Source organism: Oryx dammah, unplaced genomic scaffold (assembly GCF_014754425.2).
Source record: "Oryx dammah isolate SB20612 unplaced genomic scaffold, SCBI_Odam_1.1 HiC_scaffold_25, whole genome shotgun sequence".
Classification (NCBI taxonomy): Eukaryota; Metazoa; Chordata; class Mammalia; order Artiodactyla; family Bovidae; genus Oryx; species Oryx dammah.
In genome coordinates this window covers 43,087,577-43,151,534 of record NW_024070209.1, presented here as the reverse complement: position 1 = coordinate 43,151,534, position 63,958 = coordinate 43,087,577, and the positions used below count along the sequence as shown (strand labels likewise).

The window sequence follows — 63,958 nt, the reverse complement described above, 5'->3', positions numbered from 1 at the left end:
GTAGGCTACGGCGATGGAGAGAAGCGAATGGATACAGCGTATGTATGGGACTTGCTGATGAAATTAGATGTGGGAAGTGAAGGGAAAAGAGGAATGATGAATAACTTCTAGAACTCAGCTTGTGCATTTGAGTGGGCAGTGGTGCCATTTACTGAGCAAGCAGGGAGTTGGTGGTGGGTTGGGGAGCTACATCACAAGTCATGCTTCTATCATGTCAAGTTGGTGACACTTACTGATATTCCAAATACAAACGTCAAGTAGGCAGTTGGATTAAACAAGACTAGAACCACAGAGAGGGAGCTGGGGTCACTTGTTTTCAGTGTGAAGGAGCTGCCAGTAAGGCAGAAGGCACTCTAGGAGAGAATGTTTTAGACAATCCACAGTGAAACTGTTTCAAATGCTACAGGCCTAGTATGTGAGTTACTTTAGCTCCCTGAAAGTTTTTCTCCACCTGGAAAATGGGGGTAATACCCGGTCTGGGGGTTGCCTGTAAGACTAAAGGCAAGAGGCACTCAGAGAGCCAGCAACATCTCAGCACATACATTTAGCAACTACACTTCTACCACCACCTCTAGTTCATAAGAACTTGTCTTGGCATAGGCAAGCAGAAAAAGCAAAACCAGCTACAATTTTCTGAAGGAAAGATAACCTTGGAAGAAGAGCTGCTCTAAAACAATGGCTGCAGCCTCACTCTTCTTCAGTACACCTCACTGAAAACAGCACAGGTCACTACCACCTATCAGGAAATAGATTTCCTACCTAACTCTTCCTATAAATCCTGTTTACACTGCTTAAGTAACACAAGACTTTCAGTATAACAAAATAACAAATGATGCCACAGCAACTACTTAAGCATTAGGCACCTCTCACCTTTCCTGCATTGAAGACACATCAGTCTTAACAACTCAGGTTAGAGGAAAAGGAGTATCCATCTCTCATTTAAAAAAATTTAAGGCCAATTCCCAAATATTAAAATAAAAATGTACCAATAATACTAGTTAATATTTCTATTAGCCAGAAAACATTGTATTATTGATCTCTAAAACATTCAATCCTCCAACTATCCTTTTGGAAATAATATCATTCCCATATCATTCTTCTCAATAGATCAGCCTTATCATTATTATTATTGGCTGTGAGTGAGGCATGCAGGATCTTATTCCCTGACCTTAGTTTTCAGGCCAGGGACTGAACCTGTCCCCCTTGCCTTGGAAACTGGAGTCTTAACCACTGGACTGCCAGGGAAGTTTATCTGTGCTCAGTCATGTCCAACCCTTTGCCACCCCTTGGCTCCTCTGTCCATGGAATTTTCCAGCCAAGAATACTGGAGTGGATTGCCATTTCCTTCTCCAGGGGATCTTCCTGACCCAAGGATTGAACCTGTATCTCCTGAACTGCAGGCAGATTCTTTACCACTGTGCCACAGAGGAAGCCCTCAGGGAAGTCTCTAGATCAGTTTTAAATGAAAGCATTAAGCCTATTAGTTAGCTGATTCCTAAAATGTCAACATTCACTCTTGCCATCTCCTATTTGACCACTTCCAATTTGCCTTGATTCATGGACCTAACATTCCAGGCCCCTATGCAATATTGCTCTTTACAGCATCAGACCTTGGTTCCATCACCAGTCACATCCACATCTGGGTGTTGTTTTCACTTTGGCTCCATCTCTTCATTCTTCCTGGAGTTATTTCTCCACTGATCACCAGTAGCATATTGGGCACCTACTGACCTGGGGAGTTCATCTTTCAGTGTCCTATCTTTTTGCCTTATCATACTGTTCATGAGGTTCTCAAGGCAAGAATACTGAAGTGGTTTGCCATTCCCTTCTCCAGTGGACCACATTTTGTCAGAACTCTACACATGACACGTCCATCTTGGATGGCCCTACACAGCATGGCTCATAGTTTCACTGAGTTAGACAAGGCTGTGGCCCATGTGATTAGATTGTTTAATTTTCCGTGATTGTGGTTTTCAGAATGTGGAGTACAGAATGAAGCAGGGCAAAGGGTAATTGAGTTTTGCCAAGAGAGTGTACTGGTTATAGCAAACACCCTCTTCCAACAACACAAAAGAAGACTCTACACATAGATATCACCAGATGGTCAACACCGAAATCAGATTGATTATATTTTTTGCAGCCAAAGATGAAGAAGCTCTATATGGTCAGCAAAAGCAAGACCGGGAACTGACTGCGGCTCAGATCATGAACTCCTTATTGCCAAATTCAGACTGAAATTGAAGAAAGTAGGGAAAACCACTAGACCATTCAGGTATGACCTAAATCAAATCCATAATGATTATACAGTGGAAGTGAGAAATAGATTTAAGGGACTAGATCTGACAGACAGAGTGCTTGATGAACTATGGATGGAGGTTTGTGACATCGTACAGGAGACAGGGATCAAGATCATCCCCATGGAAAAGAAATGCAAAAAAGCAAAATGGCTGTCTGAGGAGGCCTCACAAATAGCTGTGAAAAGAAGAAAAGCAAAAAGCAAAGGAGAAAAGGAAAGATACAAGCATCTGAATGCAGAGTTCCAAAGAATAGCAAGGAGAGATAAGAAAGCCTTCCTCAGTGATCAATACAAAGAGATCTCTTCAAGAAAATTAGATACCAAGAGAACAACATTTCATGCAAAGAAGGGCACAATAAAGGACAGAAATGGTATAGACCTAACAGAAGCAAAAGATATTAAGAAGAGGTGACAAGAATACACAGAATGGTACAAAAAGATCTTTACGACCCAGACAATCACGATTGTGTGGTCACTGACCTAGAGCCAGACATCCTGGAATGCGAAGTCCAGTGGGCCTTAGGAAGCATTATGAACAGAGCTAGTGGAGGTGATGGAATTATAGTTGCTTGAACTCAATATGCCAGCAAATTTGGAAAACTCAGCAGTGGCCACAGGACTGGAAAAGGTCAGTTTTCATTCCAATCCCAAAGAAAGGCAATGCCAAAGAATGTTCAACTACTGCACAATTGCACTCATCTCACACACTAGCAAAGTAATGCTCAAAATTCTCCAAGCCAGGCTTCAACAACACATGAACAGTGACTTCCAGACGTTCAAGCTGGTTTTAGAAAAGGCAGAGGAACCAGAGATCAAATTGCCAACATCTGCTGGATCATGGAAAAAGCAAGAGAGTTCCAGAAAAACATCTATTTCTGCTTTATTGACTATGCCAAAGCCTTTGACTGTGTGGATCACAAGAAACTGTGGAAAATTCTGAAAGAGATAGGAATACCAGACCACCTGACCTGCCTCCTGAGAAAACTGTATGGAGGTCAGGAAGCAACAGTTAGAACTGGTCATGGAACAACAGACTGGTTCCAAATAGGAAAAGGAGTATGTCAAGGCTGTATATTGTCACTGTGTTTATTTAACTTACATATAGAGTACATCACAAGAAACACTGGGCTGATGAAGCACAAGTTGGAATCAAGATTGCCGGGAGAAATATCAATAACCTCACATATGCAGAAGACACCACTCTTATGACAGAAAGTGAAGAAGAACTAAACAGCCTCTTGATGAAAGTGAAAAAGAGTGAAAAAGTTGGCTTAAAGCTCAACATTCAAAAATCTAAGATCATGGCATCTGGTCCCATTACTTCATGGCAAATAGATGGGGAAACAGTGGAAACAGTGGCTGACTTTATTTTTGGGGGCTCCAAAATCACTGTAGAAGGTGCCTGCAGCCATGAAATTAAGACGCCTACTCCTTGGAAGAAAAGTTATGACCAACCTAGACAGCATATTAAAAAGCAGAGACATTACTTTGCCAACAAAGGTCCATCTAGTCAAGGCTATGGTTTTTCCAGTAGTCATGTATGGATGTGAGAGTTGGACTGTGAAGAAAGCTGAGTGCCGAAGAATTGATGCTTTTGAACTGTGGTGTTGGAGAAGACTCTTGAGAGTCCCTTGGACTGAAAGGAGATCTAACCAGTCCATCCTAAAGGAAATCAGTCCTGAATATTCATTGGAAGGACTGATGTTGAAGCTGAAACTCCAATACTTTGGCCACCTGATGTGAAGAGCTGACTCACTGGAAAAGACCCTGATGCTGGAAAGATTAAAGGTGGGAGGAGAAGGAGATGACAGAGTATGAGATGGTTGGATGGCATCACCAACTGAATGGGCATGAGTTTGAGAGTTGGTGATGGACAGGGAGGCCTGGCGTGCTAAAGTGCATGGGGTTGCAAAGAGTCAGACACAACTGAGCGACTGAACTGAATGGCAGCCTCTTAGAATTGGACTGGCTAGGTAGCCCCCATGCCTTTTAACTTCGAGGTGTGAAAATAGAATAGTTGAGGATTGAGGAATTAGTTCAAGATATTGAAGATAAAAGGTTGTTTGTTTGTTTTTATACATTTGCCTTTGGCAGATTAGTGTGGTGCGCTTCCCAGGTGGCTCAGAGGTAAAGAATCTGCCTGCCAAGCCGATGTGGGTTTGATCCCTGGGTCAGTAAGATCTCCTGGAGAAGGAAATGGCAACACACTCCAGTATTCTTGCCTGGGAAATCCCTTGGATGAAGGAGCCCAGTGGGCTACAACACAACTGAGTGGGCACACACACACACACACAATTAGAATGACAGGGCTTCAGCTTCAGCTTCCAGAGCACTCAGCACAGCTCACAATACCTGGCTAAGAGTTCTGAAGAAGGACAATAACAAAATGATGCAACAGTTATCAATCACCTTTTCTGCAATATTTTATCCCTTAAATGTTTGCTGAATCTTTACCAGGTTAGTTTTGTTTTTTTTTTAAGTGAAGTCGCTCAGTCGTGTCCGACTCTTTGTGACCCCGTGGACTGTAGCCCACCAGGCTCCTCCATCCATGGGATTCTCCAGGCAAGAATACTGGAGTGGGTTGCCATTTCCTTTTCCAGGGGATCTTCCCGACCCAGGGATTGAACCCAGGTCTCCTGCATTGCAGGCAGACGCTTTAACCTCTGAGCCACCTGGGAAATGTACAAAATTCATTTCTTCCATGAAAACTTATGATCTGGAGCCCATCTGAACTTTCTGAGAAGATCGAATGATTCAGATCAAGAGACTCTGCAAACAACTTTTGTCATTAATGTTTATTTCAATTAAATAAATGTGAATTCAGAATTAATATAAGATAAAACCTCAAAGTATTTAGCAAAACAAATGCTATTATGAGTTTGATTAAAATATTTGTGTTACCTGTGTTATGAACTACAGACATTCACAAAATTTAAAGCATGTTCTGAAGAAAATAAAATTCTGATAAATTCTGTTTGTAAAAATCAATTCAGTGGTACAGTCCCCCTGGGGAAGAACCAATCTGCCTTGTTACCATCAATTAAAAATCAAATGAGATATTTTCCTCTTTCAGTTGTGACTGTCACAGCACTATATAACACATACAAACCTAAATCCTTTTGATCAGAGAATACAGTAAATAAGACTGGTATTTAACAGGTCTTACAGATCATGTAGTATAAAACATTTTCTTTTGCAAATAAAATTTATAAACTATTTCAAAAATATCAAACCAGTGAAAAATATGTCAACTGCAACAAAATTTCCAAACAGAAGTTCAAAAATCTTGGCAAAGCTATGCATGTAACATCAAATAAAATCTAGCTTTATTTACCAAATAAAATATTCATTAAAAATACATAACACTTCAACATTTCAATAGAAATTGCTGTTCTGTCACACACAATCAAGTCTGTTTTCTAAATAATTTGAAGCAAATTTCAATTATAAGGTAAATGAAGACTAAAAAACAATGCAAATTAAAGTGTTTTAGAGACCTACATATAAGTAATTTCCAAACACATAATTGTTATATGATTATGGTTTGGAACAAATTTTCCCTGAGCACTCTTTCTGCTTGGTTAGAAAAACTGATTTTTCCTGAATAATTCAATTTTTCATCCATCAAGTGTATCTGGGAATCTTTCCTTCCAGACTCTCTAAAGTAATAACTGATTATAACCATTTTAAGGGGCTATTTGAATGGCTATAGAATTATGGTTGAGTTTTAGTGCCCTGAGAACTGTACAGTGGGTGTCTTATACAACTGAAATGATTTACTATCCTAACTATCAACAGTTGCTTTAACAAATTCAGAATCCAAATTTGTTTTAACAAATTCAGCTGTTTTAACTAGCTTCACAGAAGAAAGAAGTAATAATCAGTAATTCCAGACCAATAAATACATATTAAAAACTGAAAAAAGAGTTGGATTAACATTGTGATTTCTCTGGAATAACACTGAAAAAAATTAAGCTTTCTGCCCAAAACAGGAAATACTTCGTGTTAAACTTTACTTAATTCAGTTTTGAGATCTGTCACTCCTTAAAAGTCATGCAAGCATAAAATTAGCATCACTGGAAATTTCGTCACATAAATGGCAGTTCTCAATGCTATCACAAGATTCACAGCCCAAAGACATACTATAATCAGTGCACATGTACAGTACGACTGCTAGATGTGTTCCCCTAATTTTTTAAGATCTTAAAAAACTCTTAGCTATTTGAGAGTTTAGGCCTCTTCTCTTTCAAATAAATAAAGCATAACAAATACCTGGGAGTCTTAACTATGTAAATTTCTAAATACTAATTTTTTACATAGCCTAGCATCACACTGATAGCTGGTGAATGATGTTGGATTCGTGATCTCTGAAGATTTCAGCTTCAGGACTAGGGACCAAGCTTGATCACTCAAGAGCTTTTGTGTAGGAGAGTTCTATTAAAGTATAAAAAGGGACAGAGAAACCTTCTGACATAGACATCAGAAAAGGGATGGAGAGTGTCCCCCCTCCCTAATCTTATCAAAGCCTTATATACTTTTATCAGACCCACTCCCAAAACATACATCTTAAATTAACAAGATTCGAACTAACAATAGAAAGGTCTTACCAGACCCACTCCCATAACAAACACCATAACAAGATTAGTCAGAAGGTTCTTGTTAAGAAGGATAAACATGTCCTAGAGCAAGACACATTGCTGTTACATAATCATTAAAGTGAAGTGGCTCAGTCATGTCCGACTCTTTGCAACCTCATGGACTGTAGCCTACCAGGCTCCTCTGTCCATGGGATTTTCCAAGTAATAGTACTGGAGTGGAGTGCCATTTTCTTCTCCAGGGGATCTTCCCAACCCAGGGATCAAACCCAGGTCTCCTGCATTGTAGACTGATGCTTTACCGTCTAAGCCATACATAATCGTTAGTACAGAGCTTAAGGAAAAACATACCCTTGAGTCATTAGCTCTGGGCTTAAAGAAAAAATGTTTTATGTGACTAATGTAGAAAAAAAATGTTTGTCCTTGTCTCCTTGAGAGCTCCAGACCCCTTTCTCCTTCTTGAGGGCCCCAGATCCCTTCCTCCTCTGTGAGGGCCCTGGACTCCTTCCTGCTTTGAGGGCCCCAGACTCCTGTCAACCTACTTAAGAATGAATTCTCTCAATACCAAAGGAAAATCAGATTTAAGAAGTTTCATATTTATAATTTCCTAAGACTTAACTTATATATTTCCCTTACCACTAGATTTATGTGGCTTGCAAGAATATTTAATAAATAACTTAAAACATTTAGAAGTAATCATTCCAAAGATCTTCAAGTAAGCAATTTCAAGCGTCCAGAGGTATGTCTTCTGTCTTCTTATATTTTAAGGTACTTTACACAGGCCGACCTTGACCAAGACGACTTTTAGACCTAGATTTTTTTAAACAGAAAAGAACGTAAGAGGTGCTTCTAAAACAATAAGAAGCTGCCACTGCTTTAGGTTAAGTCTGATAGACACTGTCAAAATTTAATGAAAATTCATATACCTCCATAATCCACTTTAAAAATTCTTGGAGTGAAATGTACTTTGGAATTCAGGTATTTTTAAATTTTTAATATTATGAATCTGGAGTAGTGCCCCATAACCAAACACACGAGTATATCTTTACTGACACAAATGAGCATTTATATTAAGTAGGATAAATAAAAACTACAAATAGCACCACAGTAGCTCAGATCAGGTTTGAGTTGCCACAATGTATGAAAAAAACTTTGGGCTTTCTGAGTTTTCTGGATTTGAACTGCAGATAAGGATCTGTAGTATTAATGATCAAATTTCAGTAACTGCTAATCTTTCAAAGAAAAGTTGTGCTGTAAAATGACACAGAACATAGAAGTTAGATATTCTTTTTCTTTGGCCCCATTGCACAGTATGAGGGATCTTAGTTCCTGGACCAGCCCCCTGTAGTGGAAGCATGGAGTCTTAACCACTGAACCTCCAGGGAAGTCCCACAAGTTAGACTTTATAAAGAGAGAACAAGAAATAAGAAAATTTCAATGATTTATATAAAGCAGTAATATGTTATCAATAAACAGCATAAAAATCCTGCTAGTTGGCAGTGGCACTACAGCTTACATTTGTCAGTTGTTGGCTCAGAACCGAGCTGACTCAATAAACAGAAAACTGATTTTAAAAAGCTATACTTTCATTAAATTTTGTCATCATGACCTTTTAAAGTCTTAACTCTTAAGTTAAAATCTGGTTCTGACTAATGTCTTGATGATCTAATCTCCAAACAAAATAAAACAAAACTCAAATTATGTGCTTCCAGTGTTCATATGATTTTTCCCTTAAGAAAAAAAAAATATATATCATCACTTCAAAGCTGGCATTCTGAATTCACTTCTGCTGATTTACCTTGTGTTTTTTTCTGAGCTGCTCTGCCGAGCACTGACTGGCACTGAGGCCTTGATTTGTGCTTCAAGCCTGGAATAAATACCTCCTGCAAACTGTAAAGGAGCAAAATTAAGTTACTATCTATATGGAACCAATAATTGAAACAGCATTACTTTTGAATTTAGAAGCAATTTTTTTTATTTTTTAAATTAAAAAGTTTGGCTCTTTGAGTTATAATTTATACGTACTATTTTACTTTAAAATTCACCCTATTTAGTGTACTGTTCTGAGTTGAATTTTGACAAATGCATACAGTTGTGTGAACACTTATAATGGAGACATAACCCAGTTCCATCACCCCAAGAAAATCTCCTAGTGCTCCCTTTTAAGGCCAATGATTTGATGACTTTACAGTACAAATTCTGGCAACCATCAACTTTTGGGTTTTTTTTCTTGGCTGGTCTGTGTAGTTTGCAGGATCTTAGTTCCCTGACCAAGGATAGAATTTGCGCCCTTGGCAGTGAAAGAACAGAGTCCTAACCACTGGACTGCCAGGGAATTCCCCTACTTATCTGTTTTATGTCCCTATACCTTTGCATTTTCCAGAACCTTATATATATACAGAATCATACAGCTTACAGCCTTCTGAATAAGGCTTCTTTCACTTACCATAATGTGTAGGAAATTCATCTATGTTGCAGCATATATCAGTAGCTCATTCTTTTTTATATATACCACAGTCTTATTCACTTATCAAGTAAAGGATATTTGGGTTGTTTCTAGTTTTTAACAATTCTAAATAAAGCTCCTGTAAAGATGTGTGAAATGATCTGTATGGTGAGTAAACATTAAACAGTATAAGAAACAAGCAAACTGTTGTCCAAAGTATCCATTCCCTTTTGCATCCTTACTAGTTATATATGACAGTTCCAGTTGCTCTCTATCGTTGTTAGCATATTTAAAAACAAATTTTTTTTTAGACATTTTAGTAGGTGTATAGTGGTATCTTGTTGAGGGATTAATTTATGTTTCCCTAATGACCTAGAGAGCATATTGAAAAGCAAAGACATTACTTTGCCAACAAAAGTCCGTTTAGTCAAGGCTATGGTTTTTCCAGTGGTCACGTACGGATCCGAGAGTTGGACTGTGAAGAAAGCTGAGCGCCGAAGAATTGATGCTTTTGAACTGTGATGTTGGAGAAGACTCTTGAGAGTCCCTTGGACTGCAAGGAGACCCAACCAGTCCATTCTGAAGGAGATCAGCCCTGGGATTTCTTTGGAAGGAATGATGCTAAAGCTGAAACTCCAATACTTTGGCCACCTCATGCGAAGACTTGACTTATTGGAAAAGACTCTGATGCTGGGAGGGATTGGGGGCAGGAGGAGAAGGGGACGACAGAGGATGAGATGGCTGGATGGCATCACTGACTTGATGGACGTGAGTCTGAGTGAACTCCGGGAGTTGGTGATGGACACGGAGGCCTGGTGTGCTGCGATTCATGGGGTCGCAAAGAGTCGGACACGACTGAGTGACTGAACTGAACTGAACTGAATGACTAAGAAGGCAAAGAGGCTATCTGAGGAGGCTTCACTAATAAAGAAGTGAAGTGAAAGGCAAAGGAAAAAAGGAAACATATACCCAACTGAATGCAGAGTTCCAGAGAAAAAGCAAGGAGAGATAAGAAGGCCTTCTACAATGAACAATGCAAAGAAAGAGGAAAACAACAGAATGGGAAAGACTAGAGATTTCTTTAAGAAAACTGGAGATGTCAAGGGAACATTTATATGCAAAGATGGGCACGATAAAGGAAAGAAACGGTATGGACCTAACAGAAACAGAAGGGATGAAAAAGAGGTGGCAAGAATACACAGAAGAACTATACAGGAGAGGTTTCAATGACTCAGATAACCACCATGGTGTTATCACTCACCTAGAGCCAGACATCCTGGAGTATGAAGTCAAGTGGGCCTTAAGAAGCATCACTACAAACAAAGCTAGTGGAGGTGATGGAATTCCAGTTGAGCTATTTCAAATTCTAAAAGATGATGCTGTTAAAGTGCTATACTCAATATGTCAGCAAATTTGGAAAACTCAGCAGTGGCCACACGACTGGAAAAGGTCAGTTTTCATTCCATTCCAAAAAAAGGGCAATGTCAAAGAATGTTCAAACTACTGCACAATTGTACTCATTTCACATGCTAGCATGGTAATGCTCAAAATCCTTCAAGCTAGGCTTCAACTGTATGTGAACTGAGAACTTCCAGATGTACAGCTGGGTTTATAAAAGGCAGAGGAAACAGAGATCAAATTGTCAACATTTGTTGGATCATGGAAAAAGCAAGGGAATTCCAGAAAATGTCTACTTCTGCTTCATTGACTACACTAAAGCCTTTGACTGTGTGGATCATGATAGCTGGAAAATTCTTAAGGAACTGGGAATACCGGACCACCTTACCTGTCTCCTGAGAAACTGTATGTGGGTCAAGAAGCAACAGCTAGAACCAGACATGGAACAACGGACTGGTTCAAAACTGGGAAAGGAATACATCAAGGCTAAATACTGTCAACCTGCTTACTTAACTTTTACACAGAATATATCATGTGAAATGCTGGGCTGGATGTATCACAAGCTGGAATCAAGACTGCTAGGAGAAATATCAACATCCTCAGATATGCAGATAATACCACTCTAATGGCAGGAAGTGAAGAGGAACTGAAGAGCCTCTTGATTGGGGGTAGTGAAACTCAACATCAAAAAACTAAGATCATGGCATCTGGTCCTATCATTTCATGGCAAATAGAAGCAGAAAAAATAGAAGCAATGACAGATTTTAACAGAAGCAAAAAAAGTAGAAGCAGTGACATATTTTACCTTCTTGGACTCTAAAATCACTGTGACACTCCAAAATTTCATGGTGAAATTTTGACTGCAGCCATGAAATTAAAAGACGCTTGCTCCTTGGAAGGAAAACTAAGCCAAATCTAGACAGCATATTCAAAAGCAGAGCTACCACTTTGCTGACAAAGGTTCGTATAGTCAAGGCTATGGTTTTCCCAGTAGTCATGTATGGATACTAGGGTTGGATCATAAAGAAGACTGAGCACCGAAGAACAGATGCTTTCGAATTGTGGTGCTGGAGAAAACTCTTTGACAGTCCCCTGGACGGCGAGGAGATCGAACCAGTCAATCCTAGAGGAAATCAACCCTGAATGTTCATTGAAAGGACTGATGCTGAAGCTCCAATACTGTAGCCGTGTGATGTGAAGAGCTGACTCACTGGCGAAGACTCTGATGCTGAAAAAGACTGACGGCAAGAGAAGTGGGCAGCAGAGGATAAGATAGTTAGCATCGCTGATCCAATGGACAAGAGTCTGAGCAAACTTCAGGAGACAGTGGAGGACAGAGGAGTCTTGGTATGCTACATTCCATGGGGTCACAAAGAGTAGGACAAGACTTAGTGACTGAACAACAATAATAATGACTAATGGCATTTCTGGTGGTGGCTCAGCAGTAAAGAATCTGCCTGCACTGCAGGAGCCAGAAATTCAATCCCTGGGTCAAGAAGATCCTCTGGAGAAGGAAGTCCTCTGCTCCAGTATTCTTGCCTGGGAAATCCCATGCACAGAGGTGCCTGGTGGACTACAGTCCAGGGGGTCACAAAAGAGTGGGACAAGACAGCAAAAAAAAAAAACAAAAGATGACTAAAGATGCTGCCATCTTTTCCTGTGCTACCTTCTCTCATGAAGTCTATGGTTAATTTTTTGCCTGCTTCTTTTTATTGGGCTGTTTATTTTCTCACAGTTTATGGTTTGTTTTTTCATTCTCTTAATAATGCCTTTCAAAACCAAGTTTTAAATTCTGATGAAATCCAATTTTTTTCTTTTATGGATCATGCTTTTGGTGTTGTAGCTAAGAAATATTTGTCTAACCCATGGTGATAAAGATTTTTTTTCCTGTTTCTTCTTGTAGGGAAGTAAATTTTTCAATAAAAGCATTAGGGGCAAAAGTTACTGTAAATATACAACACTGATACTAATAACGATACATAATGTTATAACTAACATGTAATTCAGTAAGAGTACAGGTATTTCTTGTTATCATTTTTATAGTAAGATAACATCTTATTTTAAAGATAACATCTAAGCACCGATACAGAGCTGATAAAATTAGCAACTCCAGGAGGCCACCTTCCAAAATGAAGTTAATCTGTTCTTGGATACTATACTTTTAGCGACAGTGTACTATACTATATGTGTTACACAGGTCTATGGACCATAAGAGGTGGTGAAAAACTTTTATGTGAATGAACTGGCTAACTGGTACAGAATACAAAAATATATTAAAAATTTACTCTTTTAAAATCATAAAGCATCTTTATACTTATGATGAAAATAAAGTAGGAAAGAGTACTAAGCAAGCACCATACATGAGTAGGTAATTCTTACTTCTTTGGCTTCCCTTGACCTGACTCGATCCAGATCTCCCAATCTCATCTTTATTAGGTGCCCAGTAATTTCAGACATCCGCCGCTGATCTGAAAGGTAAAAATTAATAAATCTTACTTTTTATGAGGATGTTTAGTAATTTTTATTTCTTAAAGAAGACTGCAATTATTAAAAGTCCATGAAAACACCACTGTATATTATTTGCAGACACATACACCTATTAATCTTTGAAGGACTTTAGGCTTCAAGTGGCAAAATGGCTCATATGTATATAACTGGGCTGCTTTTAAGATGACTGTAAATCAGCTGAAGACATATTCAGCTTTCTTGAAAGTGGAAGCGGTGGATGAAAGTCAGTCTGAGAGACCTCAGACTGACGGATGCATGAAACCACACATTATCTACTGGGGTTGTCTAGTAATGAAACTCTGGTTGGTGCCTGAGGAAATGTGCTAATTTGGGGCCTTATTCCAGTTGGAATCTTTAAAGCTATTCAGCATACTTCATAAAAGACTCCTATCATTGCTATTTATAGCCAATTTGTACATTACTCCAATAATACTACTTACCATCTTCTCTTTGTGCATCTTGGTTGAATCTCAAGGATCTTGTGGTATCCCACTTATTCTTCTGCATACTCACACTATTGAAAAAATTAAACAAAAATCAGCATTGATGTTTTTAGAGTGAACATCTGAGTGGATTAAGAAGTAATACTCACATGAAAGGAGACACATCTCTAGAAGTTGACTAAAAAAAAGTAGACAACATTAAGGCCCAATTAGAACATATTTACTGATTAGTGTTATAGGTAATAACAAAAAAGAGTTTACATTTATTGGGTACAAGATACTGTACCAAGAGCATTACAAGCATTGTTTCATTGAAGCTTTGCAACAACCATGTGAGATAGACGCTATTATTATCTCTATATTAAAACAGTTTCAGAGGAGTTAAGAAACTTATCCAAAGGGAAAGAGACCTAGAATTTGAACCTGTTTTATTTATTTGACCTGGAAGGCCCCCACCTCTAATGCAGTCTTTTAGAATTCACTCATTCTGTGCCTGTGGTCCTTAACATGGAGATGAATGTGTAATCCATCCAACATATACTGTGTGGAATGTGTCTCCGCCCGTTTTTCACACATTTTTAAAATCCACAGTTCTTCTTTTAGCCAACAGTAGTTATACTGTTCTCTTATTCCTACCTGGCTTTTTACTCCTTCCTTTGAAGGCATGAGGAAATTAGAATAATTTTAAAAGGTCATAAAATATAATCAATTCTAAAAACTGTTTTATTTTTTGAATAAGTAATATTGGTTCAAAATTCAAGAAGTATAAATAGGACACACAGTAAAAAAAGTTTCTGTCCTTCCCCCTAGATATTCAGTTCCCTTCCTTAGAGGCAACCAGTTTTATCAATTTCTGAAATAGTTTTCTACAGCTATTTTATGGATATATAAGAAAATTCATATACATTTATCTATTCTACATAAATGGTAGCATAATGTACCACTATACATACTGCTCTGCACTTTTCCTTTTTTCTTCTTCTCTTAAAGTATAGTTAATTTGCAATGGTGTGTTAGTTTCTGGTATAAAGTGATTCAGCTTATATATACATATTTTCACACACACACACTCTGGAGTGGATAGCCATTCCATTCTCTAGGGGATCTTCCCAACCCAGGGACCAAACCTGGGTCTCCCACATTGCAGGCAGATTCTTTACTGTCTGAGCTACCAGGGAAGCCCATGATATATATATTTATATATATTCTTTTTCACATTCTTTTCCATTATAGTTTATTATAAGACTTTGAATACAGTTCTCTGTGCTATAGGATCTTATTATCTATTTTATATATAGTAGTTTGTATATGCTAATCCAAAACTGCTAATTTATCTTTCTTATACTTCACTTTCCTTTCTTCATGTGTCAATGTACCTTAGAGATCTTTAATCTCAGTCTTTACAGAGATTCTTTACTTATCTTTACACTGCTAGCATTTCACTGTGGTACTCGTAGCTCTTCTTTTTGAGATTTTTCCTGGATGTACCTGCTTATTCTTAATACAAACTTTAGAATAGTAATAGATAATTTATAGTTACCTTCTCCAGTGCCTTTTCTTTCTTCTGACCACAGGGTGAAGACATCTGCTTTTTTGGTTGTTTAGCGAACTTCTTCGGCTTCTCCTTTTTTCCTGATAATAGAACATCAGTGTTATCAGCCCATACACTTGTTACATCCAAACAATACAATCACTGAAAAAACAAAACACTCTTTTTAAAAACTAAAAAATTACCTTTAGATAAAAAGTAAATATATGGAGAAACAAAACTAAAAGTGCTTTACAGAGGTTCATTTACTTTTCTTCTTTCTACTTGGTGAAAATCTTAGGGAAAAAAATGAGGGCAATGAATTCCAAGTCCCAGTGAAATTAAATGTAGAAAAATGTTGGGGAAATTACACACATTTATTTCCCTGAATCTAATGTGACAGAGGAGTCATCTCCTAATTCCAAATTTTTCAATATAAAAAATAACTGTAACCCCAAAAATCACAAATTGAGAAGGGGAGGAAAGAAGAGTTCACACACACAAAATCTTTAAAATGCCTTTGTTCACACAGGAGCTTGGGCTATGAGGGTAAAAATGGAGGTAGAACATAAATGATCCTAGGAAGAAGCAGATCTGGGATAAACTGTATTCAAAACGAGGGCATTCCTGTAATGAACATTCAGACCTTACTCTTGGCTGACAGTTTAGTGGAGAAAGGAGACAGGCAAAAAAAGAGGGAAGGGAAAGAAGTATTTCTCTAAAAACAAGGTTGGAAGGTTGATAATAATACATTAGATTGCTGTTTCCCAATTATCAATTATTTGCACACCATCTTTACAGTTTTTGCTCTATCTTAAAAAAGAAACTTCATCACTACCAAATGAAAAGCCTGTAAAAAGTGCTACATAGAAGACAATCTTGAAGATAACAGAATAAAGACAAAACAACATTTAGAATCTAGATAGATTTATTTTTCTGCTGGCCCTGGGCCGCTGACATGTGTCTCTCTGTTAATGTGGGAGATTAACAAGTGTTATATTGCTAAAAGCCATGATAGGGTGGGCTACATAACAGCAGCGTGAAAGGGTGGACAATTCCTCCCCGCCCCCAATAATGATAAAAACAGAACAAAAATTGTATAAACAATCATCTACAGACACTGGAGAATAATCAAAGGAAGAGAGAAAGTTCACTGTTTACATGTGAAAAAAGCTTTCTTATCTGAGGGCACTTTCTCCCTCCTCAGCTCAGGGAGAAAAATTATAACCTTGAGTTGCAGGGAGAAAATGATAGAGTTCAAAGCAACAGAGGTGCTAGGAATTCAAAGGGGAAAATCTGAAAACAAGAAAGAGATCTAAGCTCTAAACTGTGAACATAAACTATGCCCCAATTCTGAGGTGAATATTAAACTATGCAAGTACACAGGAGACCCTAGGAAGCTCATCTAAAAAGGAAAGCAGAAACCAGGGTGGGGTGTTGATCACTGGAAGACAGAACTGCTCTCTGTGAGAGGAGGCACATTTCCTGTGCCTTTGAATGACTTCCCCAAACTGTTTTTAGCTTGAGCTTCTGAGAGTCTTGCTGGCTTGAATTATCACAGGTCAGACCTGGGACTGGAAAAGCAAGTAGGAATCTAGGGGGAACCCCAAAGCAAGGAAACCACCAAGCAGGTGAGCCCTCAGTAAATTATTTCCTTGGCTGACCAGTAAACTCCCCTTACTGTCATCCTGCAGATGCCGCCACCCTCCGTGGTGACTGCTGAGGAGCTGGGGGAATGCAAGAAGCAAGGTGAACAAGGAACAGGATTGGCCCCAGATAGCTGAGGTGCACATGAAAGAAATGAATTCAGTGAGCCCAGAGGCTTGCATCTTCCCATACACAGAATGCTCAGTTCCTTCACTGATACCTGATCTTGATGTTCGGACTGCCTGCTCTATTTGTTGCAAACTTGTATATAGCCTAACGTTCCCCTGCCTCCATGGAGCAGTTTTCTCAGAGCTACTGAGATGCTGTGCCCTGGGCTCAGTGTCCTAAACATTCCCACCAGATAAAATAGCTCTCTACTTTCAGAATGTGAATATATTTTTTCAGTCAACAATTTTGGCGACCATGAAGCAACCCAGAGCAGATTTCTTTCCTCCGCCCGAACTTTATGAGAAACCAAGACATGGTACCAGAAGAGGCTCACCAAACTACACAGGTTGGTGTGCCTTTGAGGTGGGGACAGCCAAAAGCAGCAGCAGTTAACAGGCAAAAAAACCTGTGCAGACACACCAGCTGGGAGACGGATTTAGGAGTGTGGCTTAGGCAGGTTAACTGCTTATGAGAACAAAAATCCCAACAATTCTTAGGAGAATAAAAGGTTTCAGAGTTGCACAAAGATAATCTACAGAATTTAGTTCTCACCCAAAAGTCATGAGATAAAGAAAATGATAAGTATGATCCACTCAGAAGAAACAGTTGATAGAAACTGATTGAGAAGGCCAGCGTGTTGGACCTGGGAGACAATAATTTCAAAGCAACTGTTACAAACATGTTCAAAGTAAAAATGGTAGAGAGAATCTCAACACATAAACAGAAAATATAAAAGGAGAACCAGGGGGTAAATTCTAGAGCCGAAAGGAATAACTGAACTGAAAAAGTTAAAAAATGTAGCAGACAGGCTCAAAAGAAAATCTGAAATGGCAGAAAAATGAATCAGTGAATGTGAAGTCAAGGATTAGAACTTATCCAATCGGGGGGAGACATGACTGAAGAAAAGACCCAGAGCCTCAGAAACAATATCAAAAGGCCATAGGTCTATTGGAGACCCAGAAAACAAATGTGATAAAGGCGCACAAAAAATACTTGAAAGAAAGAATGATTGTAAGATAAAAATTTATAGATTCAAAAAGTTCAACAAGTCCCAAATAAAATAAACACAAAGAAAATAACATCTAGGCATACTGTAGTCAAGCTTCTAAAAGTCAAAAATAAAAAGATAAATCTCGAAAGCAGCAAGATTAAAAGTACACATTATATACATAATGGGAAATTTTTATCACAAGGACTGACTTCTCAGAAACAATGGAGGGCAGAAGACTGAAATGACGTATTTAAAGTGCTGAAAGAAGGCAATATATAGATATATAGTTATACAGTTATGGCTGATTAGTGCTGCTGTATGACATAAACCAATACAACAAGCAATTATCCTCCAAATTTAAAAAGAAGTGCTAAAAGAAAAAAGTTGTTAATCAAGAATTATAAATTGAGAAAACTGTTCTTCAAAAACAAAAGCAAAATAAAGACATTTTCAGGTGAATAAAAACAAGAGAATTCACTAGTACACTTGCAGTATACTTGTGCTACAGGAAGTAAGAAGTCCTTCATGCTGAGTTAGTTAAGAATCCATGGGGTCGCAAAGAGTCGGACACACTGAGAGACTTTCACTCACTCATGAATGAATGAATGAAAGAAAATAACATCAGATGGTAACAAAGATATAGACACAAATGATAAACACGTTGGTAAATATAAAGGACTAAAGGTATATATTTTTCTTTGTTCCCGTCTCTAAATGTTCTTATGTTAATATTTTACCTGGAGTAATTCATATTACCTTTAAGTAGACTGTGATAGATTAAAAAGGCATGTTGAAATCTTTAGAATAATCAAATGCAAAGAAATATAACTAAAAAGCTAATAATTTAAATAATATACTAAAATTATTTTCTTAGCACAAAAAAAGCAGGAAAGGCGAAACAGAGAAACAAAACATTTGAGCCAATTAGCAAATGAATAGCAAAATGGCAAACCTAACACAACCATATCAATAAACACATTAAATATAAATACAATAAATGGTCCAGTCAAAACACAGATTGTCAAACTGGACAAGAAAGCAATTTCCAACAATATGCTATCTACAAGATACATACTTCAAATTAAAAGATTGTTGAAAATAAAAGGATAGGAGAAAGATATGTCATTCAAATGGTAAACAAAACAAATCTAGAGTGATTATGTTAAAATTAAACAAAACAGATAAGCAGTTCTACTATAAATAAAGAGGGCTCCATCATGATAAAATAGTCAGTACACTATAAATGTATATATGCCTAGTTACAAAGCTCAAACACATACTATGCCATGCCATGCCTGCTGCTCAGTCATGTCTTGACTCTGAGACGCCATGGACTGTAGTCCATCAGGCTCCTCTCTCTATGGAATTTTCCAGTCAAGAATACTGGAGTCAGTTGCCATTTCCTACTCCAGGGGATCGTCCCAAACCAGGGATTGAACCCATGTCTCTTGAGTCTCCTGCACTGGCAGGCAGATTCTTTACCACTGTACCACACCTGGGAAACTGTATCATGATAAAAGAGTCAACACACTATAATTGTATATGTGCCCAGTTACAAAGCTCTAACCCACACATAACACAAAAGCTGACAGACTTGAAAGGAAAAATACATAAATTAACACGATAGCTTGAGATTTCAATACTAATCTCTTACTAATTGATAGAACAAGTAGTCAGAAAATCAAACCGACTTCACTCTACATTTACAGACTACTCCACCAAAAAGTGAAAGTGAAAGTCGCTCAGTCGTGTCCGACTCTGCGACCTCATGGACTGCAGAGTCCATGGAATTTTCCAGGCCAGAGTACTGTAGTGGGTAGCCTTTCCCTTCTCCAGGAGAGCTTCCCAACCTAGGGATCGAACCCAGGTCACCCATATTGGCAAGCAGAGTCTTTACCAGCTGAGCCACAGGTGAAGCCTGGAGAAGGAAATGGCACCCCACTCCAGTACTCTTGCCTGGAAAATCCCATGGACTGAGAAGCCTGGTAGGCTACAGTCCATGGGGTCACAAAGAGTCGGACACGACTGAGCGAGCGACTTTCCCTTCCCTTCCACCAAAAAGAGCAGAATTCACATTGTTTTCATGCACATCTGGAACATGTATCAATAAAACTTAGAAGATGAAAGCACAGAGAGTACATTTTTCAATTACAATGGAATTATATGAGAAATCTACAACTGAAAAGTATTCAGAAAATCTGAAAATATTTGGAAATTAAACACATTACTGAGCAATACATGGGTCAAAGACAAAATCATGAGGGAAATATAAATGAAAACAAGATATACCAAAATCTGTGAGAAATACTTAAAAAGCAGTGTTTAGAGTGAGTCTTATAGTTTTAAATGCTTATACTAGAAAAGAAAGTAAAAAATCAATGATTTAAGTTTCCACATTAAGAAGCTAGAAAAAAGAGGAAATTAAGTCCAAAGTAAGTTCAAGGAAGGAAACAGTAAATATAAGACTGAAAATCAATGAAATATAAAATAGACAAACTACAGAGAAAGTCTATGAAATCAAAAGCTGGTTCCTGGCAAAGATCAATAAAACTAATAAACCTATAGCTAAACTGATCAAGAAAAAAGGAATATAAAACACAAATTAATAATACCAGGAATGAAAGAAGAACACCACCAGAGATCCTTCAGATAGTAGAGGATAAGAAAATACTATGAGCAACCTCATGCTAATAAATCTGACAATGACAATTTGGATAAAATGGACATATTCCTCGAAAGAAGTTGTCAAAACAGATTTAAGAAGAAATAGAAAACTTGAACAGCACTGTATTAACAAAAGACACTGAATTCATAGTTAAAAACCTTCCTATAAAGGAGACTCCAGGCCCAAATGACTTCACTGCTAAATTTTATCATACATTTTAGGGCCAAAGAATACAAATACTACACAGATTCTTTCAGAAAAGGGTAGTGAAAATTTTCCAACTTATTTTATGAGGTCAGTATTAACCTGATAACAAAATTTGGAGATGACATCATAAAAAAACTACAGGCAAATATCCCTCATGAGCACTAATAAAAAATCTTTAACAAAATACATACAAGCAAGTGAAATATAGTAATATATAAAGAGAAAAATGTCTATTGATGAAAGCCTAGATGCTGTGAAGTTTCATGTTACCATGCAAATTTTTATGTCTAACAGAAATGCAAATTATTTCTAATAGGAAAGATAACCCCAAAGATTATGGATTTACTGCCCTGTAGAACATTAATCAGTTTTGTATCTAATTTGCAATCTTTTAACATTTTTTTTTCAAATGCCTATAAATACCTGAGTCGTCAAATGCCTAACCCTAACCCTAACTTTTCTCTGCTAGTTCTCTCATTTTAACTCTAATGAGTTAAAAATTTTTGATACAAGTTAATTTTACAGTTGTATAAAATAATGTTTTTTAATTGTTAAAAAAAATCATACTTTGATGACTATTACTTAATGCTTCATTTGAGTATCATTTCAAATCATCTCAGGTATACTGATGTAGTCACATATTTTGAGAAACCCATTAAGTTATACCTGAAATGAAAACTCGGAGGATTATTTCTTAGTATACCACACTTTTTAAAAATAACTTTATGAGTATTCTGTGTTAGTGTCAGGGTTAGAGAATCTTGATGAAGTCTCTATTATTTTTTCCACATTGTAACCTACCATGTAGACTTATAAAGCCCCTTTTTGATCCCTTGCGCTAAATCCTTCAGGATATAGCCTCCTCATAAAACTGAGATGAGTTTCAACTTAGAAATCCATACTTTGTTTCTTGGATACTTCTTCTTCATCTCCAACTTCATCTTCAGTGACCTCGGACCCAGTGGTATATTCTTCTTCCTCTGAAAATAATGACTGTTGTTTCTAAAATAAAAAACAAAACATACCATATTAAAATTTTATCTTATCACATCACCAATGAATTCTTCCAAACACATTTATCTACTTATTCTGGATGAATGAGCCAAACAAAAACTGATAAAATGACCACTGCCTAGCATAACATTTGGGAAATGGATCTAAGAATTTCTACATTTAAGACAGGATAACATTATATTAAATATTTAGAAAATTTACTATTTTCATAGGTTCTAGCAGAGTGATGGGCACATTATAGGTACTTAGTATTTGCTGAACTGCAACCCTATTTCTCAACTGAAAATATTTTCCTTGATAATTAAAATTAAGTTAAAATACAATAATTGTCAATATTAATGTAGTCTCATGAACAAGCAATGGGGAAAGAAATGGCAACCCACCCCAGTATTCTTGCCTGGGAAATCCCACGGACAGAGGAGCCTGGTGGGCTACAGTCCATGAGGTTGAAAAAGAGTCAGACATGACTTAGCAACTAAACAACAAATAAGTACATGTGCACATTCTCTGGTGAATGTGGTCCTGGATTAAACATATCCACATCAGTTTCATGCATCCAACCACCCTCCTGTCTGTTATCACTGATACAAATTTCTATTCCATTCTTATGAATACTGGTGGCAGATGGCACAGTAATGGCAAACAGGCAAGAAAAAACCGTAAGTCAATCAATCAACCAAATAAATGGAATTTAACTGATTTGTTGTTTTGTTCAATATTCTAAATGTGACTTCCAAGTGACTTTTTTAAAAAGTCCTTTAAGAAAACTTATGGGTTATGCAGCCAGATAATGGAGTATATGTGTTTTACAGTCCATGGAATTATCCAGGCCAGAATACTGGAGCGGGTAGCCTTTCCCTTCTCCAGGGGATCTTCCCAACCCAGGGATCGAACCCAGGTCTCCTGCACTGCAGGCAGATTCTTTACCAGCTAAGCCACAAGGGAAGCCCACGAATACTGGAGTGGGTAGCCTATCCCTTCTCCAGCAGATCTTCCCAACCCAGGAATCAAACTGGGGTCTCCTGCATTGCAGGTGTATTCCTTACCAACTGAGCTATGAGGGAAGCCAATGATATTTTTAGTAAATGTGAAATTATAGATGCTGAAAAGGATGCTATACATTTAACTAACACCTATAAAAATAAGGGTTTTCTACAATAGCTCAGTTGGTAAACAATCTGCCTGCGATGCGGGAGACCTGGATTTGATCCGTGGGTTGGGAAGATCCCCTGGAGAAGGGAAAGGCTATCCACTCCAGTATTCTGGCCTAGAAAATTCCATGGACTATACAGTCCATGGAGTCACAAAGAGTCAGACATGACTGAGTGACTTTTACTTCACTCGCTTCACTATAAAATAAGATACTTATAAGATTCTATTAAACTAAACTTTGATGTAGGGAAAAAGATTTATGAAAGTGAAATATAGTTGCTCACTTCTCACTTACCAGCTGCAGAGTCCAGTTTTTCAGTGACAAGAACTATAAAAAAGCCAAATAAGAGATTAATACATATGCATCTACTTAAGATTGCAGCTCCTTATTTTCATGTGGATATCATAGAAGAGTTAGAGAAAGTTACAAGTATGGCTCCCTTCTAGGGTGAAATATCTCATCTAAAAATGATATAGTACAATTTTTTATATTCCCTGCCTAGAGAAAGATGTGTATGTCTATAAAAAAAAGAAAAAAAAAATCAACATTTCCTATTGTAATTTCTAAAGGACAAATAAATCACACACAGAGAAAATATAATGTTATTTTGTGAATTATTTCACTTTTTAATGTTTGTATTTTATAATAAATTAAGGAACCATATATATATATGGATATTCAAGAAATTTAACTTGCTATTTTATATACAATTTATAAATAAATGTCAATAATTAAACACTAATAGTGATCTGAAGCTTATAGCACATTTTACATGGAATATTTCACTTTCTTAGGTAAATGCTACTTCAACTAACACAAAGACAGGACGTTCACAGGCAAAGAGAGACTCCCTGGCTGTTAGTCACAGGAATCAAACACATCAAAGCTTTCCAATCACCTTAAAAACATCTCAGTTTTGAAACCTTGGAAAAACTAAATGCATTACTGAATACAATTTTAAAAAAGAGAATTTTTAAAAATTGTATTTAATTGTAAACCAAAAAAGTTTATAGGACTAAGAGGGGATAAAATATCCCATTCATATGATCTTTATTCTGCAAATCACTATTTGTCCATAATAAACCCTGAAGACTATATTTTCCCCCAAAATTTTATTATTAATTCTTTGAGGGCAAGAAAATATCAGCCTTATAGTCCTGTTAATTCAGCATAACACTTTGTTATGATAGTCAGTAAATGTCTATTAATGAAAATTGCAGTATTAATTTAAACTGATCATATTTCTGTCAAAGATTAAATATCATCAGTTGTTTTTATAAATAAGAATAAATGAAACAAGCTACTTACAGCATTAAGCTCCCCACTCTTGGGGCCCCATGGTGTATTTGGCTCCAGTAAAACATCACAGTCTAGACCCTTTTCATCACAGGGACCACCAGAATCACTTGCAAAGAAAAAGACATTTTAGGAAAAAGTGTCCAATTTCTTAAGCTCTTTCTTTTTTTTGTCTGCATCGTACCCAGGTCCCAGTAATGAAAACGCAGAGTCTTAACCACTGGACCATCAGGAAATGCCTCAATTTCTTAAGAATTTAAATGCAAACAATACTGCTTTAACTGCAAATGTTCTATAAACCATTCTTCAGAAATATAGTTCTTAAGTATAAGGTGTGCCATTCAACATTAACATTTCTTAATGCATCTCGTGATTCCCCCAGCAGAAGTCACCCCATATGGGGGGAGCACCACTTACACTCAAGCATCATACCTGCCAGGTGTTAAAATAGGCTACAATGTTGGATACAACTTTGAGAATAGCTTTTGTTAGAGGGTCCTTCTACCCTCAACCTGATAGCCCATTGCAACAGCAGAATGATGGAAGTGACTCTATTAATTACTGAATCCAAGAAGTTCAAATCTAGGCAAAGATAACTTGTTGCAACCATCAGTTTTTTTCTAGTTCAATCAGTCAAGCTAAGATGGTCTCAAGTAACTTAGGAACATTTTTTAAAACCCTCAAAAACTGGATTGTGGGCCTCACCCTTTCAGTCACCAGGAACTCCTATTATTAGTTTCTATTCCCCTTGGACTTCCAATATTTTGGTTTTTTTCCCCCCTTATCAAACAAACACATGCTTGCTCTTATTGTAAGCTAACACAATTTCAATTAGGTTTTCTGAAATAACATAAACTACTTAAGGACTACCATTACTGATTTGGGGAAGCACCGAGGGTAGAAGATTCTAGGATGGGAACCACTGATTGAATAAAGCTACAGAACAGGGTTTCCCTCACCTCACCTAATTGTATCTTTAGCAAAAGGCACAAGGATGACATCTTTGTGTTTGTGCAGGTCATCCAGTATTTTGGCAGTTGGGCAGGACAGCAAATCTTCACCTTCACCTTGATCACGAAGAGTAACCATATGGTCCTTTACTTTACAACCCTGTTATGTAAAAGACTAAATCTGAGAGGCTGGTTCATTATAGAAACATTCCTTTAAAGATGATGGTTTCTGTTCCTTTTTGCTCTGTCACACCATCCCATGAACGAGTTTACAACTTTTTCTTAAGAAAAAATATTACTCATACAGAAAAAAGCATGAAACATAAATGCATACCTTAATATCCATTTAACACAATCCACGCTAAAAAACAGAATACTGCCAATACTCCAGGATTCCCACAGGGCCATTCCCAACCAAAGTTAGTGAAAGTGAAAGTTAAGTGGCTCAGTCGTGTCCGACTCTTTGAGACACCATGGACTGTAGCCCAACAGGCTCCTCCCTCCATGGGATTCTCCAGGCAAGAACACTGGAGTGGGTTGCCATTTCCTTCTCCAGGGGATCTTCCCGACCCAGGGATGGAACCCAGGTCTCCCACATTAGAGGCAGACGCTTTAACCTCTGAGCCACCAACCAAAATCACCTCCTATTTCTCAAAGGATAACCTCTACCTCAACTTTTTTGGTACTTCCTTCCTTCCTTTTATCCTTTTACCACTTAAGGATATGTATCTAAACACTACAGTTTAGTTTTGTCTCATTTGTTTTAACGCTATGTTTTTGTGATTCAACCATGTTACTGCATGTAACTAATATATGCACAGTATTTCTCTATATGAATACTTATCATTTGCTTACCTATTCCATAGTTGGTGGGTGGCTTGTTTCCAGTTCAGAACTATCCTTAGTAGCAGTATTATGAACATTCTTTAACATGTTTCCTGATACATAAATGCTCATGTGTACCAAATTAAATGACTAACAGCAGTGTATGAAAGTGCTCATTACTCTATGCTCTTGGTAACACTTGGTAATTGTAGTTATTCTGGTGAGCATGTAGTGGTATTCGACTGTGGTTTTAATCTGCATTTCCCCAGTTAAAAATGAGGTTGAGATCCTTTCCATGTTTAGTGGACAACAAGGAACCTCCTTGTGTGAAGTTCCTATGGTCTTTTTCTATTAATTTGTACAAGTTTTAAAAAATCTTACTATGAGCCTTTTACGGCTACATGTTGCTAATATCTGGTCCCACCTGTGAGCCTGTCTCCTCAGTTTGTTATTTAATGTAGCTAATGAATTTAAAATTTCTTCCTTTATGGTATTATCTTTTAATAGCTTTATCAGCTTTGCCTCATATAGAGGCTTTTAAATATATTTATTTATTTATTTAAGGCTGTATTGGGTCTTCATGGCTGCAAGTGGGCTTTCTCTGGCCGCAGCAAGCAGGAGCTACTCTCTAGCTGCGGTGTGTGGGCTCCTCATTAAGGTGGCTTCTCTAGTGGCAGAACATGGACTCTGGGGCACAGGTTCAGTAGCTGTGGCACATGGGCTTAGCTGCCCGGTGGCATGTGGCATATTCCCAGACCAGGGATCAACCAGGAATTGAACCTGTGTCACCAGCTTTGGCAGGTGGATTCTCAACCACTGGACTATCAGGTAAGTTCCACATACAGACTTTTGGAGGACTAGTTTGGACCATTTTTTTCCCGTTTTGATGTCCCAATGTCCCAGTACCTCTTCCTGGGAAGTCTGTCCTGTGCCCACTGCTCTGTCACAGTCAAGTATCCAGGTAGCTTCAAGTACAGAATTCCTCAGTATCTCTGGAGAAACGGTTCTAGGAGCCCCATATATACAAAAATCCATGGATTCAACCAATTGCATATTATATATATAGTACAGTACATATTTATTTTTAAAAATCCAGGTATAAGTGGACCCACGTAGTTCAGTGTTGTCCAAAGTTCAAGTGTATTTCATTCTCTTGTATTGGTCCATCTGTTTAATCTTCATCAACGTCACCCTGTCATAATCACCAAGACTCACAATAAATTTTGATATTATGCAGAGAAAGTATTGGGTTGGCCAAAAAGTTCTTTCAGATCCCTAAGCTCTTATGGAAAAACCTGATAAGTCATTTTGGCCAACCGAGTACTTCTACCTTTGCATTCTTTGAGAGTCTCTTACCTATTCTTGGCCTTTTGTATTTCCATAAATATTTTAGAATCAGCTTAGCAACATTCCTGATTAAAAAAAAACCTGTTAGGATGTTTATTGAGATCACATGAATCATAGGTCAGATTGGGGAACATTTATTTATTTATTTTGGCTGTGCTGGGTTTTCATCGCAGTGTGTGGAATTTCTCTAGATGCCATAAGGGGGTTTCTCCACTTATGGAGCACAGGCTCTAGAGTGTGAGAGTTCTCTAGCTGAGACACACAGGCTCAGATGACCTGTGGCATAAGGGATCTTAGTTCCTTGACCAGGTTTCAAACCTCTGTCGCTTGCATTGAAAGGTGGATTCTTAACCACCAGATATCCAGCAAAGTACCACATCAGTGGATTTTGAGATAGCAAAATAGGAAAAGTTCCTTGATTTTGATTCCCATTGCAACTAACCTTTAAGAAAGACTACCCACAAATTCAATGTGGAAACAGATCTGAGAATCTAGCTGTTTTCTCTTAATTCAGACATTGAAGAGAGTTATAAAAAATGTCAAACAGTGTTATTTTCACTTATTTTTTTGCTTTGGTAAATATTATTATGCTAACATGTAATGAGCTTATTATTCTTTTTCAATGAATTAAAATTAACTTTTTCTGTTTTAATTTCCAATGGTAAATAGTGATAGATATAACCCATAGAAACAAAAGCTCTCTAGGAATCTCAGCTTTTAAGATTTTTTAGAGATCTTGAGTACAAAAGTTTGAGAACCAATCTTCTAAATGATGGGAAGAATAATTACTAAGTAATCTTTCTGGGGCACTGACGTGTATAGGAAATCACACTGGTGGTTTAATAAAGTCTTTCTGTACATTAGAATTGCAATAAATAGTAAATAAATCTATAATGATAGTATAAAAGTCTTCTGAGGAAGTTCATAATACATTTTTGTGATCAAATTAATAGAAAAAGTTTCTGATGGTTCTTAAAAGTACAGAATTGCTAAGTCAAAATTTTCAACCAGTCAGAGCCCAATATGCCAGACCATGGAGATATATGTGTGAAATAAAAATCAAAATATGTAGAAAGGAAAACAACACTGTTTGATCCAGCATGTTTATGAATACAGTAAAGGCAAAAAAAAAAAAAAAAAAGCAAAACTAGTCACTCTGTAATCTTGGACCTTAAATTAGTGGCTGGAAATATAACCTTTATAAAAGCAATCTTTATTCTAACCAAGAAAACTATCAAAATGTTTAATTAAATTGCTAATAATCCAGGCCTTGGGTCTTCACTGGAGTGAGTCATATTATAGCTTCCTGAGGAAATTATTCACCAGCTCCTTCCTCCCTTTGCCATTTCTCTCTGAGATCCTTTAATCTAGGATTGTTATTTAAGGGAAGATTGTGAGTACTTATTTTAATAATTGTGTACATAGTCCTTTATTTAGGGGGATTGTCTTAGAAAATGGTAAAAGCCACAGTTTTCTTTTCCTTAAATATAACTCACGGGAAATGACTGTTCAGTTCAGTTCAGTCACTCAGTCACGTCTGACTCTTTGTGACTCCATGGTCTGTAGCGTGCCAGGCATCCCTGTCCATCACCGACTCCCGGAGCTTGCTCAACTCATGTACATCAAGATGGTGATGCCCTCCAACCATCTTATCCTCTGTCATCCCCTTCTTCTCCTGCTTTGAATCTTTCCCAGCATCAGGGTCTTTTCCAATGAGTCAGTTCTTTGCATCAAGTGGCCAAAGTACTGGAGGTTGAGCAGCATCAGTCCTTTGAGTGAATATTCAGTCAGGACTGATTTCCTTCAGAATTGACTGGCTGGATTTCCTTGTAGTCCAAGGGACTCTCAGAGTCTTCTTCAACACAATTCAAAAGCATCAATTATTTGGCACTCAGCTTTCTTTACAGTCCAAATCTCACATCCACACATGTACTGGAAAAACCATACCCTTGACTAGACAGACCTTTCTCGGCAAAGTAACATCTTTGCTTTTTAATATGCTGTGTAGGTTGGTCATAGCTTTCCTTCCAAGGAGCACGTGTCTTTTAATTTCATGGCTGCAGTCACCATTGGCAGTGATTTTGGAGCCCCCCAAAATAAAGTCTGTCACTGTTTCCACTGTTAATCCATCTATTTGCCATGAAATGATGGGACTGGATGCCATGATCTTAGTTTTCTGAATGTTGAGTTTTAAGCCAGCTTTTTCACTCTCCTCTTTCACTTTCATCAATAGGCTCTTTAGTTCTTCTTCACTTTATGCCATAAGGTTGGTGTCATCTGCATATGTGAGGTCATTGATATTTCTCCCAGCAATCTTGATTCCAGCCTGGCATTTCCAATGATGTACTCTGCATATAAATTAAATAAGCAGGGTGACCATATACAGCCTTGGCGTACTCCTTTCTCAATTTGGAACTAGTCTGTTGTTCCAAGTCCGCTTTTAACTGTTGCTTCTTGACCTGCATACAGATTTCTCAGGAGGCAGGTCAGATGGTCTGGTATTCCCATCTCTTTCAGAGTTTTCCACAGTTTGTTGTGATCCATATAGTCAAAGGCTTTAGCATAATCAATAAAGTAGATGTTTTTCTGGAACTCTCTTGCTTTTTTGATGATCCAACGGGTATCGGCAATTTGATCTCTGGTTCCTCTGCCTTTTCTAAATCCAGCTTGAACATCTGGGAGTTCACGGTTCATGTACTGTTGAAGCCTGGCTTGGAAAATTTTGAGCATTACTTTGCTAGTGTGTGAGATGAGTGCAATTGTGTGGTAGTTTGAACAGTCTTTGGCATTGCCTTTCTTTGGGATTGGCATGAAAACTGACCTTTTCCAGTCCTGTGGCCACTGCTGAGTTTTCCAAATTTGCTGGCACATTGAGTGCAGCACTTTCACAGCATCATCCTTTAGGATTTGAAATAGCTCAGCTGGCTAGTGGCTTACCTCCACTAGCTTTGTTCATAGTGAAGCTTCCTAAGGCCCACTTGACTTCGCATTCCAGGACGTCTGGCTCTAGGTGAGTGACATGCCACCACCATGGTTATCTGGGTCATGAAGGTCTTTTTTGTATAGTTTTTCTGTGTATTCTTGTCACCTCTTCTTAATATCTTCTGCTTCTCTTAGTTTCCTACAGTCAGTCTCTCCCATCAGAAAGCTTCCACAAGCCTCTTATCTTTATCTGTCAGATGGCAGACAGAATGAAAACCACAATCACAGAAAAGTAATCAAACTGATCACATGGACCACAGCCTTGTTTAACTCAATGAAACTAGGAGCCATGCCATGTAGGGCCACCCAAGACAGGCGGGCCATGGTGCAGAGTTCTGACGAAACGTGGTCCACTGGAGTAGGGAATGGCCAATCACTTCAGGCTTCTTGCCTCGAGAACCCCATGAACAGTATGAAAAGGCAAAAAGCTATGACACTGAAAGATGTACTCCCCAGGTTGGCAGGTGCCCATCATGCTACTGGAGAAAAGTGGAAAAATAACTCCAGAAAGAATGAAGGGATGGAGCCAAAGCAAAAACAACACCCAGGTGTGTATGTGACTGGTGATGGAAGTAAAGTCCGAAGAACAATACTGCATAGGGAGATGACTGAGGTTTATGAAAATGATAGCGTAAGCCAGTATCACCTTCCCCCATCCCCATTTTATGCTCACTTATACCTGTTGGTTTCAATGATCACTCATTTACAAGAAGACTTACAAATTATTATCTCTAGCCTAACCCCTACAGTCTACACAGCAGTTAATATTATACAGAATGATCACCTAGGTACACTGTTAAGTGAAAAAGGCAAATTACAGAATAAGATGAACAGTCTGATTCTATTTCCAATGTGAAAAACAACATTTAATTTGTGCCTAAAATGTATAAAACAAGGTCTTAAGGGAAGTTGTGAACAGTGGTTATCTTTAAGAAGAAAAGTAGAATGAGGGAGTGGTATGAAATAAGATTTCTACTTTTTACTATTCTTCCCTATGTAGTTAAATCTTTTCTACATGAATGTATATTTACATTTTAAAAACAATAAAAGATGAAAATATTTAAATACAAAGTATTAATAAGTACTGTAATTACAAAATGGCAACCTTCAAAATCTACCTTTGTAAGCTGAGTGGGGTCAAATCGAAGAACTTTTTGGTTACAGCAGGGATAAATTCCAGTGCCAACAGTACTCAGCGAACTTCCTGCAGTAGGATAAATCACTGTCTCTGAGTGATACTGACAGTGTGAAAACTCTATGCACAGAAAAGTCTGAATAAAAGAAATATATAAAATCAAATATTATTCCCACAGTGAAATTATACATCTCAAAAATACTCAAGACCACATACTGTATGTTCCATCACATAAAATATACAGAAAAGGCACATCTCTAGAGCTAGAATGCAAATTTGTGGGTGCCTGGGATTAAAAGTGAGACTAAATTGGGGAGTGGCTGCAAATGGATGCAAGGGATCTTTTTGGGGTGATGGAAATCTACTAAAGTTGGATAGTGGTGATGGTTGCACAATTCCAAATTTATTAAAGATCAGTAAATTGTACACTTGAATGAATTTTATGGCATGTAATAATACCTCAACAAAGCTATTAAAAAGCAAAATCAAAAACATTTGAATTTCAGAGGAGTTAAATTGATCTTGATGTACATCTAATTTTATAATTGGCCAATCACAAAAAGTTTTCCAATGGAAAAAATTAAATAAAATCTTGCCTCCCTTATTCTTGGACATATTTTTTAAGGTAAATACTTAACACCACTCTATCTGTGACAACTATGGAGTAACTGAATCACTAGTGAAAAATTTACTGACGTTTAATTATAAGATTAATAGTTATGTCCAGATACATTTGTAAGTTGGTAAAATAAAGAAAATAAAATGAACAATTTTAAGCACTGATCCTGAACACAAAAGGTAGTCTGTAATTCAGAATTCTTAGCAGTTAGTTCCAATTATGATTTTCAAATAATAGCTTTCAATTAAATTTTTTTGAGTCTGGTAAAAGCTATAAGATGTATACTCATCCAAAGTATTTTGCATACAAACTATTTTATGAGTTTATAAACTCCCCATAATAAATATTAAATATTATAAATCAATATTCAATTTGCTCTGAAGAAGGGGAAAAAAAATCCTTCAAATTTTCTGCATTCTGACATGCTAAACAAATCAGGTTTTAGAAGCCTGATATCTTTGATTATAAGTGACACTCCATTGTGAGAGGACAACTACATACCTATTAAGTAGGAAAAAAAACCCCACCCAAACCAACCTGACAATATCAAGTGTTAGAAAAGATATGGGGCAACTAGAACTCCTATACATAGCTGGAAAGGATAAAAAGTGGTTCTGGGACTTTGGGAAACTGTTAGGCATGGTATAAATGTTAACTTACATTTACCATACAACCCAGCAATCCTACTTCTAGGCATATATTCAAGAGAAACCTATTCCTACGAAAGCCTGTATGGGAATGTTTAGATGCTTTCTTCATAACGGCCCCAAACTAGAAGCACCTGCAGCCCTTCACTGGTTCATGGATAAGCATACTGTAGCATATTCTTACGATGAGCTACTACCGAAGGCTAAAAAGGAACAAATGGGCAGATACAACAATGTGAATAAATTCCAAATCCATTTTGCTACATAAAATAAACTAGACCCAAAAAGCTAAATACTCTATGATTCTATTTATATGACATTCTGGAAAAGTCAAAATTACAGAGACAGTGAACAGATCAGTGGCCGTCAGAGGCTGAGATGGGACAAGGAACCGACTAAAAACAGCCACAAGGGAATTTTTAAGGATGACAGAAGTAGTCTATGCTTTGATTGTGGCGGTAGCTATACAACTGTATGAGTTTCTCAAACCTCACAAAAAGGATACATTTTACTGTATGTAAATTATACTTCAATAAATCAAGCTTTTAAAAACTGTGAGGACATAGGGAGTCACTGGGAAGAAACTTACACAGTTTGAAAAAAATGTCACTCTGATGGTTGTAATAAGCTGCTCTGTGTGCTGCCTTACTCTACTGAAAATGAGTACCCAAGTGAGGGGGAGGGGAGACCTATGGGATTCACAAAATATTTTACGTAGAACACTCTGAATTTATACATAAGACTAATTAGGAATGACTGTGACCAATAAAGATCTAATTATTTTATAAAAGATTTATTATAAATACCTTTAAATTGTAAGTTTTCTTGTGCTTTTAAGCCTTCATTTAGAAGAATTGGACAAAACATTCTTGGTAACACAATTATTTTATTAATAACAAGATGGGCACATCTCAGTAGCATCCTATCTGCAAAGGTGTTTCTGAATTTCTAAAGAAATTTATGGGCTAACAGAGAAACAGTTTGGCTGGAAATAAATGAAAGGCAACAAGAATTCTGTATCTTTTTTCCATTGAAAAAAATGAATTTGATCACTTAAAAACCTGTTGGCTTTATAAAAATTCATCAAGTCATTGATTGTTTTAGCAATGGAAATAAAAAAGAGGAAGAATCACAGTAAGAGAAATGAGGTCAGATGCAAGCAATGTTTAATAGCACCATTGTTTCTGCCACTACTTTATTAAAAAGATGTCAGATATTGTACAAACACATCCTAATTAATTAAATAGCATATGTCAAAAGAGCCTGCTCTCAGTGGTTACAACAGGATATTAAAAAAAACCTCACCTGATAACATCTTGAACAAGTTAGCCAGTTGACTGTTCCCCACAAGCGCCAATATACATCTCTCCAAGACTTTAATTCTTCAAAAAGACTATTCAAATACTCATGAACATCCCAAGTCTTATCTCTAGGGAAAAGAGCCTCAGTTGTTATATTATTTCACAAGTAAGCAATATAAACAACTTGTTTTAAACAAATATTTTAAAATTTGTGGCTTATTTTCAAGAACACTCCCCAAATGATGGCTATGGAAAGGACTACACTAAATGCTAGATAAAATTTCATTTGGGAATTTTATTCTGTGGACAAGAGAAAAAAGTGTCACAGACTGAATGCCAAATTATTTTACTACTCAAGATAAAGGGTTATAAATTAAATATAATTTAAGGACTTCCCCAGTGGTCCAGTGGTTAAAAATCTATCTGCCAATACAGGTAACACGGTTTGATCTATTGTCCAGGAACATCCCACATGCCACAGAGCAACTAAGCCCATGCACCATGATTACTGAGCCTGTGGTCTAAGGCCTGCGAGCTGCAGCTACTAAGCCTGTGTGCCACAATAACTGAAGCCTGCCTGTCCAAGAACCCACTCAACTGCGACTACTGAGCCCACGTGGTACAACTGCTGAAGCCCGTGTGCCTAGAGCCTGTGCTCTGCAACGAGAAGACACTGCAGTGAGAAGCTGACACACCACAGCAAAGAGTACCCCTGCTCTCCACAACCAGAAAAAGCCTGTGCAAGGCAACAAGGACCCAGCACAGCCCAAAGAAAAAACAGGCATGGAGTTTCTTTTAAAAATAAACACAGTTTAAGCAGGCTAACAGTTGGGACTTAAGCATATGTCACTAAATGGAACATATTTAATTGTACATATCATAAATTATTGGCAATTTTAAACACTCCATTAATGTATTAGTTCTGTACATTATTTTCAAAATTATTTTCTAGTAATGGAATAATAAAGTAATATACAATCAGGTCTCAGTAATATGCATTTTTTTCAATTATATAAATTTAAACAGACAAGACTTAAAACTCCACTTGCTATGGTTACATGTGACAAGTTCCTATGCTTCTCTAAGCCCCTAATCTTTTTGAATTTTTGTTATTTTTGTCTTTAGTTCAAGACACAACAAAATGCCATCATGTTATTACAAATTACATCTGTTTTAAGTTATTTAAAGACATTTAAAAAATGTCATCAACAGCTAACTTGCAGGAAAAAATACTTTGAATAAAACAACAAAACAGATGTCAAATTTAGTATCTCTTTTCATACAGTAATATTAAGTTATTGCTGTTAAAATGGAAGTAATTTTCAAAAGGTGAGTCAAGTCTCAAGATAAAAAAGTATAAAATCCCAAGTGCTTATATTCCCTTTATTATATGAAGAGAAAAATGAAACATTTTAATGTTGACTGTGCAATTAATACTAGAGTCAAATGTCATGTTTTTCTCTAGATTTCTGTCTTAATGTTTACAATATGAAATTAACATTTGTAGTTTTTTCTATAATAAAAGTACTGCACATTTTTAATATAGGAAGAAAAGCAAAAAGCAAATGAAAATCATCCATAATACTCTCATTCAAAGGTAACACCACAGTTTATATTTAATGAACATGTTTCTGGTTTAAAAAAAAAAAGAGTTTATTTATTTATTTGGCTGTGCTGGTCTTCCTTGCTGCATAGGCTTTTTCTCTAGTTGTGGTGAGCAGGGGGGTTATTCTCCAGCTGTGGTGCATGGGCTTCTCACTGTAGTGGGCCCTCTTCTTGCAGAGCACAGATTTTGGGCTTCAGTAGTTGTGGCCTGTGGGCTCAGAAGTTGTGGCTCACAAGTTTAGTTGTTCCACGGCAGGTGGGATCTTCCCAGACCTGGTATCGAATCTGTGTCTCCTGCATGGCAGGCAGATTCTTTACCACTGAGCCATCAGGGAAGACCCTTGAGTTTTGTTTTATAACCTGTTTTTTTTTTTTTTTTTTCTTGGCTACCCACTTCAGTATTCTTGCCTGGAGAATTCCATGCACAGAGGAGCCTGGTGGGCTACAGTCCATGAGGTTGCAAAGAGTTGGAAACGACTGAGCAACTAACACACACTACATATGCTTTTACTTTCTCAAAGACTGACCATTCAGAATCAATTAGATGTGCTAAATACAGATGTTTTATACAAATACAAAATATGTTTTGTGTTTTATACAAATACACAGACATATTTTAGTTCATTTAATATTTGAGTGCTTATTTTTTATTGACATATACCAATCAATGTCCTTACTAAGTGCTTTCATAAATCAACATTACCTCTCTGAATAAATCACTAGCAGTAGGATACTGTCAAGAGAACACACATATATATTTTAAAGTTTTTGTTTTCCTGAGACATTATTCCTATTTATAACCCTTTCCACCTACTCCCCAACTCAGGATGAGAACTAGTTTTGTACTTAAGGGGAATGGAAAAGAACTATGCATTAATATAATACTGAAGAAGTATGAAGACTAAATACAGAAAATCCAATTTTTAAAGACAATTTGCTTCACTCTAAAATTCATCTGAAAATAAATCTGGTTCTCTTGTCAAATTCAATATAACACTTAAAATCTATCAATGAAAAATCATTTTAATGGCACTGATCAGAACATCTTTCAAGATAAAATATACTTTTACAACAACTTTGTTTTGAAAGTACCATCTTTCTAAATCAAAGTTGGATCACATGAAGAAAAAAATGTTGTCCCATTTGTTTTAGAAGTAGTTTTGCTTTATAAATACACCATTAATTCACATTTAAGAAGCTGTATATTTTCACTATACCTTATATGAATGTATATAATATTTCCATGCTGATCCACATTGATTTTTCCAGGAATGCAAGGAATTCTTCTTTCTGTTTCTTTTGTTAGAAGTTTCTTACACAAACAGCACCTATAATAACACAAAGATACAATTAAAAAAAACATCTTGATTAAAAAATGGCTAGAGGAAATGAACAGACATTTTTCCACAGAGGAAATATAGATGGCCAACACAGACATGAAAAGATGTTCAACATCTAATCCTCAAGGAAATGCAAATGAAGACCACAATGAGATATCGCCTCACACCTGTCAGAATGGACACCATCAAAAAGAACACAAATAACAAATGCTGGTGAGGATACAGAGAAAGGGAACACCTGTACATTGTTAGCGAGAACGTAAATGGGTGCAGCCACTGCAAAACACAGTATAAGGGCTCGCAAAAAACGAAAAACAGAACCACCATATGATCCAGCAACTTCACTCCTGGGTATACATTAAAGAAACCTGATTTGGAACGATACATGCACCCCAATGTTACTAGATGCATTATTTACAACAGCTAAGACGTGTACCAACCCAAGTGTCCATTCAGAGAGGAATGGATAAAGAAGATGTGGTGACCACACACACACACACATGAATAATACTTGACCAAGAACACACACACGAATACTACTTGACCAAGAACATACGAACACACACACACACACACACACATGCACACACACACACGAATACTACTTGACCAAGAAACCTGATTTGGAACAATACATGCACCCCAATGTTACTAGATGCATTATTTACAACAGCCAAGACATGTAACAACCCAAGTGTCCCTTCAGAGAGGAATGGATAAAGACGATGTGGTGACCACACACACACACACGCACACACACACACACACACAAATATGGAGGGCATTACACTAAGTGAAATAAGTCAGACAAAGAAAGACAAGTGCTATCTGTTATTACTTATACATGGAATCTAAAAAATACAACAAACTAGTGAATATAATAAAAAAAAGAAGCGGAATAATAGAGTACAAACTAGTGGCCATCAGTGGGGAAAGTGTAGGGAAGGGCAAAATAGGAGGAGGGGAGTGGGGAATACAAACTACTGGGTATAAGATAAGCTCAAGGATGTATTATACAACATAAGAAATATAGCCAATGTTTTGTAATAACTGTAAACGGAAAGTAACCTTTAAAATTGTATAAAAATTAAAAAACAGCAAAGATGATACAAAAAACATTCAAGAAGAAAATTTCAAATGTACTAAAATTAAGGAATTTAGCTGCAATATATAGCATACTAAAGAAAAATATACCTGTATAATGTTGCTGCATTATTCCGAGAATCTGGATTCAAGTACTCAGGATCAAACAGTCTCTCAATCTTCTTACAAAAAAGTTTACTAGTAACAACAAATGACCAACAAATTAATTTTCTCTATCCACTTTACCAAAATTACTTGATAGTGATGAAAATAAACGCTGACCTATTTGCACACGTAGAAAATAAGACTAAGTCCTTAGAGAGTCCTTTATAATGCATTTTTTGCTGCTCTAAGCAAGTAAACCTATTAATGAGAATTGCTTGATCAAAAATCAATTTTCACAAGAAAAATGAGACACATGGATATCTACCTCTCTTTCAGTTCTTTGTTAAGGAAAATTCCAGATTGAGGATTTGGGAAGTTTAACAATCCTGGGTCTACCAATAATTTCATACATGACCTTTGGCAACTTAAAATCTCTGAAACTTATTTTCCCCATCTAGAAAATGGGGCTACTAATTTCACATGCATAAGATTTTAAGAGGGTTAAATGAGATAGTGTTTTTAAAGAGTGTCAGACATAGTATTAAACATTCAATAAATGTTAATACTTTACTATTATGCCTAATATAATGATCTGGACCTCCCAAGTGATGTTACTGGTAAAGAATTCACCTGCCAATGCAAGAGATGTAAGAGATGCAGGCTTGATCCCTGGGTTGGGAAGATCCTCTGGAGGAGGGTATGGCAACCCACTCCAGTATTCTTGCCTAGAGAATCCTATGGACAGAGGAGCCTGGTGGGCTACGATCAGTGGTGTTGCAAAATGTCAGACATGACTAAAGTGACTTAGCACGCACATAACACAATAATGTTAGACATGAACTTAATTTTTCTGTAGTCATTCAGAGCAAACCTGTGGAAAAAAGTTGTTTAAATCCAACCGACCACATTTCTGTCCTCATCTTACTCTACATGGTAGCAGCATTCCACATATTTGAACACTTAATTGCTTCCTCCTTTTTGACACCCTCTTTCCTTTTGCCTTCCGACACTGACTCTTCCTTCTCAGGCTCCTTAACTCTCCTTTGTTGAATCTTCCAAATGTTGGGCAGTCTTTATCACTATGCTCTTGTTAACAATCAGGAAATAAACAAAAATAGCATTTATAATAGCACCAAAAAATTCAAATGCCTAGGAATAGATTTAACTTAAAAAAAAGGAAAAAATGTCTCTATACCAAAACTATAAAACACTACTAAAATAAAGAGTTATACCATGTTCATGAACAGAAAGACTCAATATTATTAAGATGTCTCTTCTCAAATCTACAGGTCTAATACTAACCCTCAAATTTGCAGATGTGTGTGTGTGTGTGTATGTATATGAGAGAAAAAGAAAGACAAAATGGGCAGGCTAATTATAAAATTCATATGGAAATGCAAAGGACATAAGATGACTAAGCTAGCAATCTTGGAGAATGGCAAAGCTGGAGAATTTTAGATTGGTGGTGGTGGTGGTGGTGGTTTAGTCGCTAAGTCGTGTCCAACTCTTGCAACCCCATGGACTGTAGCCTGACAGGCATCTCTATCCACGGGATTCTCCAGGCAAGAATACTGGAGCGGGTTGCCATTTTCTTCTCCAGAATTTTAGATTACTAGATACCAAAAAAATATTAGAAAGCTACTCTAATTAAGACAGTGTCCTACTGATAAAAGTACAGACAAAGAAATCAACAGAACAAAATGGAGAATTCAGAAAGAGACCTCACATATATAGTCTCCTGATTTATAGTAAAGGTGCCATTGCAATTCAGTAGAGAACATAGTCTGGTTAGGAAATCTCATTCAGTTCTGTGGCTTTAAACCTCATCTACTCATATTTTTATTTTAAGCCCTGAACTCTGACCTAAACTTCAGACTTACATCTACCTGCCATCCTACCTGAATGTCCAAGAAGTATATTAAATATATTAAATAAACCTAACAAGATCCAAACACATCTTCTGATTCCCCTCACCCCAGTCACTGCTCTATTGACATTATCGTTCACTTAGTTACTCAACCTTAAAACCTAGTAGTTATCCTAAAATATTCTCTTTTCCCATATCATCACATTTGAAAATTTGTCAGATCTTTGTAATAACATACTCTGAATCCACCTACTTCCTTCCAGAGCCCCTGTCTCTACTCTAGTCCTAAGCTTTCCATCTCTCACTAGACCACTGCACTAAACTTCAAATAGGCCTTGCTTCTTATATCCTTATAGTCTTTTCTCCAGACAGAATAGATCGATTTCTTAAAAACAAACCAGATCATGCCACTCCTCTGCTTCCATTCCACCGAGAATAAAGTATACACTCCTTGTATGACCTAAACAGCGCCTAATGCTATTGACCTCATCTCACACAACTCTTCCCCTTTATACTAAAGCCCTGTCTTGATAAATTTTTAACATAATTCACCATCATAATCTGCTTATATACGCCTTATACAAAGTAACTAGTTACTATTTTTCGCCTCGAGCCATCAGCTCAGAATCTATTCTACTTCAGGCAGGTACGCTCAGTCATGGCGGGCTCTTTATGACTCTGTGAACTGTCCCGCTAGGTTTCTCTGTCTATGGAATTCTTCAGGCGAGAAGACTGGAGTGGGCTGTCAGTTCCTCCTCCAGGGGCTCTTCCCAGCTCGGGGACTGAACCCACATCTCCTGCATCCCCTGCACTGGCAGGTGCATTCTTTACCACCGAGCCACCTGAGAAGCCCCATGTTTTAATTCATTTAAAATAAAATGGAAATAGATTTCCAAACATATTCTAAATATAGAATTTTTACTAAAATGAAGTAAAAATAACACGTTTTTTCTAATAGGAACATTACCTTTAAAATTAAATTTAAAAAATTACCTCCTAAACTTATCTTTCTTGTCCTTTAAATCATCAACTTCATTGTGTGTAAACAGATCAGCTATACGTGTAAGAAGATTTGCATTAATACAGTTCATGTTGCATGGAGTAGCTACAATGGCATTCATATTTTTGTGGCAATACTGTATACACTGTTCAACCTAAACAAAAAACACAGAAAATAAGTGTTGAAGATAGAAACAGAAACGATAATGTCATATTAATACTTTTTGAAGATAAAGATTCATTAAAGGCTTAATCCATGTATTGCTAGGCAATAACTTAGCTCTGCCTGTTTGCGTTAAACTATACTGTTCCAAAGTGGTCTAGTAGGTCAAATTTATACAAACATAGCTAGAATAAATTTCACACTTCTTAGAATATTTTGAACAACAATGTAATGAACATCTTTCATAATTGTGGCAGATATAAATCTTAAGTCCACAAACTCAAGGGTATAGATATGTGACTTTCTATTACTAAACTTAGTGACAATTTTAGGGTTTCCCTGCTGGTCCAGTGGTTAGGAGTCCACCTTGCAATGCAGGGGACACCGGTTCGATTCCCGGTTCAGGAAGATCCCACATGCCACGGGGCAACTAAGCACTGCAACGAAGATCCAGCACAGCCACCAAAATAAATAAATAAATCTTTAAAAAATAATAATAATAAAAAAAATAAACTTAGTGACAATTTTACGTCTCCATTTCTCTAACAGAAACAATTTCAGTCACTTTAGGGTGTTCTCAGTTCTGTTGTGCTTGCTTTCTGCCTTTCTTCAATGTCAGGTATATTTATTTACTTTACAAGGTAGATTGTGTTTGGGGGAAAAACAGCACTGGTTAATTATGTATTCTTCTAAATATTTTGCTATGACATAAAAATCATGCTTTAGGTCTTACAGAAATAAAAACTCAGAGCCTCTTTTAGTCTCTCTTTTTTCCCTATAACCCTCCCCTGAAGCAATTAATACCAACAACAGAAGGGAGGGACTACGGAGTACAAAAATACAATAAAACCTCAAACAAATAAACGAACTTCAGATCTGTTAACACAGTAAAGGAATACTCTGCGTAGTTTTGCCAGAGGTTAAAAGCAAATATTCATTTAAAACTACAAAAAACATTTTTAAAAATTTGAATAATAAAGAAATTTATTAAATAAAAGGAAAAAGAAGAAAAATATATTCAGTGTTAAGAGTCTGATATGTATATATTGTGCTTTTATGTTTCATCAACTATTTTTAACAACAGACATACGCATGTGGTTTACACATACAAAATTACAGCTTTTAGTAGTTGGGCATTAGTTTCTTAGTTTGCTTAACTATAAATGAAAGACACAAATAAGCAGTACAAGCTTAAATAATTATTTAAATAGTAAAACAAATATATTCCAATTAATTTTCTTTTAATTTGGTTTTATGGCCAAATCCCTTTTGGGGCAAAATTAATTCTGTTTAGTTTCATCTGATGCAACAGCTAACTCCTCCCTTGGGAATAAGTTGCTAGCTTTATAGGCATCCTGCGCAAACGATACACAGTAGCCTTAAGCCTTTCCCAATAGAACAAAGTACCTCCAAACACCAGCAGCTTATTCTAATGAATCACAGTCTTGAATCAACAACTACTTTAGGAAGATATCTCCAAATTTTCTAGACACTTGAAGAAAACATCAAGTTATATGTTAAATCAAGCATAGGTGAATAGAAGAGTTGGATCTTTTGTTAATACTTACCAGTGAATCCATTTTCAAAAACTCTGAAGAAATAAGAATTGAAATGACATTTCCTGGCTCTAAAAAAGAGAGAGAGAAAAAATTAAATTCTCCTTTTGATTTTCATCTCAATCTCCTTAGAACAGGCTCCTTCTCACCTTAAAAGACAAGGTTACTTTAATAAGAACAATTTAATAAAATCTTACTATGGCTTATATGCAAGAAAGGAAGAAAATGCAAAGTTAAAATTTAGGGTATAGAGAAAACATACAGCAAATTTGCCCTGGAATTAGATTTACATCAAGTAAAAAGACTCCAGCTAAAGATATGATATATACTAATTCCTCCTTAACTAAACTAAAAGGATAATTAAAATTGAGAATATAACTCATCACACAAAAATCACAGTGAAGTTATTTCAAAAGTGGTTCAAATGCTTGTTATGAACAAATGCTTAATTTAAAAGATTCTTAAAGATAATAGAAAATTTACTATTGCAGAAATGAAAAATTACTTCCTACAGGCAGACTTCAAAGGCACAACCAGGGAAAGGGTATGCTGGCTGATGCTATCATTTCAGTAAACCTCAGTCATTTTCCATGAGTTATATTTAAGGAAAAAGAAACATTTTGATGTTTACTGTTATAGTACTAAGACAGTCCTCCTAAATAAAGGACTTTGTACACAATAATTATAACAAGTAATCCCAATCTTTTCTTAAATAACAATTCTATATGGAAGGTTCTCAAAAAGAAATGGTAAAGAGAGGAAGGAGTTGGTGAAAAATTTCAACTATAATATGACCCATTCCAGTTAAGACCCAAGGTCTGGATTATTAGCAATGTAATTAAGCATTTTGCTAGTTTTCCTAGTTAAAGATTGCTTTTATAGAAGCTTAACATTTGTAGCCACTGATTTAAGGTTCAAGACTACAGAATGACCAAGTTTGCTCCACTTTTTTTTTTAACCTTTTGACTGGTTGAAAATTCTGATTTAGCAATTTTGTAATTTTAAGAACCATTAGACACATTTTTCCCTTAATTTGGTCACAAAAATTAAATTATGAACTTCCTTAGAAGACTTTTATACTGTCAGTATAGATTTATTTACTAGTAAGAAATTAGAAATATTTTGATATTACTGTAAATTATAATTCTAGTGCACAGAAATACTTATATTAAACCCCACCAGTGTGATTTCCTATATAAGTCAATGCCCAAAAAAGATTACTTAGTAATTACTCTTCTTATTATCTAGAACATTGGTTCTCAAACTTTTGCTCTCAAGACCTCTTTTAAAAAAAAATCTTAAAAGCTGAGATTCCTAGAGAGCTTTTGTTTAAGTGCGTTATATCTATCCATATTTACTATACTGGAAAATAAAACAGAAAAAAATTAAAATATTTATTATTCTTTTTCAATGAATTAATAAACTTATTACATATTAACATAATTTTATGAAAATAACTGTATTTTTCAAAACAAAATGAAAATAACACTGTTTGACATTTCCTATAAATCTCTTCAGTGTCTGACTTAAGGGCAGACAGTTTGATTCTCACATCTGTTTCCACACTGAATTTATGGTAGTCTTTCTTAAAGGTTAGTTGCAATGGGAATCAAAATCATACTAAGAGCATTTCCTATTCTGCTGTCTGAAAATCCTCTCATTTACCTTGCACTTAGAATGGATCTTTAATCTATGCATGACTTTTTGTTAACATCACGCATCAATCATTTGAAAGACACTGGTTTACTGAGTTATGCAGATCTTCCAAATGTTGAAACATTTCATTATACATTAAAAAGTCTTATTTGTTAATAGTTAAAGAAAAGTCTTTAAATATAGAGCAACTATCAAGCACATGGAAGCAGACACAAGTTTTCCAAAACTCTTAATTCTTACTTGAAAGCATGAATTTTATCACTGGCAACAAATATTATTAGTTATTTCCCTTTCATTGACTGGCTCACTTAATTCATTTTCAAAAAACTGCCTGCCTGGGACATTCCCTAGTCCTAGTGCTTAGGATGCTGAGCTTTCACTGCCGTGACCTGGGTTCAACTCCTGGTTGGCAAACTGAGTTCCTGCAAGTTGTGCAGTGCAGCCAAAAGAAAAATTAAAAAATTAAAAAGGAGGAAAGTATCTGCCAGATGCTCAAGTGAGAGTCTATCAGCCATTCTTCCAAGCAAAAATGGTTTTGTAGGAAAGCAGCTGATTTAGCTTGCAACTCGGGCAACTGTACAAGTGCTTTTCCTTCAGACAACCATCATACTCTGGTGTGCAGCAAGAGTGCACTTCTGTGTCATCACATAGAACGTCAAAAGAATGTCGAGTCAAGAGTCAAGAGGTAATAAAATTAGTCATTTTTACTGCCTCATCAAGGATATTCCTAAGAAAAACTATTTTTCCCTTTTCTTTTTTTCCGTTTTTACTGTGAGCACATGGGTTGAGGAACACAGCAACCCCTCATACAACGTGATGCTCCTTCCTTGATGTGTGCTAAAGCTCCAACAGTTCTACCCTCTATTACTTCCGCACTTTCAGGATAAATGTCAACACAGAGGGAAAAATGGTAAATAACATCCTGGCGTTATTAAGCAGATTCCCTTGACCTTGTGGATCCCCTAAAAGGATCTTCAGGACACCAGCGGTCGGTCACCGTAACACACAGTGAAAATGGCTAATCTAGAGACCTGTCCATTTGCCATAAATTCACTAAAAGTTGCTAAAAAAGAATGAGGTATCAGTTTCATAAACGGTGATTACTAATCTGAACATAAATACTAAGGTTTGAACAATTTCCCACATTTTCTATTTTGCCTGAAGCAACTACCAACTGACACAAAAATTTCACTACAAAGTAAGTAACAGATTGTCTTTTACCTAAAGTGGGCATCTCACAATCTTTATTCTCCTTAGTGTTCCTTTTAACATATTTTATCAACCAGTTGAAAATGTGAACGTCACAATGAACTGAAATGTCCACCTCTTCCCAGCGCTGGGCATCCACAGATAAATATTCAGCAAAGTACTTCATTTCTGATATCAAAAGATCTCGTGGGCAAATAAAATCTTCTTTCAAGTTTTTTGCTTCATCACATACATGGATCACCATGTTTGGCCTTCATGAAAAATGTTACACAGAAATGAAATTATTAGAGTTTTAGAAGAGGAGCCAATAATATTGACATTTATTGGAAGTATCAGAACCAGATGTTTTTCAAGGTTTTAACCACATATCAGTTTTACAAGGATTGACATTCAGAAGTTTACATTAGCACCTTTCTACCCTGATCTGTATCTGAAAACTTATGACTAATTTTAGTTAAGCTACTGACTTAGTAAAACAAAATTTTTTTACTATAGAACTTATAAAAGGTTTGAAACTTATTATTTTCAAATCATAATTATAGTGTTTTTTAAAAATACTAATTCACAAAAAAATTAAATTACAATTTCTAGTTCTTGTGAGGAACATAAAATGGCACTTTCACATGGTAATGGATACAGAAAGGAGATAAAGATGAAACACTAGAATTTTCTTACTATTAGTGAATGGGAAAAAGTTAAAATTATTCATTGACTAGTGAATAATTAGCATAGCTATTTTGTTATTTTTAACAGCTAGAAAGCTTGTTTCTAGGCATTCAATAAATATAAATCAGTAAATGTGGTTTAAAAACTCAACACTACAATGTGGTTATTTACTTATTTAAAAAACAATTTTAAGAATAGGTTTATATATCAGAAAGACTACTTCAAAATTATATACTCTTTGAATTTATATGCCCTTGAAAATTATATTACCTCAAAAAGAAAGACTAGTGTGATCCACAGCTGCCTTCATGTCATTACATTACAAAAGGAAAAGATTAAATAGGAAGAGATATACTAATCTACAATATGAATTTAATGTATATTTAAATGAACTTCAAAAATTTTTAACACAAAGAAATTACATCTGAAGTAACACTGGCAACAGAAAAAGAATTAATAATCAGTGCTTTGTCAAAATAAAGGAATTTAAGCAACTTTGCAAATTGTTCTTCCAAAGACATTACGGTCAAAATATAAATAGGTAATAACTGGTATAATGAAACATGAAAGTTCGGTGAATTTTTGGGCCAAAACATGAAATACTAAATAATAATAGCAAAAAATCAACCTGACAAATTTTTATGCTACACAAACAAACCTATCAATCTACATGAGGGGACTTCCCTGGTGGTCCAGTTGTTAAGAATTTGCCTTGCAATGCAGGGGACACGGGTTTGATCTCTGATTGGGGAACTAAGGTCCCACATGCCATGCAACCAAGAAAAAGTATTTGTTGAACATTAAGAATATATTGTTTGAATATCTGCCACGGTAAAAATAAAAATTTTAAAAATCTATGTGAGTAAAGTAAAATTCACTAAGCTACAAAGGGGGATTTTTTATTTATTGTAGTAAAATATACATAAAGTAAATGCACTCATATTATTATGCAACTATCACCACCATCCATCTCTAGAATCCATCCCCAGAACTTTTCAAAAGGGTAAATTTTATGATATGTGTTATTAAAAAACTATCAAAACTGAAAATACCCAAAGGAACCTTTAGCGATAATGAAAATGTTATCTTCATTAGTTATATGGCTAATATTCATCAAAAGTGAATACTTAAAATATGTGTAGTTTATTGTATGTAAAATACACAAAACAATACAAAATTATTAAAACTTGCATTACCCTGAAATATATATTTTAATTTGTAAATGTTTCTATAATGAGTAATTATATCCAAATGGTTCTAAAATACACATCCAGTTTCTTTAATAAAGTTGTAGAACTAATGGCAGAGATTTTTCTTTGGGTTTTAAATTTTTATTTTCCAAAACTTTATGTTAATGGAGGTTATTTCTAATATTTATACGATGAAAATGAATTTTTAAAGTGGAAAACTGTTGTCTAACTTATAAGGAGTATGAATAAGCCATATGTTCACCTATTAAGCAGCTGTTGATAGTTCAACACATCAACTACCCTGATATCAATTGTTTCAGCAACTGTGTAATATGAAATTCCTAAATTATGGTAACTGATATATAAAATCATCATTCATATATTTTATAATTTGAAGTTGATATTCATATTAAAAGCTTATCTAGCAAAGAACCAGCCTCCTACCCTTCAGATTCTTCAGTCTTTTCTCCACCATTATGAGTAGTACAATTTTCACTTTCTGAAGAACAATTCCTTGTGGAAGCTATACTATGTCTTCCTTAAATACAGAAACAAACACATACAAAAACAAAGGGGGGAGGTTAGCATTTCTAGCTGAAAATGGGTTTTTACTTATTGAATGGTTATACTATAAACGCATGGTTTCCAAGAGTAAAGATGGTACTTTGTTAGGTGCCTTAATATTTCTAAAGGTATATGAAAGAAACAGTATGAAAACCAGTCACAAATTGCTAACATTACACTAAAGATTAAAAAAAAAAATACTAACCTGGTATGTAGGGACAGGGGTCAAATGTTCAAAAGGCTACAATATAGTTTCTCTTCCTGAAGCAAATTTTTATATTAATGTTCTGCTACTGCTGAGATTAAAACAATTCACTACATTGAAGATTTCTAAAACCAGCTATTATTTTCAATGTAATGTGGAGAACATCTCCCATACCCTGCTTTTGTGTTATATGAAGCTACTGTTGACTTTCATAGAGGGGAGCTGTAAAAAAGGTATCGGGAGAGACAAGCAAGATTCTCTCAGTTAAAAAAAAAATTAAGTAAAAGGTACAATTCCTCTAAATTTTATGACACAAATAGGCTAACACAATGGAGTAGTAGATTTTAATATAGTGAAAACCTTTTTTTTGGTAATAGTGTTTGCCCTATATGTTAACATCTAAATTTTTTAAAAATACAGCAAAGACAAATTTCTAAAGCTCAGGAAGATACAAATACTAACAGATTTTTCCTATTAAGGTTTCTATTACCCTTTAAATAAAGTTGACTGGAATGCACAATATTTTTCAGAATTATCATAAGGACAGGTACTGCATTTTGCTTTTAAAACCTTACCTGTTTTAGAAACTGCATCCTGACCAACTGGAGTCTCCTGAAATTCTCCTTGTGTGTCAAGAAGCGAAGATCTGATGTATGTAGCTAAAGTTTCAACAGGACTTTCTCCGGCAGCCATGAGGGGACTATACTGGTTGTCCACAGGTGAACTTCCACTGCTCTTCAGCTCATCAAACCTCTTTGCACACTGTAAAGGCATAAAGGAAAGAAATGCAGGTCTGGGGGATTTTAATCATCTTTTATAAGTGAAAAATTAATCTCTTGGGTAACATCTAGAAAACCAGTGCATATTTCAATACGTGAAAGCCTCTGACTTACTTTTTTCTTTTTTAAAATTCAGGGTAGATTTTTTAAAACATGCTTTAACTCAAAGCCATAAGATATTTATACACTTGTAGGAAAATGAAGAATGCCTTCACTAACCATATTTCCCCATGATCTATGTCTATTATCAGCTAACAATTTAAAAACTTTCGTTAAAAACTTGCCTGTTATTTTCACACTGAGTTTCCACCAGGAACAAGACCAAATTCTAACCTTCAACAGAAAACAAATCAAAAGGTATCTGATTTGTGATCCTAGATTTTCTTCATTAAAATAATGAGTCTTTGTTCTTACCAACAGTGAGGTTCACCTTGCACAAAATACTGTAGTAACACTTAAAAACACTTTTAAATATATGGCCACGTATTTGGGCAGTTTGTTCTAGCACAATGTTCTCCCTTAACTCATTGTTAGTCATAGAATGAATTTAGAAAGACCAGATTAGCAGTGAAAAAAATACAATAGACTGGAAAATATCAAGAGTGCATTAAGCATAGTAAGGCTAAGTTGTCCATGAAAATGTCATTTCTCAGGTCACAACACAAAATGCCTTCCTTAATGTGGGTCTTTGTCAGATAGCACTTCTAATAGTATTCATGTTTAAATCTCCATCAATAGCAATGTGGATGGCAAGTTATAGAGCAGACCAAGCAATGTGGGAGGTACAAAAGGAGAAAAATATATACTATGTACACACATATATGGTAAGTGAATAATGCATTGAGTATGGCATCATTGATTTACTACACAAATATTTACCAAGTGCCCACTAGATATTGAGCACCTTTTTAATGAAGATTGTTTACTAATTACTACAAACAAATGCCTAGTCAAGATTTAGCCCTTTGAAAACACATTTAAAAGATATATAAGTAAAGGACTTCCCTGGCAGTCCAGTGGTTAAAACTCTGTGCTTCCACTGCAGGGGGTACAAATTTGATCCCTGCTCCTACAACTAAGATCCTACAAGCCATGCAGTGTGGCCAAAAAAAAAAAAAGAAATTTTTTTCAATTGGGTGAACCTGAATACGCAGTGGATATTAGATGATACGATGGAGTTACTGTTAATTTTCCTAGGTTTGACCATGGTACTGTAGCTAGGTAGTTACATAATAATATTCTTATTTTAAGAGGTATGCTGCAGTCTATGGAGTGATGTCTGAAACTTACTTTTATTTATTTTTTTAGAATATTTATTTATTTGGCTGCATCAGGTCTTTATTTGCAGCATGTGAGATCTAGTTCCTGACCAGGGACTGAACCCAGGCCCCCTGCATTGAGAGCTCAGAGTCTCAGCCACTGGACCACCAGGGAAGTCCCTGAAACTTACTTTTAAATGTAAAAAAAAAAAAAAAAAGGTACATAAAGAAATCAAGCAAACATCTAGAATTACTGACCCCAAATAAAGGATGTAGGGATACTATGCTCTTCTTTTAACCTTTCTATATGTTTGAAAATATTCACAATAAAAAGTTGGAAAAATAGTCAAATTCACAGATTGGCCTCATTTTAAAACCTAACATGTAAAAATCCAAAAGATGAAAAAGTATAGATTAAGGAATGATATACACTAAGTAAGTTCCTTCATCATTTCACAAAGACTTACAATCAAGGGCAAGTAATCTCTGTGGGTATGTTTTCTCAGCTGTCAAAGAGGGTAGAACTTGGTTCATTCACTGATTCTGTAAGTATTGAGAGTATATCATGGGAAAGGCAGTAGTGAAAATGCTTAAAATCTGCTGGATAAAATCGCTAATGTTCTTTCCACTTCTAGAAACCCGAGATGATTCACTCACTTTAGGGTTCCTTTTAACAGCAAAAATTCTGAGGTCTGTGTTCTCAAACTAGAGTTCAGAGATGAATTACCAGAAAGAGTAACCTTTAAGAGTTTTTAGGTTACAAGTTCTGATTCTGAGGATTACAGTAATAAAAATCATTTGAATCATTAGGATGACAGAATATTTTAAGACAAAGGTAGAAAACAGACTTAGTAGAGAAGAGATGTGTTAATGCCAAGGGAAGGCAAGTAATGTCTTGGTGCAACACAAGGCTTCACCACAAGTTAAAGAGAGAAAAGTGGAGAAAGAATACAGGCTTTGAAGGGCTTTTGGCAATATAGGCTAAACACAAAAAAATTTGTGCCACAAAAGACCATACAATATTTGCATTATAATCGCAATTTAATTTCAGCAAAACACTATTACTGATCACATTAAGCTTATCAGTTTGAATTATGTTGGTTTGAGTTTTCACTTGTGTCTATAAAATGTAAAATTTGGTTTATGATTGTATAGGTGTGTTTATACCTGGTACTGTTAGTGCACATTTAATTTCCATTGTGATAGTAATTTGGGTCATCATTGGAAGTTTTCAAGTTTTTTCCTTTAAAAAGGTCTGTATATTACTCAATTCTGAGAAGCATAGCATTAGCAATTTAATAATAAAATTGGATTTACAAAAGTTTTATCTACCCATTCAGTTGTAAATATGTAAAATAAGTTGTAAATATGTAAAATAATTAAAATGAATTTACTCATAGCAGGTGGGTTAATAAATCATATATCTACATAGATTATACATATAGTCAAGTCATATTTTATGCATATTTAGTTTTTACATGCATATGAATATGTGAAACTCAAATACTTCTTCTTTCTTAATAGTTACACCTTTAAATTGATCACTTTTTCTGATTTCTTTTCAGTAGCTGTCTGGAAGACTGTTATTTACCTCTTTGGGTGTTAATCCAGGCACAAGCCTTGCCACAGTTTCCCAATTGATGGTCTGGTGGATTCCAATTAATGGGTAAAGGATCATGTCCAATACCATCTGGTTGTTATTGTTTAGGAAATTGTTGTTTTCTGAATATCCACGACTCATCTTTTGGAACTAGAAATAGAGAAGACAAATTTATTTGCATCTAAAATTCACATGTTTTCAGAACATTATAAATCAGTTATAATTCATTCCTAAGAATTAACTGTTACTATAAAAAAGAAAAATGAAACTGAACTAAAAATCAACACAGAATATATAGCTCAAGTCTCTTCAAATATAATAGCACTTGAATATTATGGATTGGGATATACGGCTAGAAGGATGTGTGTGCTTAGTTGCTCAGTCATGTCCAACTCTTTGCAACTCCATGGACTGCAGCCCATGAGGCTCCTCTGTCCATGGGATTCTCCGGGCAAGAACACTGGAGTGGGCTGCCCTACCTTCCTCCAGGGGATCTTCCTGACCCAGGGATCAGACCTACATCTCCTATGACTCTTGGACTGCAGGTTGATTCTTTACTCACTGAGCCATCGGGGAAGCCTAGAAGGATATACAGCTGGGTAAATATGTGATTTTAAAAATATGATAAAATGTTAAGGATAGAATATAAGTGATGGGTATATAAGTGTTCACTATGAAATCTTTTGATTTTGCTGTATGTTAAAAGCTTTTCATAACAAAACAGAGAAAAAGTTGAATACAATATATCTTCATTAAAAAACCTCTTATGTGTGGCTGATTTATATTTTGATTAGCAGTTCATGGATGGTGGAGCTAAACAGTGGGGGAAAAAAAGATAGTTACATGATAATTTCATTGCAGTCCCAAGCCATACTTTCTCTCTCTGTGATTGAATGTCCATGCTACAATGAAGGCTGAGTATACTTAATTTGATAGATGTAATCAAATGAAACTTAGAACCAAGTTAATCTGACATTTTAGGATAAGCATAATAGTTATTGTGCATGTGATTATGAATTATATATGGTGCTGCTGCTGCTGCTGCTAAGTCGCTTCAGTCACGTCCGACTCTGTGCAACCCCAGAGACGGCAGCCCACCAGGCTCCCCTGTCCCTGGGATTCTCCAGGCAAGAACACTGGAGTGGGTTGCCATTTCCTTCTCCAATGCATTAAAGTGAAAAGTGAAAGTAAAGTCGCTCAGCCGTGCCCGACTTAGTGACCCCATGGACTGCAGCCTACCAGGCTCCTTCGTCCATGGGATTTTCCAGGCAAGAAAACCCACTGGAGTGGATTGCCATTGCCTTCTCCGAGGAGATTATATTAACAAATGTAATTAGCATTGTTTTTATATGTTTGAAATATTTTCTGTAAAGTCCTCTTATTCCTTGTCTTCAGAAGCAATGTGGCGACTGGCCTGACAAGGTTTAACCCTTACATGCACCCAAACACACCCTCTGACTCTCATATATAAAAAGCCGCAGCACCTCTACACACATACACACTCACACTCGCTCCTGCAGGGTGGTGGCTTCCCCTGCTTTTGTACTTGGCTCCTCGCCCTAGTCCTACTATCACATATCCTCTGGTTCAATCCAGGAGACCTTGACTCAAGTGACTAAGGGTGTGTCCAAAATCTTCAGGCAACATGATGACAAGAAAAAAAGTCTCTAGAAGGCTTTCCAAAGGCATGTACCTCAATAAACATTTAGTGAGTACCAACTATAAGCCAGGCCAAGCACTGGGAATACCACAATAAATATGGCATGGTCCCTGTCCTCAAGGAGTTTACTAGCAGAGAGCTGAGGATACAGGTAGACAAACAGATGATTTTAATATCATGTGCTGGGAGCCAAAGCACAGGGGAGCCATGCAAGGGCAAAGGAGGGACAAATAATAACCGTTGGTATTGTGGAGGAGGAGATGACCGGTATTAAAGAGAAAAAGAATCTATCTCCTTCAACCTTAAGAGAATTTTAAGAATTTCTTTACTGGGTGTTTACTAGGAGCCTGGAGCTGTGCTAAGGTTTTTATATAACTTATTTCATTTCTCACCACAACCCTATAAGATAGAGTTTTTCCCCAATTTTACAAGATGAGGAAACACATTCAGAAAAGTTAAATAATTTGGGCAAGGCCACAGAGCCAATAAGAGGCAAAACAAAGACCCAGGTAAAACTGACTCTCAGATCCATGCTCTTTCCATTACATTCGAGAAGTAGAGTATAGGGGAGATAGCAAATGGGAATGATCACTTAGGGTAGAGAGAGACAGAGTCTAAACATTATGAAGTTAGTAATGATTCAATGAAGCAATTTCCAAAGCTTCTGCTTATGAGTCAAGGGAGGGAAAAGGCAAGGGAGGGAAAAGGCTGTGGAAAAAAGCTACTCCCTTCAAATTTAAAAAATTTTGAGAATTTACGTCAATTATACTTCAATAAAGCTGAAATCGTTAAAAAAAAAAAAATTAACATTTACTGAACTCCGGGAGATGGTGATGAACAGGGAGGCCTGGCGTGCTGTGATTCATGGGGTCGCAAAGAGTCGGACACGACAGAGCGACTGAACTGAACTGAACTGAGCCTCCACCATGGGCCAGGCATTGTATCTGAAGTTAGAATGTAAATTTACAGATGAAAAGATTTACAATTAGTCATACCTATGACTTTATTGGGCTCTAAAATCACTGTGGATGGTGACTGCAATCATGAAATTAGAAGACGTTTGCTTCTTGGCAGGAAAGCTAGGACGAACCTAGACAGTGTGTTGAAAAGCAGACACATTACTCTGCCGACAAAGGTTCATATAGTCAAGGCTATGGTCTTCTCAGTGATCATGTACGGTTGTGAGAGCTCGACCGTAAAGAAGGTGAAGCCCCAAAGAATTGATGCCTTTGAAATGTGTTGCTGGAGAGGACTCCTGAGAGTTCCTTGGACAGCAAGGAGATCAAATCAGTCAATCTTAAGGGAAATCAACCCTGAATACTCACTTGAAGGACAGATGTTGAAACTGAAACTCCAGTATTTGGTCATCAGATGCGAACAGCTGACTCACTGGACAAGTCCCTGATGCTGGGAAAGATTGAGGGCAGAAGAAGGCGGCATCTGAGGATGAGAAGGCTGGATGGCATCTCCAATGCAATGGACATGAACTTAGGGCAAAATTCGGGAGATGGTGAGGGACGGGCATGACTGGCATGCTGCAATTCACGGGGTTGCAGAGTGAGACACGACTGGGCAACTGAACAACAACAGTGACTTTATTGATGCTGAATCTGTGCTGGAAATATAATCCCCCAAAACAAAACTGTTCTCATTTTTCCAATGTTACCTACTTTAGGAAAGAAGTATAAAGCAGAGATACACTGACACACTACTACAGTGGAAGAAGCAATGCACACAGAAATCTGAAACTTAGGTTTGAGGTTTAACTCCACACAAATTAGTCAGAGCAGGTCACTTGAACTTCTGCAATGAAATTAAGTGATGGTAATACCTATGAAAAGTGAAAGTGAAAATTGCTCAGTCACGTCAGACTCTTTGCACCCCATGGACTATACAGTCCATGGAATTCTCCAGGCCAGAATCCTGGAGTGGGTAGCCTTTCCCTTCTCCAGGGGATCTTCCAAACCCAGGGATCCAACCCAGGTCTCCCAACATTGCAGGTGGATTCTTTACCAGCTGAGCCACAAGGGAAGCCCAAGAATATTGGAGTGGGTAGCCTATCCCTTCTCCAGCGTATCCTCCCGAGCAAGGAATCGAACCAGGTCTCCTGCATTGCAGGCGGATTCTTTACCAACTGAGCTATGAGGTATATCTCTAATTGACTTTATATAAATAATCAGAGATTATTTTGTGAAAGCACTGTGAAAAAAGCACCTCACAAATCTGATGCAGCATAAAATAACAGTACCTATGGTATGGACCTAACAGAAGCAGAAGATATTAAGAAAAGGTGGCAAGAATACACAGAAGAACTGTACAAAAATTATCTTCACGACCCAGATAATCATGATGGTGTGATGGTGGTGTGATCACTCACCTATAGCCAGACATCCTGGAATGTGAAGTCAAGTAGGCCTTAAGAAGCATCACTACAAACAAAGCTAGTAGAGGTGATGGAATTTCAGTTGAGCTATTTCAAATCCTAAAAGATGATGCTGTGAAAGTGCTTCACTCAATACGCCAGCAAACTTGGAAAACTCAGCAGTGGCCAAAGGACTGGAAAAGGTAGTTTTCATTCCAATCCCAAAGAAAGGCAATGCCAAAGAATGCTCAAACTACTGCACAACTGCATTCATCTCACATGCTAGCAAAGTAATGTTCAAAATTCTCCAAGCCACACTTTAACAATACACGAATTGTGAACTTCCATATGTTCACGCTGGATTTAGAAAAGGCAGAGGAACCAGAGATCAAATTGCCAACGTCCACTGGATCATCGAAAAAGCAAGAGAGTTCCAAAAAAACATCTATTTCTCCTTTATTGACTATGCCAAAGCCTTTGACTGTGTGGACCACAACAAACTCTGGAAAATTCTGAAAGAGATGGGAATACCAGACCACCTGACCTGCCTCTTGAGAAATCTGTAGGCAGGTCAGGAAGCTACAGTTAGAACTGGACATGGAACAACAGACTGGTTCTAAATAGGAAAAGGAATACATCAAGGCTGTATACTGTCACCCTGCTTATTTAATTTATATGCAGAGTATATCATGAGAAACGCTGGACTGGATGAAACCCAAGCTGGAATCAAGGTTGCTGGGAGAAATATCAATCACCTCACATATGCAGATGACACCACCCTTGTGGCAGAAAGTGAAGACCTAAAGAACCTCTTGATGAAAGTGAAAGAGGAGAGAGAAAAAGTTGGCTTAAAGCTCAACATTCAGAAAACGAAGATCATGGCATCCAGTCCTATCACTTCATGGCAAATAGATGGGGAAACAGTGGCAGACTTTATTTTTGGGGGCTCCAAAATCACTGCAGATGGTAACTGCAGCCATGAAAATAAAAGACACTTACTCCTTGGGAGAAAAGTTATGACCAACCTAGTCAGCATATTAAAAAGCAGAGACATTACTTTGCCAGCAAAGGTCCATCTAGTCAAAGCTATGGTTTTTCCAGTAGTTATATATGGATGTGAGAGCTGAACTATAAAGAAATCTGAGCACCAAAGAATTGATGCTTTTGAACTGTGGTGTTGGAGAAGACTCTTGAGAGTCCCTTGGACTGCAAGGAGATCCAACCAGTCCATCTTAAAGGAAATCAGTCCTGAATATTCATTGGAAGGACTAATGCTAAAGCTGAAACTCCAATACTTGGCCACCTGATGGGAAGAGCTGACTCATTTGAAAAGACCCCAATGCTGGGAAAGACTGAAGGTGGGGAGGAGAAGGGGATGACAGAGGATGAGATGGCTGGATGGCATCACCAACTCAATGGACATGAGTTAGAGTAAACTCCGGAAGTTGGTGATAGACAGGGAGGCCTGGCATGCTATAGTCCATGGGGTTGCAAAGAGTCGGACACGACTGAGTGACTGAACTGAACTAATCACCTAGGATCAAGTTAAGGATAATATGAGATGTTTAAATGTTGGAATGGGGAACTGGAATGCAGATACTCTCAGTGAAGCATTAACAATGATTAGTACTACGTCATTGTATACGTAAAACACTGATGCAGGACATCGGGTGGTAAACAGAATAGATTTATCCTACATGTTTCTGCATGAACATTAGAAAGAAACAAGAAAATTACAGCTTCCTAGCAACCAGACAGGTACCTTGCTGATGGCCCAGAATCGTGTTGCGTATGGACCCCGGAGCTAGACTACCCAAATTTTTGTCCTGGTTCCACCACTTAAGGTATTATTTGGTTCAGATTACGTACTCTATGCCTCTGTTTTCTCATCTGTAAAACGAAGAATAATAGTAGCTAGCCCATATACTTTTGAAGATACATGGAAAGTGTTACCTGGCACTTAGTACTAACTGGAGAAGGCAAAGGCAACCCATTCCAGTACTCTTGCCTGGAAAATCCCGAGCGAAGGAGCCTGGTAGGCTGCGGTCCATGGGGTCACTAAGAGTCGGACATGACTGAGCGACTTCACTTTCACTTTTCACTTTCATGCACTGGAGAAGGCAATGGCAACCCACTCCAGCGATCCTGCCTGGGGAACCCAAGGGACAGCAGAGCCTGGTGGGCTGCTGTCTATGGGTTCACACAGAGTCGGACACAACTGAAGCAACTTAGCAGCTTAGCAGCAATGTTTATAACAGTAACATTATCATTGCAAAGAGCCTAGGATTAAACAGATTCATAAAGCTAAATGTAACAGATGAATGGAGAGACAGTGACTTTCCAATGAAGTAAGCTCTCAACAAAATGAGTGCAAAATCAGATCTAGATTCTTATCTAGTTACCATTTCCAGCAATACAACCTATGATTTCAATGGTCTTGGCTATAACACAAGGAAAATAATACCTACCTCTGACGTTACTGTAAGGATTAGATAATATATATAACACACTCCTGGGGCTTCCCTGGTGGCTCAGAGGTTAAAGCGTCTGCCTCCAACGCGGGAGACCCGGGTTCGATCCCTGGGCCCAGAAGATCCCCTGGAGAAGGAAATGGTAACCCACTCCAGTATTCTTGCCTGGAGAATCCCATGGATGGAGAAGCCTGGTAGGCTACAGTCCACGGGGTCGCAAAGAGTTGGACATGACTGAGCGACTTCACTCACTCACTCACCTGGCATACAGAAGGTGATCAATAATTATTTCTTATTTTGGCCACTTTACTGGCATAAAAATTTTCAAAAACTACTTTAAGAACTATAAAACACTGCCTTGAGCCCAGCTAAAAATAGATTTTACAGAACTTCATTGTTTTCTACTTGTGTACCTAGCACATCATCACTTCATACCACACAGTCTGAGAACTATGTTGGGGCATGGAGTATTTTATTACAATTCTGTTTGAGCCTCAACAGAAAACAGTCTGAAACAGAATACAGGGCAAGGATTTGGGTGCTGTTTTTTACTTTATTTCCAAAAAAATTACTTAAAAATTTCTAAAATATTTATTGTGGCCTACAATGTTGAGGTACCTGTTAGCTAATCAAAAATACAATTCATATAAAATATTTTCAAACTTGTACGTGTATTCCGTACCTGTATAAATACTCATTTATAATACATGTTTAATTTACATCATCTAACATCAACATTTTAGGAATCAGTGAACTAAAATGGACTGGAATGGGTGAATTTAATTCAGATGACCTTTATATCTACTACTGTGGGCAAGAATCCCTTAGAAGAAATGGAGTAACCATCATAGTCAACGGAAGAGTCTGAAATGCAGTTCTTCGGTGCAATCTCAAAAACAAAAGAATGATCTCTATCCATTTCCACAGTAAACCATTCAGTATCACAGTAATCTAAGTCTATGCCCTGACCAGTAATGCTGAAGAAGCTGAAGTTGAATGGTTCTATGAAGACCTACAAGACCTTATAGAACTAACACCCAAAAAAGATGTCCTTTTCATTATAGGGGACTGGAATGCAAAAGTAGGAAGTCAAGAAACACCTGGAGTAACAGGCAAATTTGGCCTTGGAATGCGGAATGAAGCAGGGCAAAGGCTAATAAGAGTTCTGCCAAAAGAACACACTGGTCATAGCAAACACCCTCTTCCAACAACACAAGAGACAACTCTACACATGGACATCACCAGGTGGTCAATATGGAAATCAGATTGATTATATTCTTTGCAGCCAAAGATGGAGTTCTATATAGTCCTCAAAAACAAGACCAGGAGCTGACTGTGGCACAGATCATGAACTCCTTATTGCAAATTCAGACTTAAATTGAAGAAAGTAGGGAAAACCACTAGACCATTCAGGTATGACATACATCAAATCCCTTATGATGATACAGTGGAAGTGACAGAGTGCCTGAAGAACTATTGATGGAGGTTTGTGACATTGTACAGGAGGCAGTGATCAAGACCATCCCCAAGGAAAATAAATCCAAAAAGGCAAAATAGTTATCTGAGGAGGTCTTACAAATAGCTGCGAATAGAACAGAAGTGAAAGACAAAGGAGAAAAGGAAAGATATACCCATTTGAATGCAGAGTTCCAAAGAATAGCAAGGAGAGATAAGAAAGCCTTAGTGATCAACGCAAAGAACTAGAGGAAAACAAGAGAATGGGAAAGACTAGAGATCTCTTCAAGAAAATTAGAGATACTAAGGGAACATTTTAGGCAAAGATGGGCTCAATAAAGGACAGAAATGGTATGTACCTAACAGAAGCAGAAGATATTAAGAAGAGGTGGCAAGAATACACAGAAGAACTGTACAAAAAGATCTTTACGACCCAGATAATCACGATGGGAAGTAATCACCAACTTAGAGCCAGACATTCTGGAATGTGAAGTCAAGTGGGCCTTAGGAAGCATCACTACTAACAATGCTAGTGGAGGTGATGGAATTCCAGTTGAGCTATTTCAAATCCTAAAGGATGATACTGTGAGAGTGCTTCACTCAATATGCCAGCAAATCTGGAAAACTCAGCATGGCCACAGGACTGGAAAAGGTCCGTTTTCATTCCAATCCCAAAGAACGGCAATGTCAAAGAATGCTCAAACTATTGCACAACTGCACTCATCTCACATCTAGCAAAGTAATGCTCAAAATTCTCCAAGCCAGGCTTCAACAGTACGTGAACTGTGAACTTCCAGATGTTCAAGCTGGATTTAGAAAAGGCAGAGCAACCAGAGACCATACTGCCAACATCTGCTGAAACATCAAAAAAGCAAGAGAGTTCCAGAAAAACATCTACTTCTGCTTTATTGACTATGCCAAAGCCTTTGACTGTGTGGACCACAACAAACTCTGGAAAATTCTGAAAGAGATGGGAATACCAGACCACCTGACCTGCCTCTTGAGAAATCTGTATGCAGGTCAGGAAGCTACAGTTAGAACTGGACATGGAACAACAGACTGGTTCCAAATAGGAAAAGGAGTATGTAAGGCTGTATATTGCTCATTTTTCTATTAAGAGTACATCATGAGAAACGCTGGGCTGGATGAAGTACAAGCTGGAATCAAGGTTGCTGGGAGAAATATCAATAACCTCACATATGCAGATGACACCATTCTTGTGGCAGAAAGTGAAGAACCAAAGAGCCTCTTGATGAAAGTGAAAGAGGAGAGTGAAAAAGTTGGTTTGAGGTTCAACACTGAGAAAACTAAGATCATGGCATTCAGTCCCATCATTTCATGGCAAATAGATGCGGAGACAATGGAAACAGTGATAGACTTTATATTCTTGGGGTCCAAAATCACTGCAGATGGTGACTGCAGCCATGAAATTAAAAGACACTTGCTCCTTGGAAGAAAAGTTACAACCAACATAGTCAGAATATTAAAAAGCAGAGACATTACTTTGCCAGCAAAGGTCCGTCTAGTCAAGGCTATGGTTTTTCCAGTAGTTATATATGGATGTGAGAGCTGGACTATAAAGAAAGCTGAGCACCGAAGAATTGATGCTTTTGAACTGTGGTGTTGGAGAAGACTCTTGAGGGTCTTGGACTGTAAGGAGATCAAACAAGTCCATCTTAAAGGAAATCAGTCCTGAATATTCATTGGATAGACTGATGCTAAAGCTGAAACTCCAATACTTTGGCCACCTGCTTCGAGAACGGACTCATTTGAAAAGACCCCGATGCTGGGAAAGATTGAAGGCAGGAGGAGAAGGGGACGACAGAGGATGAGACAGTTGGATGGCATCACTGACTCAATGGACGTGAGTTTGAGTAAACTCCAGGAGTTGGCGATGGACAGGGAGGCCTGGCCTGCTGCAGTCGATGGGGTCACAAAGAGTTGGACATGACTGAGGGACTGAACTAACTGAACTGAAAATCATCTAAATGTGAAAAACAATTTTTTTCTGTTGATATTTTCCGTACACAACTGAATCACACCAAGCAAGGGAAAACTACCCAGTATTAATTCCAATTAAATAGATGTTCAAGAAAGCATCCCTAGAGTCAGAATTCTCTGAGTAGTTGCAACTGTGCATCCCCTTCTGGAAAAGAAGTACAGACTTATCAAAAACTGCCAATAAGAAAAAGTTTGAAGCTCAAATTATACTATTACTAGATTTTACTCCCATTCATGATAAAATATTAAAAACATACTGTTTAGTATGAAACATGTTATTTACCAAAAATAAAAATTGTTTACTACTCTAAATACACTTTTTAACACATCTCATGCCCTCTCCATTTCCACGATGGGAGTTTAAATGTACTAACAAGACAAACAGAGGTCCAAAACTGGCATCTGTTTTTCCTATTTTCAAATGGAAAAAGATCTGGTAGACAGAGACTTTTCCCCTAGGCTGAGAAGGATCGGTGCTAGAGGAGCCAGCAGGGCAGGTCAAAGGCTTCTGGCATAACAGAGGATGGGCGACATCACTGAGTCATCACCAGGGTAGAAGCCTTGTGCCCAGGCTTTCTGACCACGAGAACGGGCCTCTGGCTTTCATAGTGAAGGAGAAAATAAAACCACAATTGAAACCCAGAAAGAACATATCAAAGCCCCGCAACCTTAGGCCCAGAGGCTCGCTGCACTGCACGTCCTCTAAGGCAGCCCAGACCTTGGTGGTCTCCCGCCTTCCCTCGGGTGCAGAAACTCTGGGCGCTGAGCGGGTGAGGGGTGGACAAAGGCGCGGGGAAAGCAGTGGGCCGAGGAAGGGGAAGATGCAGGGCAGGGACTAGGGGTGGGGCCAGGACGGCAGACGCTGTGCTCCCTCAGCTGGTTCACTGGAGGGACCGGCTTTGGGGATCTGGAGAAGGCAGAGCCGGCGGGCCGCTCGATGCACGTGGGGGCGGTTCGGGGGCACTTTCCTTCCACTAGCGAGACTCCGGCCCGGCCCTAAAGCGGAGGAGACCGCAGAGGGGGTCGCTAGCCGCCAATGGTAACGCCTCTCGCCGCACTTTCCGCCCCCAACCAACCCCCGAGCTCCCTCGGCTCGTCACTCACCTCTAGGCCGCAATGGCCCTCGCTTCGCCCCCGTCACCTGCAGAGCCCCGCACCACCCGCGCCATGAAGCGGCCGCGACCAGACCCGCAAACCCAACCGCTGGGGTACCAGCGCCGCGGGGCGGGGAACGCGGAGATTGAGGCCGCCTGGCCAATCGCAGGCCAGCGCCGCAACGGCGCAGCCAATGAACGACGAGCTCCTTTCGGGCTGCAGGGAGCGGGTGCTGCGAAGAGCGGCTGCTCGGCCTAGCCTTTGCGGGTTTCTTCCCCCGCCCCCTCGAATTCTTTCTCAGGCCTGTCGCAGTGCAGCGTCCCCACCCACCCAGCGTCCTGTCTCTTAGCAACCAGATGCCCTCTAGAGCCAGAACTTCACTCAGAATGATCGCCTCTGAGTCCAGAAGAAAGGGGGAAATGGGAGAGAAAGAACTCATAAGGAATGAAGTTGTTGGTGGCTTTGATATAGCCGCTTAGGTCAGGTAGAATAGGAAAATCTATGATCTGAGGATGCAAGAAATATCTTTGGTGCAGGGTGGTCTTCATCAGGAGGCGTCTCTTGAAAAATGTAAATAGCTTTGGGTTACTCCTTGAGGTTTCATACATTAATAGGTTCAGGAATGACCTTACTTTGGTGACTAGTACTGGGAACCTGGTCAGATGTGTAAGGCCCAATCTTGTAGGGTAAATGCTACATGTCAGTATCTTTTCTATTTTAAAATTTTGTTTATTTTAGTTGATTTACAATGTTGTTAGCTTCTGCTGTACAGCAAAACAATTTAGTTACATTTTTTTCCATGTTATTTTCCATTATAGTTTATTACAAGATGTTGAATATAGTTTCCTATGCTATGCAGGACTTTGTTGTTTATCCATTTCATATACAATAGTTTGCATCTGCGAAT

General features: G+C 37.3%; 1 protein-coding gene across 7 annotated transcripts; it reads right to left on the bottom strand.

Moving 5' to 3' along the window:
- Nucleotides 1–5,070: 5,070 nt before the first annotated feature.
- KIAA1841 (KIAA1841 ortholog) lies at nt 5,071–63,197 on the bottom strand. 7 transcript variants are annotated; one of them, XM_040224173.1, is made up of 22 exons: nt 63,061–63,197; nt 51,999–52,157; nt 48,945–49,131; nt 48,045–48,138; nt 45,757–45,995; nt 42,892–42,950; nt 41,155–41,315; nt 38,301–38,387; nt 36,984–37,094; nt 34,166–34,289; nt 31,578–31,730; nt 25,320–25,465; nt 24,368–24,464; nt 23,354–23,386; nt 21,795–21,894; nt 15,227–15,318; nt 14,323–14,340; nt 13,836–13,864; nt 13,684–13,757; nt 13,115–13,203; nt 8,690–8,781; nt 5,071–7,701 (listed from the first exon to the last, which is right to left on the bottom strand). In XM_040224173.1, exons 2-22 carry the CDS (start codon nt 52,146–52,148, stop codon nt 7,665–7,667), a joined length of 2,172 nt encoding a protein of 723 aa, XP_040080107.1. In that variant the 5' UTR covers nt 52,149–52,157; nt 63,061–63,197; the 3' UTR covers nt 5,071–7,664. The 7 variants fall into 7 exon arrangements, 6 of the variants coding, with proteins under 6 accessions (XP_040080107.1, XP_040080108.1, XP_040080109.1 ...); XM_040224174.1 differs by lacking the exon at nt 63,061–63,197 and adding an exon at nt 57,792–57,921; XM_040224175.1 differs by lacking the exon at nt 14,323–14,340.
- Nucleotides 63,198–63,958: the final 761 nt, after the last annotated feature.

Coding starts and splice junctions, on each gene's coding strand:
- KIAA1841 (XM_040224173.1), bottom strand. CDS start 52,148: ATGAGTCGTGGATATTCAGAAAACAACAATTTCCTAAACAATAACAAC. Junction 41,316..42,891: donor TTTTGAAAATGGATTCACTG/GTAAGTATTAAC, acceptor TTTTTTGTTTAG/GTTGAACAGTGTATACAGTA. Junction 13,758..13,835: donor AGAGATGTGTCTCCTTTCAT/GTGAGTATTACT, acceptor TTTTTTCAATAG/TGTGAGTATGCAGAAGAATA.